The sequence below is a fragment of the Xenia sp. Carnegie-2017 genome, unplaced genomic scaffold, assembly GCF_021976095.1.
Source record: "Xenia sp. Carnegie-2017 unplaced genomic scaffold, XeniaSp_v1 HiC_scaffold_23, whole genome shotgun sequence".
Lineage (NCBI taxonomy): Eukaryota > Metazoa > Cnidaria > Anthozoa > Malacalcyonacea > Xeniidae > Xenia > Xenia sp. Carnegie-2017.
This window is the reverse complement of record NW_025813486.1, coordinates 13,080,733-13,142,588: the sequence shown is the minus strand read 5'-3', so window position 1 is coordinate 13,142,588 and position 61,856 is coordinate 13,080,733. Positions and strand designations below refer to the sequence as shown.

The 61,856-nt window shown below is 34.4% G+C and overlaps 2 protein-coding genes across 2 annotated transcripts; both read right to left on the bottom strand.

Annotated features, from left to right (window-relative positions):
* Positions 1-1,921: 1,921 nt before the first annotated feature.
* Positions 1,922-2,938, bottom strand: LOC124449143. Its single transcript, XM_047000093.1, has 3 exons — positions 2,696-2,938; positions 2,070-2,404; positions 1,922-2,010 (listed from the first exon to the last, which is right to left on the bottom strand). Exons 1-3 carry the CDS (start codon positions 2,728-2,730, stop codon positions 1,922-1,924), a joined length of 459 nt encoding a protein of 152 aa, XP_046856049.1. The 5' UTR covers positions 2,731-2,938.
* A 12,686-nt stretch (positions 2,939-15,624) lies between these two features.
* LOC124449142 lies at positions 15,625-61,402 on the bottom strand. The gene is made up of 8 exons (XM_047000092.1): positions 61,298-61,402; positions 59,995-60,263; positions 56,385-56,484; positions 56,176-56,259; positions 29,545-29,795; positions 28,116-28,206; positions 24,763-24,968; positions 15,625-15,999 (listed from the first exon to the last, which is right to left on the bottom strand). Exons 2-8 carry the CDS (start codon positions 60,193-60,195, stop codon positions 15,625-15,627), a joined length of 1,308 nt encoding a protein of 435 aa, XP_046856048.1. The 5' UTR covers positions 60,196-60,263; positions 61,298-61,402.
* Between the last annotated feature and the right edge of the window lie 454 nt (positions 61,403-61,856).

Here is a 61,856-nt window from a genome sequence, read left to right as displayed (position 1 = left end):
TTATGTATTAAATGCCTGGATAAAAATTTTCAAACTTATATATGTGTATGTATAGCAGAGAGGGCACATTGTAGATACACTTTGTATACTACGCTCACTGCGCGTGCGTAATTTGAGCACTGTCGGATTGTGTAGAGAGTCTCATATGCAGACGTTCACCGTGTTCGCGATATGCAAAGCTCACTTTTATAGGTTTGAGCACTGTGGTGACTGTATAACACAATCCATACAATGTGTAAAGGCGGATCTCCACTAGACGATTTTTTTGACGATCGTCTTAAAAATTCGCTGCGCCACATGCGCAGTAGGAAATAAAATCGTCAACAAAATCGTCAACAAAATCGTCAAAGACGATTGCAAATTGCAATGTGAAATTGAGAAAATGGCGGATGTGAATCAAACTTTAATGCATTATTTACTTCTTCGAAGGCATTTGATTTTACTGCATGCATGTAGAGTAAGATCCATGAAAACAAAGCGAAAACGACCAAGATTTTGGATGCGTAAACTGTACGAGGAAAGAAATGAGAAAGGAGAGTACAATTTGCTGGTTAAAGACTTGCGATTATACGATCATGAAATGTTTTCAGATATTTCAGGATGTTACCTGACACTTTTGAGACCTTGTTGGGGTATATTGCCCCGATGATAAGAAAGAAAGAGACGAAAATGCGAGAACCAATAAGTGTAGATCAAAGACTTTTAGTCACTCTGCGATATTTGGCAACTGGGGATGCTCATACAACTATCGCTGCCAATTATAGAATGAGCTCAACGACTGTTGGTCGAATTATCTACGAAACATGCAACGCACTTTGGGACAAACTAAAGTAAATGGGTTTCATGAAAACACCTTGCACTGAAAGTGACTGGAAAAAGTATCTAAAGATTTTGAAGATCGATGGAACTTTCCTAATATGCTGGGAGCAATTGATGGAAAGCATGTGCAGATGTTTGCTTCTGCTGGACAGGCATCGAGTTTTTTTAATTACTAAAAGACTCATAGCATTGTTTTGTTGGGAGTTAGTGATGCAAATTATAAATTCACACTGGTTGATATTGGTGATAGTGGGCGGCAAAGTGATGGCAGCATGTATGCCAACAGCAATCTTGGCTATGCTATTGAAAACAAGCTTCTCAACATGCCCACAGATGGCAAAACTACCCATTCAACAAAAGTACTACCCCACGTATATGTAGGGGATGATGCATTTGGCCTAAAACGCCACATGATAAAGCCCTATCCTTTTTCAAACCTGTCTGAGAGGAAACTAATTTTCAATTACAGGCTAAGCAGAGCCAGACGTGTCATTGAACATGCTTTTGGTATATGTGCTAGTTGGTTTCGTGTGTTTCATAGGCCTATAGTTGCCAAAGTTGATAATGTGATTGCCATAACTAAAGCTGTTGTGGCATTGCATAACTTCCTTATGAGCATAAATGAAGATGATGATTCAAATCTATACTGCCCACCATTATTTGCTGATCAAGATGGGCAAATGGGTAATGAGTTTAACCCTGGTGAGTGGCGACAAGATGCAAATTGTATGAATGGATTGGGTGACATTACAGATGTTGGTGCGTCAAAATAACTATGGTGCAGAAGCTAAGTGGGTTCGTGAACAATTTGCTGATTATTTTAATTATGAAGGAGCAGTTGACTGTCAGTGGCATATAGTAAGGTGTTCAAAATAAACAAATTTAAAGCTATTTATATTCAATATGAGCATTAGTGATATGATGGGTTTTCATACGAAAGGGTTTTCACTTATGTAGTTAGCAATACATGTTTAAGCTATAATTTTAAAATAAATGATTTCACTTGCTATATATCTGTATTCATTGGAAGGAATGTATCTTGTATAAGTGAGAGTATGTTATTAATTTTAATGCGATATGTGAAGTTCTACAACAATTTTCTTTAGCTATCTGAATATTGTAAATCATACAAAAGCTGTTGAATTTTTAATTTAGCTTGTCTGAGTTGCTTTTTTTCCATATCTCTTAAAACTGGAACAAGACTCATACAAAATAACTCTGCTTCATCCTTATCTTCATTTTCTTTCTACCTGACAATCCTTCTAAATAATTTACCATTTTCTGGTCCATACTCTTCACATGGTCAAGAAATGGGTCTAGTTGATCGTTAGAATTAGGACGTTTTCTTTTACCATATTTTGCCTCATCTGATACGCTTGAACAGCTTGAAGAAGGCTGACTAGGTCCTGGAGATTGTGATGAGGATATGTCCAATATGTTCTCTGGTATTGTTTGGATTTCAAGATCCACATTGCTGTGAGTTTCCAAATTGCTTGTTTTCTCATGAAGAAATCTCATAACCTCAAAATATTTGCATGTTGGAAGTGTCGAAGCAGCTGCCCCAGATTTAGACAATGCTCGTCTCCTATCAAGGCATTTTTTTAGAGAATCTTTAAGGTTCTTAAAATTTTCTGAAGGTATGGAACTGAAAAAGGGCAAGAAACAAATTTTGTTAGAGTTGACATAAAATACGAAATAACACATATAGTCAAGGAGCACAGTCAAACGAAATGGTGAGACGAACACCCTTACGCAGAAACGTCGAGAAGTTTTCCTGTCCACTTTAGCATGTTTAACATGTTACATCACAATAACCAAACAACACAAGTGAAATTCTCAAGTTTCTTGAAGTCCTCCATTAATTTAGAACACTTACCTTCTCGCTGGAACATTCGAGACAAAGATTTCCATGCATTAAGTTTCATGGTCCTATTTTTGTAGTTTATATTGCTTGTATCCCACAAGCAACTATAGTCTCGGAGAGCTTGCAAAAACATTTCCTTATCGAGCTCTCCAACATCTTGCACCACATTTTGATCAACAAAATGTTGCACCACTGAGATATTCCTCGGAGATGCAAGTATTTGAATCTCTGACGGAATATTTTCTACAGGATTTGTATCGTTTAGTTGGAATTCGTTTTCTCCACTGGTGGCAGCCATTTTGACTTTAGAGATAATTAGTTTCACGGAATGAAATTTCATTGGTTCAATTTACGACGATCGTCAAGCGCTCGACGAAAAGTAGAAACCGTTTCTACTTTTCGTCGAGCGCTTGACGATTTAGTTGACGATTTTTATTTCCTACTGCGCATGTGGCGCAGCGAATTTTTAAGACGATCGTCATAAAAATCGTCTAGTGGAGATCCGCCTTAACCGTACGTCCTGAGTCCCAAGTGCAGGAGTCACCATTTTACTATGGTGGTAGCTGGGAGGGCACATTGTATATACACTTTGTATATATGTATATAGTGTATATATATGTGTAGTGGTGTTCAGTATAATCACAAAACTACAGATTCATCCCGACAAGCCTGTTTCGTGATTGCTCACTGTTCAGGGGATTTACCCTCTGCTCTCGGGCATCGAGCACAGTTTTATACGGAGAATCATCAAATATAAACTTCCTATTGTATATATATGTATAATTCATCGAAGATTACAAGAATCCAGATCTTACAAACAACTCTATCCCAACACAAACGAATTTGGCACAAACATCTCGAACAAACCACTAGCCAAACAGCAAACTAAAATTTTAAACAAAGGATTAAATTACAACTTTAAAGACGCGAGCAAACTTGACTACGTTGCCGACCTGGAATCCGCTTTATAGTACACCAACTTAACAGACCAAACAAAAGAAGACATTCATCACAAAATCACCAATAACCTCTGCCACAAACCACCTGTCACCCTAAACAACGAAGAACTACGAGCAATTAAAAATCTACAAAAGGACAACGAAATAATCATATTACGAGCTGACAAAGGACGCAATACAGTTCAGAGACCATCGACAAAGCCAAAACCCTCTTATAAGACACCACCACCTACGAGCTTCTCCACGCAGACCCCAGCAAAACGACCACCAACCGCATCAAACAGAAATTGAAACAACTAAAAGACAAAAAGAAACTGAACGAAAACGATTACAGAAAAATCCGACGAAATGACGCATCCACAGCCAAATTCTACGGACTACCAAAAATCCACAAAGAAAACAACCCACTTTGACGTCTCGCATCGCTTCCAGAATCACCTACGTATGAACTTTCAAAATATCTTTATAACATTTTGTATCCATTAGTCAAAAATTCACCTCACACCATCAGAAATGGCACCACTTTCCTCGCCAGTATTGAAAACATTAAACTACGACCAGACGAAATCATGATATCTCATGACGAGACATCACTCTTCACATTCATACCACTAGACATAGCGAAACAAATTACAAACGAACTACTCACAAACGCAAACGAAATAACTTGGCAAGCTACAACACAACTAAACAAAAATGACATCCTAGACTTACTCAACCTTTGCCTCTCCATCGAATTCTCCTTCCAAAACACATACTACGGAAAATTTCTCTCACACCAATTGTGTCACCACTATCCACCTTCCTCGCAAAAGCCGTCGTGAAACACCTCGAAACACAATCAGTCACAAACAACACAAACACCAGACTATGGAAAAGATATGTCGACGACATCTTTTACATAGTCAAGAAAGACAAAACTGAACAAATCCTACACACCATAAACAATACCACAAAGAACATAACCTTCACTAAAAACGAAGAGCTCGACAAACATCTTACCTTTCTAGACATCCTACTAATCAGAACAGATGACGGTACACTAAACACACAAGTATACCGCAAAACCACCCACACAGATACTCGATTTCAACAGCAATCATCCAACACAACTCAAAATGAGCTGCATTCGAAGACTTTTTAATAAGATAAACACTCATTGTAACACCGAAGAAGCAAAAAAGCAGAACGCAAATACTCCACATTTATTAAAAACAATTACCCTAGAAACTTCATAAGCAAAACTGTAAGCAAACTACAAAACAAAACACAAACCGACAAAAGCAACAAGAACCCCGACGAAATAGTAAAAATCATCACATTACCATACATAAACGGAACATCAGAACTTGCCAGAATTCTTCGACCATTTAATTTTAGCGTCGCCCACAAACCTACACAAAAACTCAAATCATGTTTCACCAAACAAAAAGACAAAACAACAATTCATGATACAACTGACGTGATCTACATTACACCATGTAAACACTGTTCAAAGCAATACATAGGACAAACATTAAAGAAAATCGAAACAAGTCTCACAGAACACAAAAACGCCATAAAACGACGAGACCCAAACTCACTACCGGCAGAACATACCCACGGAAATAACCACACATTCGACTGGACAGAAACTAAAGTACTCGGACGCGCACAGACTAAACACGGACGCGAATTTGAAGAAGCTTGGTACAGTAAAGACAACGACACAATAAACAGACATATCGACATACCCATCATATACTCACAACTAAAGAAAAAGGACAAAAAAACTACAAACAACACCAAAATTGCAACACCACACTCTAATAATATTAACACCGATCATATTAATATACACCAAAACCCATGGCAACGCATTCCACCGCATCCAATCACATTAATCCACCCGCTAATCCAATTAGACGCTCTATGAATCTACGAGCTAAAAGCACATGTAAATAGTAATTTCCTCATTCTGATGAAGGCTCAAAGCAAGGAGTCGAAAGCTCAATAAAAATCATTTAAAATCCGGAGAAACTTTTATCTTTTATGTATTAAATGCCTGGATTACAAATTTTTAAACGTATATATATGTATGTATAGGAAGTTTTGTTTATTTGAATCTCCGTAAGTACAGTGCTCGATGCTTAAGAGCAGAGCATAAATATTGATAAGAAGAAGAAAATGCACAAAAACTACAATTTCATCCCGACAAGCTTGTTTCCTGATTTCTCACTCTTCAGGGGATAATATTAAATGAATACAAAAGCATGTGCTAGATTATATATACAAGAGGAAGTTAGGGTAAAAATTAAGATAGAATTACATAATATGTTAGGTGTACGATTACAAATTGGATAAAAGCGTACAACAGCGCAAACAAAAGATGCAACGTATGCGTGAAAGAAAAACTCTTTATCACCTACCAACCAAAACTATCATCACTCAACAAACGTAATGAACTTATCTCCTCTTGTCGCCATAGATACAAGGCACTTATATATATATATATATTAGATCATCGTTCCGATCTCTTTAGTGCATGTGTCATGTAACCTAACACCTTTTACTCATTTGTATATTCTGTGAATAATAAATAATCAACATCAAAAGTTTTGAAAATAGTAAAAGAAACATTTCGCGCCCCATACCTTACGGTGTGAAACTCCAAGTACCGACAGGAAAAACTTGTCGATTTTATTTTATTTTATCTTACGCTCTTCTAATACATAGGATATTGAGCGCGCTTTTTTCCAGGAATTTTCTTCCCTTAATTTTTACGTTGTTTACACAAAGTTTATAACAATATCTCCTCCCGGCTCTCACCATAGTAAAATGGTGACTCCTGCACTTGGGACCCGGGATGTACAGTTACAGATTGTATGGATTGTCTTGCAGAGTGCATACATTGTAGAGTCCATACTCCATACATTGTTTTGTAGAGTCCACAAACTCGATTTCAACAGCAATCACCCAACACAACACAAAATAAGCTGAATACGAACACTTTTTAATTGAATCAACAACCATTGTAACACTGAAGAAGCCAAGAAAACAGAACGCAACTACTTATACTCCACGCTTATAAAAAACAATTACCCTAGAAACATTATAAACAAAACTATAGACAGAATACAAAACAAACACAAACCGACAAAAGTAACAAGAACCTCGACGAAACAGTAAAAATCATCACATTACCAAACATAAACGGAACATCAGAAATGACTGCCAGAGTTCTTCGACCATTCAATATTAACGTTGGCCACAAACCTACACAAAAACTCAAATCATGTATCACCAAACATAAAGACAAAATAACAATTCATGATACAACCGACGTGATCTACATGATACCATGTAAAGACTGTTCAAAGCAATACATAGGACAAACATCGAAGAAAATCGAAACAAGACTCACAGAAAAAAAAACGTCATAAAATGACGAGACCCAAACTCACTACCGGCAGAATATACCCACGGAAATAACCACACATTTGACTGGACCGAAACTAAAGTACTCAGACGCGCACAGGCTAAACACGAACGCGAATTTAAAGAAGCTTTGTACAGAAAAGACAACGACACAATAAACAGACATATCGACATACCCATCATATACTCACAACTAAAGAAAAAGGACAGAAAAACTATAAACAACACTAAAACTACAACATTAAACTCTAATAATAAAGCATGATAACGCATTCCACACCATCGAATCACGTTAATCCATCCGCTTATCCAATTAGACGCTCTAAGCGTCTACAAATGAAAAACAACTGTATATAACTTCCTATATCTTTCTGATGAAGGCTCGAAGCACCAAGTTGAAAGCTTAATAAAATAATTTTAAACAATCATGAGAAACTTTTATTTATATAATTGTAATATGATACAGTGACGCAATTTACACAGTTTTAAGTAGATTACATAAATATTACAATTTCATGGTGATGAGTGTACTCACAGGCTGAATATAGTGTTAAAACGAAGAGATTAGTGTTAGTTATGTAAATGTGCAGTATTTCTCCTTTTTTTAAGTGAGAATGTAGTATCTGTAGTGTCAATGATTTTAAAACTGGCAAGCGACATCTCCATGAAAAATTAATACTAACTACAAAGCAAAAACTAAAACATGTCATATAACAACCACCACCAACAATAACGAACAGTCCATAAAACGCATTACTTTAAACTACCGTACATCGGACATCATCTGCGAAACACACAACGCAGACTTACAAACATCATCACTCTGCAATGACATTAACATCCGACTAATTTCACTTCCTTAACAATAAAAATTACTTTACATTCAAAGATCCTATCCCTGATTATATGAAATCCATGGTGAAAATCCATTATATGAAAACCAATTCCATTGAGTGGGGTGTAATTACCCTATACATTGGCAAAACTTCCTGTCACTTATCCACCAAAATCAGGAACACACCACAACTGAAAAAAACTCACATATCTATCGACTATTCCCCCTCTTGCTTTAAAGTTGTTGACACTGCAGATAGTACATTCCATTTGAAAATCAAAGAAGCACTTCACATTAACAAAACTAACCTTAATCTCAACGGTCAAGTTTTTTTTTTTAACACTATTTTCAGCCTTTAAATACACACATCATAATTTCAAACCTATATTTCATTGCAGTATTTATATGATATACTCATATCTGTATAAATTTCACCACTGTAACATATTACTCTTATTTATTATATTCATAATATTCTTTATAATGAGATGTTGCAACATGTTGCAAAATGAACCATGTCTTCGTTTTTCACAGTTTTACAGTTGATACTTTCCAATTCAAAATGCTTATTCAATAGTAAGCATCATTATCGACCGAATAAAAATTAATCCACATCACCTTTAATGCTACAATACCTTTTTATTTTTACTCTGTGTGCAAAATCCAAAAAATGACTTCGTTTAATACACGTAAATTGATTTTCAGACATGCGTGTGCGGAGGTAAAATTTGGCTTCAAAAAATTATTTGGCTTTTCTATTACAGATAGCCTTTCCTCTATTATAGTTCAGTTGGCTCAATTCAGATTTACATTTGCGCCTGAACTACGTGATATTTTGCTGTCGTGACTATACGTACTGATGACAAAGTCGTAGCCGATATCTAATTGAGTTCGCAAATTTGAAAAAAAATAGGTAGTCTCCACTACGTGTTAAGAAAAGGTATCATTTTTAGAGCATTTTTAAAATCTCTTTTTATTTGAAAGGCATAGATATATTTAGCTATTATAAAACAGAAATGTTGATGTTTAAGCTTTTTGAGTGGTTTTGAAAACTGTATTGCCATATTGTGAAGTTATTTTTGTTTACATTTTTATGAGAGAAATATTTTGTATCTTTTTGCTAATCACTTCTTTTTTATTTGTTTTCATTTGTATTGCCGCACATTTTGTTCATCGCGCAATTTTTTTGTCAAAGAAAACAATACCACTGCTTTTATTCAATAAAAATTATCGAAGGGACAGCGTCTGGCAATAAAAGAAAACAAAAATGACGAAGAAACAAAGTATTTCATTAAGCATGCTACTGATTATCCAGCCTCGTGCATCCGGTGTTTTCATAACTTGCATGAAGTATTTTTTCCAACAAATTGCCAAAGAATATGAAAAGCTTCGCGGTTCATTTTTTCAGTTACATATTGTGTGATCGTAATGCCATGCAATACGGAAAGGAGATTTCCCAGAGATTTTTGCTTTGTTACGTCGTAAACCAAACAGTTTTATAACTTTACACATTCTGGAGTAATTAATTCTTCAAAAATAAATTTATTCCTCTGCATTTTAACAACAAATAGCGGAATAAAATTGCATTAGTTGTACTCATACTTGTAGTAATCATCTTAACAAAAAATTACTTTTTTACCAATATTTATCAATGAAATATCACTAACTGTTCAATACCTGCAGTATAGGCGCTTAGATCACAAAGTTCTAACAATTCCCCATGTTTGGTTTCTATCCGAACGTAATCAGCAGGTGTCGGTGGCTCACAAATAACAATAGCTTGTAACCTGTACTCGCGTTTTGAGCTCCAATCACTCCGTATACCAACAATTAAGGAGGATCCTGCTGTTATGTATCCAACGTAGGATACTTTAAGCAATACCACACGAGCTTCTCTAAGCAGAGCTACTTGCCACCACCAAGTTTTATCTTTCTATAAATTAAGAGAAATATATTACATAAGAAAAGAGGTGTTGCTTAAATCAAATGTGCCTATCCAGCTTTGATTAACTACTAAATAGTTACATTTTTTGAAAAAAATTGAACACATCTTAAACAATAAAGACTTAAACAAAAATAGTTCACCTCAAATGCCAATGCGTAGAAAAAATTGTCCTGAAGTTTAATACGATGTTCATATTGTGCTTGCATTTCAAATTATGTTTTGCGCTTGTATCTTTTTACAACAAAAAAATGAATCATTTAAGGTTTTTCATAACATACTTTTTATTTTAAAATATACAGAGCAGTGACGAGGAGCTTTCAAACCATTTTTTTTGCTGTGTGTCGTAGGGGAGGAGGGGTGGGGGGGTTGTGGGGTAATTCCAAATTAGACTTACTCGTTGTGCAAAGCCATTTCCAGGTTAAATCAAATATATTTGTTAGTGCAAATAAAATTGAGAGTGTTGAATATTTGGCAACTTTTCTTTGACACTGAGGTTTCACTTTTGGGTCTATATAATGTTTTGGTATGATCGACATACGTTTTTAGACTGTACTAATGTTCAGACCGACTGCGTTATATCAATTGCGATTGGGTGTGATACTTTTTTAGTGTTTTCTGCATCCTTTTATTTTAAAGGTTTTCGTATATCGTTTTAGAAACTCTAACAAACATTGCTGTTGCTCGATTTTTGAAAAGCCGGCTTTTACTGGCGTCAATAATTGTAGAAACTATTAATTATACATATGTCGCCATACCTAAAAACATCTCGAATTCTTTGTATGTATTTGACTAATTAAAGCGACATTGCTTACATAGTGAATAATAATATATTTTGAGACCTAGCAGAGTGCTTTCAAAGGGCATCAAATCCCACATGTGAAAAAAATTATTTAAAAAGCAACATTCCCTCTAAACTCACAATGTACTGTTATAGGCAATATTAAATCTCATGAAATGGGCAATATTTACATAATATTTATAAGTATTTACAGCCTATTAAATTAAATTTTTGGACAATCAGATGACCATGGTAGCGGCAATAAGTCACAATTTGCCGGAGATTGCAAAGAGACTGGGATGACAGAAACAAACATTAGATATAAACTCATCAGAAAAGACAACATAAAGTCACAATTACTGAAGAAGCCTTGTAAATATTCCAATTATTTATCCTCACTCTCTCATGACTTCAATCCACAGTACACACTGTGGCCTTAGATGACTTTACTTTATTGTTGCTCACACAAACCACAACTTTTTGTACCTTTCATGTAATTTCAAATCCCACTTATCACTCCTTATCTCAACTAATTGTTACATATTTTATTCTAACATACAATAGTATGTTTGCACTTGACGTCACAGCTTTTCTGTCAGGCATTGTGGGTAGTAAAGAACCAACATGGCGGCTGCATTATTGCCTTGGTACAACTTTTTAACTATTTTTCTTCAAGAATTTTTGGTGAGGATTGGGAACCTCCTTGTGGTGACCATTGGGCACTAGCATATTTTGTGACAAGCGTATTGATAAGTTTTCTTACTTATTTATCGCATACGTTTTTTACTTTGTCCGTGTGGTTTGACTTTGCATCATCCACAAGGTACTTGAGCAAACTTAATATTCTTTAAAGCATCACGGACTCAAATAACGTAAAATTCTAAAGCATGGAAACTATATAAACCACTATTTTTTATGAACTTGGTGAATGAAAAGAAAGGCTATTCCATAAAACAATGTTTTGTCATTGTGTCATCAGTATCTTCTTTGGGAACTGGAAGCTTTTATGCTAACAATAGCCACCAAATATTTCTTCGGCAAAGTCAAACTTAAGATTGTATTATATTGTGTGTTTTAATATTCAAATTTCCCTTCTAAACCTTGAATAAAATCAATCAACTAGTTACAAGTAATAAAATATTGTCTTGGTCAATTTCTGCAAGCAGATAAATATGTTCTCCCATGATCATAGCTATTTAAACTGATGTGAAATAACTCCACTGTATATTGCAAATACAAAAAAATTGTAAATTCTGGTAGTCAGAAGATGTTTAGTCAGAGAAATTAACAACTCATGGATACTGATACCAGAAAACAGACTGTGCACAAAGGTGGCAGCAACTCATTCACATTATTTCCTTTAAAGCAACCTAGTGACAATAGTCCAAATAATCTCAGCTTTTTAAACACAATGTTAACTACAGAAGATGCTGTTTTCGAATGGTCATAGTGAGGTTCTCAGCTTTGACCACCAAAACATTTATCTTGCAAAAAACAATTTAATGAAAATATTAAGTATTTGTATAAGACAAAAGCATTAAAATTTCAGACTGTTTATTACTGGATATTTGATAAATGATATTAATATGATAAAAAGTGAATGCATGGCATCAACATGCAACAATGGACCAATCTTTTCATGTATAATCTCATACAAACAATGGCAAATTCATATCATAAAACAGTTTTCATCAATAATAAAAACTACAGTTCACTCAATGTTGAATGCCACAACAGGTAAATGAGCTGAGAGTTATCATCCTATGAATAAAAGCGACAGGTCCCCTAAAAGTATGACAAAGTTGATTTGGTGGTAAAACTTTTTGAAGATTGGTATATTTCTCTCTCAATGTCACAAGAATTATTTAAATGTGCATCCTAACTGTAGCTACATTTCTTGTCTTGTCTACCTCAACCAAAGCAGGTTGAACCTTTTCTTTCTGTCAGCATGAGCAATATATTATTTAGCAAAAGTTTCCCAACCCAAAAAGTACAATAGATCTTCTGATTTGTCAAACTTCACTCACAAAGCAAAGTGCCCTTAGCACGATATAGCCAGGTTCGTTGGGCTGTGATAATTTTCGGCAAGATTTCATCAATCATTGCATTCAACATACACATTTTATTTCTCGTCCATCTTGACATATGTAACAACAATACAGTTGCTTTGCTAACTGTTTTTGCAATTGTATTTAATGGTTACAATAGACGATCCTCTTCTTTCCCGGCCCAGAGAAGTACCAATTCCAGATTGCAAATTTTGCTTAAACACGATCGTTTTCGAGAACATAGTGCATTATGGCTTAAATCTCGGCAACTATCGTTCACATTCGCAAGTCGCCACTTTACTTAACATACGTTCGTATTACAAAATCTCCGTTTCTTTGTCATATTTCCTTAGGATTTAACAAAAGAAAGGTCCTTTTGCTCAGACCCTGTCGTTTGAATGGTTTAAAACTATGCAATGACGCAATAAATTGAGAAAAAACTTAGTCGATATAAAAGTAAATTGTATTACTGCACAACTTTTAAATCCCCCATAATGGAGACAGTCAAATTTTGTGACGTAGTGGTGAAATAGGTGCAAACACTCTATATATAAAGATTCCATTTACCGGAAATTTTATTTGGTGTGATAATGTCTTGAAAATTAATTCTTAACCACACGCTGTGAATAAATACTCCTTTTCATATATTTTATATTTCATGCCTCTTTCTTGAGCACTCTGACACTTTTCAATATTTATCATAACAATCAGAAATCATCGAATATTATAAAAAAATAATAAAAATGTGTATTATTCCATGTTTTGGAAGAATGGAATTATTTGACACTATTTAGAAAATCATACAATTTAGAAAATTGCCTCTTATTGCTTTCTCTCTATAATCTTTCAATTAGAACTCAAATTAAACTTGATTAAGAGCCACACCAACTTTTATTGCTTGGGCTATACTTCTTCTAGAAGAAACTGTTGCTCAGTAAATATGGACTCAAGAATATATTATACATGAAAAAAGTAACGTATTAAGTATCAAATTTTTTTTTTTGAAATTTCTAAATTATAATAACTCACCGAGTACATAATGTTACTAAACTTGAAACAAGTATAAGACAGTCCGTCTACAGCCAAATTCGATGTTTCATCAAATAACGCAATAGATGTTTTTGTAGGTAAATTGAAGATGACGTTGTCTAAAATCAATATTATGAATTGAATTGATGTGATGTTTTCATAATTAAGCAATCAATCAAATTGAATTGAAAATGTTATTTGATTGAAAGCCTCATGTATATACAGACGAAGTGTTTTTTCGTGACGATAGTAAGGAATGTCTGTAGATGTAGATCGTTCAGGTTAGTATAGTCCTGAGAAGGACTGTTTTTGTTGTTGTTGACTGACGTTTCGACAACCTTAACGGTAGTCATCTTCAGAGTCAAATAAGGACTAAACGTTCGGTTAGCCGTATTTGTTGTCTGGTTCTTACGTCATTGAATTATGTGTACAGGAATTGTGTGGATGGCAATTGTGTATTATCATTGTCGATTACTGTGAAGTGTAATGCTTTTAGTTGATCGTTTGTTTGCATTGTGAATATGTCGTTTGTAAGGTGCCTGTAATTTCTGTGATCTGTTCAGGGGTTCTAATGTAAGCCATTGTCTATAGTCAGTGCTGTAAGTAATGAATTTTGCCGAGTCCAAGTCAATGTTGTGCTTTGTCTGTCAGTGATGTTCGACAATGTGATTAGTTTTGTCTTGTTTCTCTGTAGATCGTTTGTGTTCAGTAAGTCTCATTAGTAGGTTGTAAGATGATTGGTCTAGTAGTCGGTCAATATGTGTTGGCTTGCGATAAACTGTTGTTTGTAGTTTTTTATTGTCCTGTTTTACCAAACAGTCGAGAAAAGGAAGAGTTCCGTATTCTTCGACATCTTAGGTAAATTGTATGTGGCAGTTTTGTTTGTTGATGATGTGAATGTGAAAGTCATCAATCTCGTCATCTACGTAGCGGAACCAACAAGTTAGTACATGTTTCTAAGTCGTGAGCGCCCGTTCCTCTATAGATTGCATTACAATTTCAGCAACTACAACAGAAATGGGTGAGCCCCTTGCTGTTCCGTGTAATTGTTTGTAGTGTGTACCTTTTTACTGGAAGAAAGTCGAGGTGAGGCAGAGCTCCAGTAGTTCCATGATGTCTTCTGTCGGTAATGGCATTACGTCCGTGGGGTTTGCAATGAGGTTTTTTGTACAAGTAACTGCCAGATTAAGTGGAATACTGGTGAACTGTGATTTCACATCAAAAGACACTAGTATATAGTTGTTGGGTATTTGTATAGTGCTTAGTTTTTTAATGAAGGTTTCAGTAGATTGTAACTTGTGCTTTGATTTGCTTGTAAGTGATTGCAGTATGTCAGTCAAGTACTTTGAGAGGTCGTAAGCAGGCGAACCAAAGAATGAAACAATTGGTCTCATGGGTATTTGTGGTTTGTAAAGTTTTGGTAGTCCTTATAGTCTGGGTGGTCGTGGTACTGAACATCTAAGTCGATAGTAAATACGTTTAGATTTAACGTTATATTTTCTCATAAAGAAGATCTTGCTGTTAATTTTGCGTACTAATAGTATTGGGTCTTGTTTTAGTAATTCGTACATTTGTCTGTTGTTAAGAAGGGTATCAATTTTCTCAAAGTAATCCGTCCTGTCCATGACCACAGTCATGCGTTCTTTGTCCGCTGGTAAAATGACGATGTTGTTGTCGTGTTTTAGGCGTTTTATTGCTTGTTGCTCATCCTTTGTCAAGTTGTTATCACGTGTTCTGATCTCGTCTTTGGTTGTCCCTGACAAGTCTCTTTGATACGATAGGACAGCCTCGACACTTGATGCCAACGTCTCAGTCGGGATTCGTTTAAGTGTTATGGAATGTTTTAGTCCGTAAGGCAGTAGTCGTGTTTCAGTTTCGTGTAATGAGCGAGAAGAAATATTCCTCACCCAGTTATCGTCATGTTTATGTCTTATGTACGTGTTTTAGTGCGTTTTAAACGTTCAAGTTTTTGATGTTTTTTTTCTTTGGTGTTGTGTCTCAGTATTTTTTCTGCAATGGTTTGTATCGTGGAAAGTAAAATGTCACTTACTGTCGTTGGTATGAGTTCTTTCAGTTTGTTCAGTCTTTGTTCTTGTTGCTTGATGAACATCTTACCTGACTTTGATTCACACAAATGAAGCCAAGACCTTCCAGATCCAATACTCCATTTATTTTTTGCACTATCCCAAACAATAGCACCCCTCTCGCCGTATCTGCTATTTCTAACCCATCCCATTTCGTTATTATACAATCGTCCATCTTGCCAGAACCACTTGTTCTTATTCTTCGACAAGCCAATAGTTATCTGAAAAGGGACAAAAATTCTTATATTACTCACCATAAATTTCCAAGCAAACAAAAATTACTACATTACTACGATATCTTCATCATTTCATTTACATTAGTATATTACTGTGATATTTTCATGTACTATGGTATTTTCATTATTTCATTTTTTTGATATCTAAAAAATATTTGAGTAATAGGTACTTAATTAACATAATTAAACTCAATTTTATATTTTCCATCACAAGTATGTTTCGACTTAAGTACAAGCCATCTTTAATATGAGTACACATTTTTTACAGTGTGAAATTTTTGTAAGGTTGAAATATTATACATGCAGGTGAGGTGATACTCAACGGACAGATCAATTACTTACAAATTATTAAAGACTACTGACATGATAGCCGTAGCTAGGACTAATGTAAGGAGTGAATAATGGAAAATCGATTTAAATTTTTGTTGTTTAGCGAGGCTAGTAATCATGCTTATGAAAAGGTCTTCTTTTAGTTTAAGGGTTGATGATGGTATTAGCAATGCGTGGTATAGTTAAGCAAGAGGGTGTATCTTGATTTTGATTCGTGATTTTCTCATGATATATTGGTGAAAAGGTTTTCAACGCCAATGGATATTTGGAAATTATATGATTAATTTTAATAAATTGTAAACAAACAGGAATGAATCTTTGGTGATATAATGGTATGGTACAAGCAGACTAAGCGTGTAAAAAACTGGCTACTCTCACCAGGCGGACTAAAAATTTGACCAAAAATAATATATCTGAAATGACATGCGCATTATTCAAAAACAATTTGTAGTACTTTTTCTTATTCCTTCATTCTACGCTTTTATTTGTTCGTTCGTAATATAAATGTTACAGAATGTCAAAGTTTGCATAGTAACCTAGCAACTGTCTTTCTTCGTGCATTTCAATTCTTATTTGCGTAAATTTTCCACGGATGGCAGAACAAACAAATTGACACAATACAATTTTATTTTAGAAGTTTTTGATTCTGGTTAGGCTTAGGAACTTAGTCCATGCACAAATCTATCCAAAAGCATCAAAGCATGTCCACATGTATTAATGAGACGTAGCTGGAAGTGCAAATGTAGTTGTACACAATCGAGCACAAACACGCTTGGAGAAGGCAGGTCTTTTTCTAGAATTTAACAATTAAAAAGGCCTTACTTTTAACGGAGGTCTTTAAGGGGAAGTCTTTGTTCCAACAACTTGTGCTCAAATGACAGACAAAGCAATTTTACATTCCTTACAAAGTTTAAAAACGTAGAAATAAATAGAAGCCGAGATATTTAGGAAAGAACTAAAGAGGTTTTTACGTTTCGTCAGTAATCATTTGTACATTCAAGCAACCCGCAATTGAGCAGCGGTTTCAGTTAGTGACGTCACTGCATGGTTGAGTAAGAAATAAAGGGATATTTATTTACTTTACATAATTAACCACCTTTAAAAGACCCGCAAAGTATGCGGTTTTTCAGAAATTTTAAATTGATTGCTATTCAATTCCTGTTAAAAAGGAGAACGTAGAAGAAATAATAATTCAACCCCACACAGGATTGATTCAACCGTACATTTTTGAGACAGTAGAAGAAACATACTCTTAGGAAGATGGCATTGCCGTCGATTGTGCGTCATCGCTCTCAGGTTCCAAAAGTGCCACTAACAGACTTCAAGAAAAATACTGGTAACTTTTGAAGTTCCATGTAATGTGTCAATATTGTAGTTATTAGTTGTAGAACTTAAACAATTGCTTTCCGAAATAGCATTACAAATTGTAAAATGTGTTTTAAAAATTACTTAGAAAACGCTTTTCACTTTTGCTAAAATTCAATTAATAAAATTCTCAAGTGTCTCTGTAGCCATTTCTAAATCATGGATAGATAAGAATGCATATGCTGCAACAAAGTTTTAGAGTGTGTTCATAAAAATAAAGAAATGGTAGCATTTGAGAATGTTTCCATTCCAAGTTGCATTACAGATAACCTTGGGAGCTATAATCTCTTGGCCTAACTTGCTAAAACACCATTTAACAGCAATGGTCATTTTGGCAATTCCACCATATTGCTGTCTATATCCATTTCAACATATTTAAGATTAAGACAAACAGATTTTAAGTCCAGGGTTAACTGTAATACAGCTTTCGATAGGAATATTCTCAAATGAACCCACTTTTCACTTTATGAACGCATTCCAGAATTTGGTGGCAGTATATGCATTCTTAACAATCCATGATTTAGCAATTGCTACTGAGGGTGTGTTTACATGAATCCGGAATGACTTTCTATCCGGAATGAACTCATTCCATTTTAAAAGAAATTCTATTGTATGTTTACATGAATCCGGAATGAGTTACAATTCGGGATCGGGATCGAGCTTATTCCTATTTTCATTCCAGATCGAAATTTAGTTTTAATCTCATGTAAACGGGAATTCAGTTTCATTTTGGAATGAGATTGTGATTAATGACAAAGCACTCATGCGCCATGCGTAGTGTCTTCTGGGAAATTGAAGCTCGTGGGCAAATAAGGAGGCTAAATGGGCTAAAATGAGTGCGAAGAAAAACAACAATTAGTTTCATGCAAGTGTTAAGCTGTATTAACGCAGGAGCAACAGAAAAAAAGGGTTGCTATAATGTTTATGTTCGCCATCTTCAAATTTCAAAATTCCCGCGAAATGTCAATCCTTGTGTTGATTTCCCATGTAAACACGGATTGACATCACGTTTCGATCGGGATTGAAAGTCATTCCGGATTCATGTAAACACCCTCTGAGACATCTAAGCATTATATTATCAAATTTTAGCTCATGTTAAAAGCGATTCCTAAATGTTTCAACGAAATTTTACAATTTGTAATACTACTTAAGAAAGTAATTGGCCAAATTCCACAAATAATAACTGAAATATTGACATATTATAAGGAGCTTCAAAAACTCCCAGTATTTTTCTTGAAGTCTGCTAGGGGTACTTGCAAAACCTGAGTACGATGACGCACTATCGACGGCTATACTATCTTCCTCAGAATCTGTTCTTCTACTGTCTTAAAAGCGTACGGTTGAATAAATCCTGCGTCATGTTATACTACTATTTCTTCCCTACTTTCCTCTTCACTGAAATTAAATAGCTATCGCCTCAAAATTCGTTAAAAAACGTATACTTTGCGGGTCTGGTTGACAATGTAAAGTAAATAAATATCCCTTTCTTATTTATACTCAACCGCACAGGGATGCCACTATCTGAAACCGCTGCTCCATTGCGGGTTAACTCGAATGTACAAGTGATTGCCGACGAAACGCGCGAAATTTCGCATTTATTTTCTAAATATCTTGGCTTGTATTTGTTTTTAAGTTTTTGGACTTTTGTAGGGAAAGTAAAAATTGCTTTATATCTATCATTTGAGCTTAAGCTACCGAAAATAAAGACTTCCCCTTTAATCAGTAAGCCTACACCACCAATGAACATTGCAGTGAGGAGTCGTGATAAACATTAGCGCACGTATTGCATCAGAAGCATTCATTAACCAGTAGCTATCCATCAGTCTTGAAAATCACCACACGCTATCATTTACAATTAGTAAGCATGCCTTTTTGAGAGGAATGGGAGGATCATTTTCAAGACATGCGTAATAAGATAAACAAGAAGCTAAGCCTTTTGCGGCGCATCAAGTCGTGTCTCCCACTAAGCGCTAGGATAACTTTCTTTAATTCTTTTGTTCTGCCCCTTTTTGACTACGGCGATATAATATAGGGAGACCGGGGCAACACTTCACTTATGACAGAGCTACAGATCCTTCACAATAAGGCTGTGCGAATCATTTTAGATCTACCACCTACTGCTTCCGCGAGCGATGCACTTTCAAAGCTCCATTGGAAACCTCAGAAAGGCGGAGAGCCGAGCATCGTGCTATTTTCATGTTTAAGGTAGTTAATAACCTTTTTATACACACTTTTCACAGCTGTTTTAACAGTGACTATCATAACTATAATACACGATCAAAGCGAAATATCCGCAAATCATTCGCACACAGAAGATGGGGGCACTGGATAACAATAAATTTTGCAGCGGACGTTTGGAATGCCTTACCCCTTTCCCTAAGAGATGTGCCCAGCTTAAGCCAATTTAAGCGTGGTATCAAGAAAGCACTATTTTAATTAGTTTCGTTTTTTGCATGTTGATTTTCAAATGATGTAGTTTTATCTTCATATTTTTCGATTTGTATTCTTTTTCTTTTTATTTTTAAGTAGTTATATTATATTTAGTTACTTTTAAAGGACCCCTCTGTAAACCACTTTTTAGTGATGTTGGCATCCTCAATAAAGATTACCTATTATTATTATTATTATTGTTAGAAAGCTTTACAAAAGTCACCCCCATTTACTTCAACTGACTTAACATTTATTTCACATGTGCACTGGAAATGCATGATCTCGTTATAGAACTTGCATTATATCCGCCTTTTTGCGAAGATGGTTTTATCTCTTATATATTTCGGAGATCTTAAAAAAACCAATGAGTTAAGTTCCGCAATAAATTCAACGTCTTAAAGCTGCACAGACTATTATTTTAAAATTGGCACAGCGAGTGTTGCTCAAAAGATGTTTTCCAATCGCTGAATCACATAGGATCGGATTTTCACTTTTACACCCACGTTTTGGTAGTTGTCGTAAAGGAACCGTTTTATATGCATTTCGGCAGACTACTCATCAGGTTTCAACGTCTTCTAAATGAGAACCTCCAAACTAAAATTCCACCATAGTTTTACTGATGAGTTTAAACAACAAAATTTTTCGATTTATTCTAATCTAACGACGTCTTTTCACTAATGTGCCCTTACTAGTCTTTTCACTAATGTGCCCTTAGAAGAAACCATTGACATTTGTGCTCAAAATCTTTTTCACTCGGGCATGTCTTTGCCGGACATGTCTGAGAATGCCTTTAGAGAACTAATGATGGCTGTAACAATAGGTGTGGAGTTTAGTTTTGATGACACCATGTGTAAACAAATTGACGGGGTGGCTATGGGTTCTCCACTTGGACCGGTTCTTGCGAATATTTTTGTTGGCTATCATGAATGCAAAATGCTTGCATCTTCAGATTGTCCGGATTTGCTGTGGTATAAGCGTTATGGGGATGACACCTTTTCTTTGTTTCATAACGATAAAAATCGTGAGCTTTTTCTTAATAAACTTTGCTCTCTTCACCCTGCACTAAATTACACCTCTGAACTAGAGTCAAACAATCAATTAGCTTTTTTAGATGTTATTGTACACAAACGCAATGGTCAGTTCTTAACAAGCATTCATCGCAAAGCAACTTTCACTGGTTTGTACACACGCTTTGCCTCTTTATCTTCGCATAGAGAAAAGATTTCTTTAGTGAAGTGTTTGATAAAGCGAACGCATAGATTGTCCTCAAAAGAGTTTATTGATAGTGATCTTATCTCACTGAAGAATATTTTTGTGTTAAATGGATATCCGGAAAAGTTGCTAGACAAACTTTTCTTATCCACTAACAATGAACGGAATAAACTTTTCGGACCGGCCAAGTGCCCTGTTTTCCTTAAGCTTCCCTGGATGGGTAAGGCCTCTAATGACATCGAGTAGGAAACTAAAAAAAGCACTGAGAGTTTGTTTTTTTGCATGCAATGTGGTCTTTATATTCTCAAAATAAACTACTCTTCCACCCACTCCCAAAGAGTCTCTCCCTGCTCAAATGTCAAGCAATGTAGTCTACGAGTTTAAATGCTCGCTATGTAGGTAAGACTTCTCAAAGGTTGAGTGAAAGAATAAAACAGCATGTGCCAGCTTCTGTCAGGAATAAAACTGTTCCTTTACAACAACTACCAAAGCGTGGGTGTAGAAGTGAAAATCCAATTCTATGTGATTCAGCGATTGGAAAACATCTTTTAAGCAACACTCGCTGTGCAATTGCTTATTCTGATGAAAATTTTAAAATTATTTAAAAAAAATGTCGCTCGTTATTCCAGCTACGCGTCATGGAGTCGGTATTAATTAAATTGACTAATCCTGTCCTTTGCCGACAAAAGGATTACGTGTTTAATCTGTCTCTGTTTTAAGTGTCATCTCTAAAAATAGGGATGACATTGACCTGTTTTAACGTTATAATTATAGCATGGTTTGGAGGTTCTCATTTAGCAGACGTTGACACCTGATGAGTAGTCTGCCGAAATGCATATAAAACGGTTCCTTTACGACAACTACCAAAACGTGGGTGTAAAAGTGAAAATCCGATTCTATGTGATTCAGCGATTGGAAAACATCTTTTGAGCAACACTCGCTGTGCCAATGCTTATTCTGATGAAAACTTTAGAATTATTTTAAAATTGTAACTAATCAAACGGCGTTGCACTTCATTCGTCATAGCAATTAACCTGATTACAATATACATTGTCTCTAATAGTGCATACTTTCTGAATTCAAAATTCTGAAGAAGATCCTGAGTGTTTTTAAGTAAAAGGATAACTGTTCCAATATTTTCATGATATACACCGACTGATCAACCTATATACTTCGTGTGTAACTTTGGGTACAAAATACTTATCTGAGCTAAACTAATGCATGTACAACCAATTCTACATGCATGAGTATTTCTTGACAACATTTTATTACCAAGTCTAAGAAGCTATCTTTCATTTGTTAAACAATTGGCTTCCTTTCTTCTGCCTTAAGATTTGATTTCCCTTACCTTCTATTACAATGCAGCACTTTCATTTTTCACCACCAACACATACTGTTTTTTAAATGCTTGTACTCTGGTTGTTTTTTCTTAAAACAAGATGCGTCAACTTTGCCAATGCACTCAATCTCGGCATCCCTCATTTCACTATTTTTCTAAGCTCCTCCAAAGCTTTCTTTAATTGATAGTCTCTGCCTTAAGTTAGTCGCCAATCTCTTTCCAAAGCAGTAACGCTTAACAATCTCGTATTAGAGCTATATTTAATCAGACTAATAATTTTTCCAATTTTAAACCGAAACTCTGCGATAATTGCTAAGTTATCGCTGAAAGGCTTTTTCTCTTCTGCTGGGAAATCTTGCCCCCCTTTTTGCCACAGAATTTATTATGTTATTTTCTTTTATTCTAATTGCAATTTCAAGTTCAAAGGTATTGATGCTTGTCGCCTGAAATGGTATCAAGTACTAACAATTTCTATGATATACCTTCAGATTATTAATTAAAGATGACCTCCCTCATTTTTCTTTTATTAAATTTTCCATACTATCCAACTCAAAGGACTACTTGATGCTGAATTCGTTGAATTAAGCTAACAAATGATCTGCAGTCTGATTTTCTTAGTTATGGAAATTTTTTGAGGAAGACCTAAGGTATACTTATGACAATTTCTCACAACTTAACTTTCTATCTAATAGCAACTTTTCGGACGAGTGAGTTCACTCCAAATAATTGGACCTCTATTCATACCAATTGCTTCGTCCCATAGGAAAAAACATATTTTGTGCAATGATGACATCAAACTACGTATGAGTCGTGAGGAAACTCCCAGTACATACTTGTTACATGATAGCAACTACTATCATGTAATATCATTATTATATCATATTATAATTTCATACATTACTAATTAGGACATTATCTAGAAGCTTGCTTGCATACGCCAGAAGCTTGCTTACATGCGTCAACATATTTTAGAATCGCAACCGCATGTGTTGTTATTGTGGTTAACTATATCTTGCTGTAACATACTGTATTGTGTATGGGATATAGGTCACAAAACCACAATACTTCCCATTAGATATTATATATATATGAGTAGTTTACACCACTGAGTACAACCTACGAGCACAAGCTACGAGAAGACAAATTTAGGAGGCATAGCCTACCGAAGTAGGTTGACAAGCTACAATCAGACAACTATCTTGGCTTCTGTGCCATAACTATCTTTTGGCTTCTGTGCCTTTAATCTATTTGGAAAACTATTGTGAGTCATTGTTGGACTCACGAACGCTCAAGAATAAAGACTCGCGGTTGTACTCAGACAGAGGAGATAAGTTTTACTCATACGTATTGATATTATTATTAAGACACTTATCTACTTCAATATTTACGCGTTGATTAATAAATTGTTTGAGAAATATAACTGGTTCACACTATCTTTGTTGCGTGTGAAAATAGAACCAAAATTAATAGTTATTCTTTCGGGACCACGCACGTAGCAATACTAAAAAACTACACCTATATTTTCTGCATGATTTTAGTTAATATATAATTTTTGGTCACGCGATCTAAATTACATAACTAAATTGCTTGAAGACCTGGGTTTTGCTATAATGCCATTTTGACCGTGAACAAGACTAGGTTTTCTCGGCTTTATTATCGATTTCTCAACACACCAAATTCTTCCACCGACTTACAAACTAGAAAAAATCACTTTAGGGGTTTGAATATTATCAACGCACTTGTAAATAGCGCTGGTAGTTGGATTGTTCAAAGATTCTTTCCCAGGAATAAACCCTTTAAAAGTGTAATAAATGTTTGTCGAGATTTGTAAATCTACTGCGTTGTCCAATAAAACATTACAGCCCGTATGTACATCCACAAAATTCGATGACGCTTACCAATGTCATTTTTGATGAAATTTTTCATGCACACCGATTCATATTTTGCTTTAACAAATAGCATTTACACGTTGAAACATAATCTATAGTGTAAAAAAGTAATTTTTCAAGTGCAAATGCTCAAAGATACTGGATAGAGCTAAATGAGAAAAGTAAACAGCAATCTTTACTTACATCAGTTTTTCTGGAACTGTCAGCATCTATATCACGCAAGTATTTGGTCATGTTTTCAAAACTTTTCTCATTAAACGATGCAAGAGCTCCAAAGTTTTGTGAGCAGTAATCCTTCATACTCAATGAGTATATGCGACTACATTCAAACCACATACACTTATTCATGATTTCAATCTGATCAGGTTGACATTTTCCAATGTGACTCGCTAAAAAAATAAATTTCCGAAATGAAAAATTATATTCATGAATTTTTGTTTCCAAATATTCTTAATGGAAACATATTTGTAGTTATCATACGATTATTGAAATTTTTGCGCAACAAAACGATGAAATAAAAATCATACGCCTAAAATTTTTGAGCTCCTGATTGGATATAGCATTTTCTTCTCTAGTGAGAAACGTCGTAACTGCATTCTGATTGGATATATCGTTTTTTCACTGGTGACAAAAGGCATATCAAGTGTTACCTCGAACGATGAACAGAATTAAAATTAAAGAAGACAAAAACAATCTTTTTTGATATTATTTGCCTGGACACAATCCGTAAGCGAATTCAATATAAATGTAAGGAAAACGATACAAACAGCAGGACATTGGATTTCTTCGGAAATTTTTATCGTCGAAACATGATTTTCCAAGTGTGGACAATATTGCCGTTAAGAAACTTAATAAATATCGAAGTAAGATTATTACGCTTCCTTTTGAAAGAAAGAAAAACGTAACCAACGAACCTAGGTAGTTCCTTCGTAAGAGAGGAATTGCCTTTTATAATTTTAAGACAGAAACTGCGGAAAAACTGGTTATTCCCGATGAACAAATTATTTGTGTTGTTATATTTTCTTATGCAAATTAGGTGATTGTTTCGAAGCGTTTAAAATTGTTCTATCTCTTCACCGAAAAATTCACTATAATCTAAATTTCAATACTTGCATAATAATAGATTACCGAATGGTTGGTTCGTTTGTACGATTTTTATTATGCACTCATCGAGAAGGATTAACTCGTCCATAAAAATCGTACGCACTTACCAACCATTCGGTGATCTGTTATTATACTTTTATTATTCATATGACGTTTACACAGTTACAGAGGACTATTTGTTAATCTATTTTATTCTCTACATATGTCAGCAACCATGCATGTTTTGATAAAGAGAATTGAAGATGAACAATGCTTTATCAAAACATTCCTATTCTTTAAAAAAGCTGATATTTGTGACAAAGTATATATTACAGAGTATGCAAATGCCTACAAGCCACATGTTGGATTAAAGTTAAAATCAAAATTTAATCCAAAAATGTGAAGACAAGCGATGTATGTTCATAAACTTAAACTCAAATAGTTTTTTTATCAAGCCTATGTTATTGAACCTTATAAAGCACTATGGATTACTGAAAAACATACCGATATTAGAATAATAGCCAATAACAATCATGAAATTTCCAGAAATATTTCGGCGATAGGGTGCAGAAAAAATATTAGAGATATATTTTCCATATCTGTTCCAGGAAAATCTGTAAAATATTGCCAAGTTGTTCCTTCTTCCCCTCTCTCTCACGTAAAAGAACCCGACAACATTTTTTGTAGCTCCTTTAAGATTAGTAGTGAATGTAACGTGATGAAAATTCGAGACTAAAAACATTGGCTTCGTAAACATTTTATTCGGCACTGTTCGCGCTTTAAAATATGAATCCAGATACATATTACAGACTGCCGCATGTTCTAAGATGACGTATTCTAACCATGATGTTTTCTTTTTTAAGACAAAGAACTTTTTCACATCTATACAAAGTAATAAATGAAAACGTAAAACGGGTAGGCAAAAGTGGGCTTTCTATATTAAGTGGCTTCTTAAAGATAAAAGAACGTACTATAAGAGTGCAAAAATATCAAATGGCGCTTGTCTTAGACAGCATTGTAGATAACTTGTGCTGCATGATACTAGCAAAAGCAGTGTTGACTTTCTGTGTTGATATTTTGTGTCGACTTTTTGTGCGAAATACTACATTCCTTCATAAGTATTTCAATGGACAAAAAGAGACTATAAGACTATAAGACTATATCGTTTTTGGTATAGCATTATTGTAAAGTAAATTTTATGTTCTTAGTCATGCTAATAAACCTTAACATTTGGCAAAACATTCAAGTATTGTTCATTTTACATTTTTTTTTTGAAAATAAACGTAAGAAAAATGTGATGTTTTTACGCAGAAACGATGTCTACAAAAAACCATTTTGTATAAACGATGAAAATGGCATTTCTAAGGCTTCGAAATTCAAAATTTCTCCTAGGTAGGGACTCCTAGGTAGAGAATGCTTCCGGCGTTCCACGAGGGATGTTTGAAAAATACTAGATCCCCCTGGCTGGAATCGATAAAGATTCTTGATTCTCTGTCTTCTTGAACATTTAGGGTTCCTTGGAGATATTTTTCTTTCCCATATGCATTTTGAGATAGACACCAATTCTATAGGTTTAGAGTCAGAGACAGCAGTTGTCGGGAGCGGGTTCAACCTTGGTTGTTGATATATGACACGGCTGTGGTATTGCCTCGACGCAATTTTCCCACAGTGTTCGACTCGTGTTTTCGACGCGCTTTTTGTGTTTACATTAATTCAAAGTTAAATTTCTCGTGTAAAGAGCGATAAAATAACATTTAAATTTGATAAAGTTAACAGTTTATCAAAATAAAGTTGTTTTTCAGTGCAAAAAAAACTGAATGTTTTTTTGTGATTTGCATGCAGTCAAACGATTGATAAGATGTGACGTGCACTGCAAGTTCGTATAATAAATATACTTAGGAATTAAAATGTTCCTTGGCGTTGTTTTAACAAATAGCTAGAGCTATATGCAACATGTTGTATTTTCATTGAATAGCTACTACTCTCAAAAATCTGTGTGAACAAAATATTGCCAGTTGCATTTGAAAAAATAACTCACTACAAACTGAGTTTTCTCAGGGCAAAGAAGAAAGGTTTTAAGTATTTAGGTTGGAACTAACAATATTTTGCAAAATTATGAACTATTTTTATTTATACAGCATCTGGATAATTTACGTGCAATGAAGCATAGCGTCGTTAGTCCTCAACTTTTAATCCTGCTATGCAAATGTCACATCATTTTCATTAATCATTTTTTCCGACTGCTTACACAGAGTGCAAACATACAAAATTTACATAGCGGGGGTTAATACTGAGAGTGCTGAGTACAATAATAATAGGACCGTATGTTTTAGAAAAAAATACATGATTGTAGTGTTTTGGTAAATTTTTTGTGCGTGACTTAAAAATAAGACAAACAGAAACAATCTTTTTGTAATAAGGAAAGTGAATTTGTTTAGTCTACGCTCACTCACTGTTTCTCGTTTTACAGCTTCCAGCACCATTAATGAGGGCAAAATTAGCAAATGAAACAGCAGTATAGGGCCTCCAACGTCGTATCACGACCTAAAGATGGCAGAAATTTTTATGTCATAAACCATTAAAAACTTTGATGATTTCTAAAGAGTATCGTCAGGGGCGAATCTAAAATGTTGATAGTCATCTCTGCCCTGCTTATTTCTTTTTTTTGCGATGTTAATTTCAAAAGAAACAGCAGGGCAGAGCTAAAAAATATGAATATTTACCCCCCCCCCCAATTAGGGTTCTACTTTCGCCCCTGAGTATCGTAGCCACTAGAAAAATTTTTCAAGCAGACTTAAAGAAATAAAAGATTAAACACTCCAACAAATCCCTTTTAAACACGACAATTGATTTATATTAATAGGAGATGAGATTCAAAAGTACCATTTCGACTTTGTATATAAATAACTACAAGTCAAGTGATGATTTATAATGAAGCAGGATCTAAAAGTGTTTATGCAATGCATTTTTAATTTTTTTTATGAGCTAATTTCATACTTCGATACCACCTGACTAGTTTTTTACCCATTTGTAACGGAAAGGGTTAGGAGTATGTTGTTTAGTCACACAGTTTTTTGGGAAAACAAACAGGGCATCTAAAGGTGTCAGTAAAAGTATTGTCCTTGTTGAAAGTATGTATCCTAAAACGTTGTTAAAAACGTTCTCTAAGTTATATTCTTTAACGAGTCACGATTGACGATTGACGCATAAAAGATTGCAGACGTTGACAAATCTCTAAAATTGTTCTTTTTAGAAATCTTGGGTTTCTTTTGGTTTTCTCATAAAAGTTTTCCTCGTTGGTTGCACTGCTATTTCTACGCAATTGTGCTTTTAAGGCAATATTAAATTTTTCATTACCACATAATATTATATGAATAGTAATAGAGCATGACCTGATAGCTTGGAAAATGCAAAAAAAATTTCACGCTAACAGTTCATATTATTTTCATTACAACAATCCTAATTTTTTGCATTTCCTTTAGGAGATATGTATACGTAAAAAAACCCACATCTGAAATCTGAAATCTTCTGTTTGGATTCCTATATTTTCTCTTATATTGTTTATTTATGCTTAATCTCTTAATGTAATTGTAAATATTTTAAATTCTAACGCCTTGCAAAATTTTTTAACTTTTTCTTTCATTTCGTTATAACAAATATATAAGATCATACTTGTTTGAGGAATCCCTTAGCTTCATAATGAAATTGAAACAAAGTTGAAGTATTGCTTTTACATTCATCTTCTATAGTTATAACTCGAATCTGAGTTTACAAGATCATGTTTTTTTGGAGTATATTTTTTATTCCTTTGTAGCAACTAATGATAGATTATTTTTATTATTTTGTCTGAAAGGTGTCAAATATGTTTTAATGTGAACAAACCTGATCAAATCCATTTTTATACTTTAATAATATCTTCACATTGTTCCACTTTCTTATATCATGGTAACCATTTGTCATCCAAAACGGAAGAAGTTTACGGCTTCTTTTGTCTTTAATTAATACCATTAAGCCCATGTTGTAACGATGAGCGTAATATTGAAATGTAAAACATGCTTTCTTTCGGTTTATTGTAGGACTTCGAAGATACGTCACTCTTTTGCCAAAGGTTTTCAATGTGTACTGTCCCAAAACTGAAAATTGAGAAGAAACATCTAGCGTTACTTAAGTCGGTACAATAATTGTAATAATAACTTGTAATAACTCTTATTTACTCAAGTAGATTTAACTTTTCAAGTAATTAAGTGTACACGAGCTCTTACAGAAACTCTATAATGATATTATTAAGCTGAACAAATATAATGCGAGTAGTATTTTGGAAAACATCTTAATCTTGTTATACTTACACTAAAGCAATCATAAAACAACCATACAGCAACCATACAAACAAGACAAATCTGCTTAAAAGCAGGGAGCCTTACTCTAAAAGTCTTGGGCTTCTGACCCGTATAGTGGAGTGAGTAGAGTTATTTCATCAGTCACCATGTCGGGTGAAAATCGTTTATAATGAAAGGAATTTACGTTAATTTCGTAGTCTGTTAATTTCATACTCTGCTCACACGACTCGTGTGACGCAACATAAAAAAGATCGTCCAGGTTAATAAAGCCCTGAGAAGGACTGTTTTTGTTGTTGTTGACTGACGTTTCGACAACCTTAGCGGTAGTCATCTTCAGAGTCAAAAGTCTCTGAAGATGACTACCGCTAAGGTTGTCGAAACGTCAGTCAACAACAAAAAAAACAGTCCTTCTCAGGACTTTATTAACCTGGACGATCATCATTTACAAACATATAACGATACTCCCGGGTTCAAACCATTTACTTTATAAAAAAGATCCTAATTCGCCCCAGTAGTTGTACGTGCAAGTAATAACAGCGATGGTTGCTAAATCAAATATTTTTTAAGTAAATGAGAAACGTAGAGTTTTTTTCTTGAGCGTATTAAGGTTTTGTAGGAATGGGCGCAAGGACTGGAAGAGTATAAAGTCCAAGCACGATCAAATATATCTTGCCATTACAATAATACTATAGATAGTAGCCTTTCACAATACGATAATACGTTGTTAAAAGCTTAAACATGCCATGAAGATATATTATATTTGCTGGCAGATTATTCATTAAAAACATAGTTTGTATCTCAATCTGCGCTTTCATTTTTAAAAAATTGCACTCGAATCCGATACGTTCGGGATGAACTTTTAGTTGCCAAAGTGGAGCGTATCGGATTTGAGTGCAAAACTTGTCGGACTGGTTTTCATACCACTTCCACAACAGAGTCAAATCGCTCCGGGAGAGCAATACAAAGATTTTCTCGTACGAAAAGTTATCATGAATCAAATCATCCCAGTATCGTGTGAACAGGGCCTTAGGGGCTGATTACATGAGCCAAGGTAGCTGGGATTTAGCCAAGCGTTTACTAATATTTGCAAATGGAAACGATTCAATACTTATTATCACATAAATCTTCATGAGCAATTTCACGATACTTTGATTTAATAAACTGAATATATAAAACAAACTTTTTTATTACAGACATGTTCCGGCAAATTTGTGCCATCATCAGAGCGAATGAATGTGTTGCAGAATGTGATACTTAAACATATAAATAGAGATAAACGACTTACTGTTGAGATAAGGATAGTATTACTAATATTTACAATTAATGAAAGCATGGAAGTTAGGCATTAAACGGGAGAAAAAATGATTTTATAACTACGCAAAACATTTAAAATTGAAACAATCAATTTGGCAAAGTTTGAGAATTATAACAGGATTGACTTGTTGCGCTTAACAAAGAGTTGTAATTTTTAAACTTGAAGTTTTTCAAGCTTTCAATGCCTCGAAATCATTTCACGCCTTACTTAATTCTGGCTAATTTAAGTCTTCAATCTCAAACCTCTAATGCTTCTCCACTTCTGGCAAGTGGCAGAAGCAGTCACTTTGGTCGCGTGACTAAATCAAATTATGCGTGCGCGTTGGTCGCTTGAAAGTCGTAAGCACACAACAAGAAGAGAGCATTGCGACCACACTGCTACTATCCACATGACGTCTAGTCATCAGGCTAAGTTACTAGCATTTGTTTGTATGAGCTGGGAGAGATAGCAAATTGGAAAAAAGGATAAAATGAAAAAGCAATGGTGCATTTGTCAAATAAAGAAGCGAAGGAGAGCACAAAGAAATTTTCTGCTTTTGTTTCAAGACCGAAGAACCGATGAAGAGCAGTTCAATCCGTACTATTGCAAGAGCCCTCAAATATTTGGCAAATCATCGGTTCATTTTTATAATTCTTGTCTTCAGGATCTAATAAATCAGAAAAATTGCGAAAAGAATTTATGAGCACTTCTTCGTAACCAGCCATCTTTATTCACCTAAACTTCATAAATTAGCACTTTGAGGTAGAAAATTACCAATCACATGCAAGCAACTGAAGCGACCAAAAGTTCAACAGTTCAAAAGTTCAACTTGTTGAACTTATAAAGGGACTAGACTCGCGACTAAATTTACTAGCTTAGTGACCCCACCATTTGGTAGTTTTAATCGAGGGCTTCCACCTTTAAGCTCTCAGATCAAGCCAACCAAAAGGACAACAGTATAATGAAAGTTCTCGGTAATAGTAACAGACAAGACAAATTAAAGGAACAATCATTTGTTATGGGTGCGGAAACAAGGACATAAAATGTTAGAATGTCAGTCATATAATCGTTTGTGTGATTTGTGCAAGAACCGCTTTTACAACACAGAGAAATCAGGCAAGAACAAGAAGAAAACGACGAATACAAACGATGCTGCTTAATCAGTAAGAGATAATTATGTTAGTAATAATGACATTCGTGAGGGTCGTTTATATGCATTTAATGTCAACGTAGATAGAACAAACGCAGACCAGATTAATCACGTACTTGTAGACTATGGGCAACTACTTACATAGTTCATGACATGAGCAAATTGGTTAGGTTTGACACAAAATTCATGCTTAAAAGCCACTTCATTGAGTTGCGAAGAGGAATATGTCAAATAAGTCTGCACAAAGAAGAAGAGATGTAGAGATCAAAAATAGTGATGTTGAAGGTGTATTGCACGAGGCTCTTCTATAGGATGTTTTCTATGTTCCATCCTATAAACAAGATATTTTCTTTGTGCATTCTGCAGTAAGTAAGGCAGCTACTGTTACTTTCTCATAAGGTTGTGCCAAATTAGTTAGCCCTCTAATGGGAAAGAATTTCCAGTTGAGAGAGAAAGAAAATTATATTATCTTGATGGTGTAATCTCATCAGGCATGACTAAGCAAAATAGTAAACAAAATCTTTAAAGCAATGATATGATATCCTAGGGCACTGCAATCCAACTGTTATTATTGCTTTAGAAAATGTGGTTGATGGCATGAAAATAGACAAGAAGGAAGAATTTGACTGTAAAACATGTTCAGAAGGAAAAATGAGTAAGAGCAGACGTAGAAAACCGGACAGACGTGCAAATGCGACTCTAGAACTAGTCCAGTGTGATTTAGCAGGTCCAATAGATCCTGTATCCGGAAGTGTTTATCGACAAGCACTAGCTTTGGTAGATGATGTTACGATCACCGTAACAAGAACGATTTTCTATTCTATATTATTATTAAATCAAAGAAAGCTATTAGAAAGAAATAACAGGATATAGTATAACCTTATCTATCTACAACAACAATAAATAGCTCTGCTTCTCAGACAATATCTTTAATTCTTCTCCGTCCTCAAATCCTTATAACGATTCATCCAATAGCAAATAGTCAAATATCACGAGCGTTTGGTATCTTTCGTGTTACACAATATTCTTCAATAATCATCCTTCTCACTCTAGCTGTCCACAGCTTATATTTGTTAAGAAGCTCACTATAAAGTATGGCGTAATGTCATTTTTATAGTTATGGTATAATTGCTATTTACATTATATGACGTAATGTAACTAAAATTAAAATGTAACTACACAGTCAACATGATGAAGCTAATTAATAAGTCTGACGTTATCTTAAGTAACACTTCCCTCTACAAAAAAGGAAGTTTGTAAGAACGTTCGTCTCTTCAAATTACCACGACAAACAGACTGCTAATAAATTGTCTTTACCCTTGATATGCTGTATGTCCAGATTGTATTCTTGTATCAGTAAACTCCATCAAGCAAATCGTTGATTTTTGTCTTTAAGTTTATGGAGAAACATCAACGTGTTATGATCACTGACCACAGTAATGGATGAATTAGATGAGGTAACATGAATTTGAAACTCCTGCAAAGTACATCGTACATAATTTGTCTCAGATCTTTTTGTTGCGACTCTTCTAGGTGATTTAGTTTGTTGTCCACATTCTTTAATATGTCTGAGTTGCTCACCTTATTATGTCATGTGACAGAACTTCGGGCTTACTAGAACTGTCCTTGGTTGAAAGACTTACAGTAACAGCACTAAGGTGGCGGGAACCAGAGCTTTTTCTTCTATTATAGTAGGGTTTAAGCATGTTAATGTGGAAATAGCTGTGTAGATTTACGGCTATCAGTTGAATAGATGACATAATTTACCTCAATCGTCAACTCTTGTACTAATAAGGACCAAAATATTTAGCCTGAGTTGGTGCCCAGGAACGAAGAGTAAGACAAGAACTTTATCACCAGGTTGAAAGTATCGATTAACTGCATTTTTATCAAACTGTTTTTTCATCGAGATCTGACTAGGATTGAGGTTTCCTTGACCAAATCACATGCTTATGAAATTCGGGTGCGAAAGTAAGAAACAGTGATACAGATTCAAACAAAGGTCATTTCACAGATATTTCTCTTTCAAGAGTTTTAATGATCCTCTAACCGTATAACCAACTATAAATTTAAAAGGGCTAAAACCTAGATAGTCCTGAACCAACTCTCTTGCAGCAAACATTAGTAAGTAAATTTCTTCAACCCAACATTTCTCCATTTCAAGGCAATAACTTTTTATCATAGACTTTCTGCATAATAGGAAGAAGATGAAAATTGGTGGACTTTAAGTTCATACATGACATGTTGAAACAGTCCTATTATCAAATTAGTACCTTGATCCAACTGAATCGACTCTGGTAATCCAAAAAGTGAGGAGAATTTTATGAGAGCATTCAGAATGGTTTTTGTCTTTATGTTGTTCAGCGGAATTGCTTCAGGAAGCCTTGTTGAGGTACACATTATATTAAGTAAGTACTGAATACCAGGCTTTGTTTTTCTTGAAGTTGTGGGTGTTCCATGAGATAATGCATTAAAATTAAATGAAGAAAACCTCCCAGTAAACCGTTTACGGGGATTTCTCAGGGGTAGAATAAGTGCATTTTCTAGCTCAAGAAACTTATAAATATCAACACATTTGTTAAACTCTTCGTGCAAAATGCATCACTTCGCAAATCTTGAAGCTGTAAAATCACCTGTCTGACTAAGCTCATCATGTCATTTACAGTATAGCTTTTTGCTTGTAAAAGACTTGTTAATCCTTCCATATTTTGAAATATAGGCTGGCAAAGGTGCAAGCTAATATATGTATTGCTTCTACTTAGTTGTTGCAACGAACCAGCTACTGGGGTGTTTACACTTGCATTTGATTCAGCAAGCTCCTCTAAGGCTTGCAAAGTTCTTTAGTATTGCTCTTTAAGGGGAAAGATGGCTGCAACCCGAGTTAACCATCTAGTTGCACAGTTTATCAAGTGAGAGTGTATGTACTGTATGTTTGAATCTTCCAGATGTAAGCAGTGGCGTAGCTAGGAAAAATAGTCACTCCCGCCAATCCATCTCGCGCCGGAGGCGCGACCCCACTAGGGGGGTCCGGGGGCATGCTCCCCCGGAAAATTTTGAAATCCAGAGCCTTGGAAACAGCATTTCCTGCGATTTCGAGGGCGAATTATTTGTTGTACAATAATTTATAAAAATCCATTTTTGTTAGCTGCATTCTTAATGTGGCAATCGTTGAAACTGCAACTAGTTAAAAAGGTACTAAAGGTGGCTCAGAGAAACGTTACGCAGGAGACAATTGTCCCCTAAAACATAATTTACTCATCACTGCCCCTGCATAAACAGAAGAAATTTTGTATTAGCACAAAAAATAATATAGTATACGACACTTCTAAAGTGCATAGAGAGAGATTTTTCTTAGCATTCTACTTGTTAGTTTAAACTTGTTTAGATTGGGGCAAGTAGACAGGGATGGCTTTATTCTTTAAAGTTATGCTTAATTTTCTCAATGAAGTACCATGTATTATACGAACAAATATCAAAACACATACTATACTCATCATTTATAAAGAAAGGCCAGCCTCCTGGGTTTTTCTACAAATTTTTCAACCACCTCGTTATGCAACACCTCTGATTCCTCTTTCTTTTCAATGATATCTTTGTGAATAGATATTCTACACAAAGAGCTAAGCCGACCTTGACCCATTCTATTTCTTAAATAGCTTTTTACCCTTTTTAAGCAAGAAAACGACCTCTCTACTGAAGCACTTGCCACTGCCAACACACCATTCAATTTTAACAAATTTACCACTTGACCTAAACTCGACTGGAGATTAAATTTGAAGATGTATTTAAGAACCTCATTACTGCACTCTTTGTGAAAGTCCTTGTCGTTGTAAATGAAGGAAAGTTGACTCTCCAAAGTTTGGATGTCAAAAAGAGGACTATACTTATCTTTGAGAAGATTGATCTTCTCCTGTGGAACTATGCCCTTCCATGTAGTAAATAGTTTAGGATTTACAAGGTCTAAAAACTCGAACTGATTAATATCTTGAAATCGTTCACTTAACATGCCTTTAATGGAATCAATAATCTCAAAATAAAGCTGTTTGTAATTGTATCTACTATCTGCTCTGGTTGCTGGTGGGCCTACTTTTTCTAGTGCAGTTTGGTAAAACTCGGTGAAAGCTTGATCTGTGCGAAGTGACACAATAAACTGCTTGAAATTGTCAATCTTGCTTATGCCATAGTTAAAATGGGTTTCCCTATTTTGAAGAATGGAATACAAAATTGTGGACTGTTCTAAAATCCTGTAAAAAACACACACTAGAAAACAAAAGAGAAAGCTATCAAGATAATGCAGTAAGCCACTTATTTTACTTAATGACTCATCATCCCACCCAGCTGGTTGTTCAAGTACCCCTCAAAAATATCTAAAAGTTTTTCATAGTTTTGTGCAATACATTGATTAATCTAGAGCGATAATACCATCTTGTTTCACCAGGGCAGGAAACTCAAGGTTGTTAGATGTGAGAAAAGCTTTTCTTTTGGGGCATTGCTTGTAAATGTGCTGAATGTAGCTATATTAATAAAAAGATTTTAACAGGAGAAATTGATGAGGCTGACTGGCATAGGACCAGGTTCAATCTATGAGCTGCACAATGAACAAAATGAGCAAAAGGATACTCTTGTCGAACCAATGCTTGAACACCATTGATATGGCCAGACATGACAGAAGCACCATCATATGTTTGTAAAACCAGTTTTCTTTTATATTAGAATACTCACCAAGTTTATCTTTGACAACTTGTGATATTGCTGTGGCATTTCTGTTCATACTTACATCCACAAATCCTAATTGCCTCTCCATAATTTCACTTGCTTTGTCAAACCGAGCAATAACACTTAGCTGCTCTTTGGTGGAGACATCAGATGCTTCATCAACCTGAATACTCATAAATGTGCAATCATTTATTTCCTTTCTGATTTCATCTTCAATAATTGAATCAAGACAGCTGATAAGACCATTTTGAATTTCTGGGGAGACTCCAGTAAATCTTCTGTCACCAACTATATCAGATTCTGCTAGTCTACTGTGCAGTCGACGCTCAAATACAGAATCAAACTTAGCAAAACATTCGAGCAACTCTCTATAATTACCTTTGTTCAAGCTACCTTCGGACTCATTGTGACCTCTAAATGGCAACTCTTGCTTTGACAAATACAGCACGGCCTCAGTAACAGTTTTAAAATTTCTCGATTTTGTCTTACCTCCTCATTGTGACGCTGAATCTCATTTCTTCTAGCGAGGGACATAAGACAATCAATTCGTTCACTAGCTCCATACGTTTTCCATGTCTTAAATGCAGTCAAATGCGATTTAGATTTTTCATGCTTCTTAGCATCAGACATAATACTCCGCATATCGTTGTAGCCATTCTTAGTCCACGATGGCGATGTTTTGGGGAAAACATTAGACATGGCCAACAAAACACTTTCTGCAAGGTTGTACTGCCACACAGCCAGTCCTTCGCCTCATACCAATCTCTCTGAAATGCTCTTCCCTTATTTTGGATAGTTAAATCAGGAGTAGGCCGTTCATGAACGATAACATTCTGTTCGACCGACGATCGAGCAGAGAACGGTTTAGCTAATAAGCTATTTACTAAATCAACATCAGTTGAGCAAATCGCAGTCGCACTTGAAGCCATTGTGTCATACACAAATACAAAATAGCAATTTGAGAGTAAACACAATGGAAAATTAATACCGACAATGACACGTAATTTGATAATCACTAATCGCTGTACTCGTATTAAAAGGTCGAATAATTACAACCTCCGCCAATTTAAAATAGCGGGAGTTCGACTATAAAAACAGCAGATTTGAGCATGCGTCAAGTCCCTTAGCCAACCAGAATTCAAAACTTCTTATATAGAATTATATTGTATGTTCCGCCCTCTGAAGATGGGCGGAATACGTGGAGAATCGCGCGAGTATGCAATGTGCGAGAAAAGGCGGTTGCTAGGTTACATAACAAATCTTGAGATTTTGCTGTATTACGATTACGAACCACCTAATAAAAGCGTAAATATGAACGAATAAAACATAATATTACAAATTGTTCGTGAAATAATGTATATCTTATGTCCAAATAGAATATTTATTATTTTTTTGGGAAATTTCTACTCCCGCCGGGCGGGAGTAGCGGGACCGCTAGCTACGCCACTGGATGTAAGTCTGACATCTTAGCCTTCAGCTTGCCAGATTGGTTGAAAAAATGCTCAATTTTTGAAGAGTGTTCACTGCTGTGCAAAGATCTCTAGTTGAGTCAGAGCTCAAAGCAGCTTGAGCTGTTAAATTACCACAATGTGCCCCACAATAGATATAGATAGTCAAAGCCTGAAGTTCAGAAATTTTTGCTTGATAGCCAAGTTATACACAGGATATATTTGAAGCTCCATTATCTTTTTGACTTTGCGAATTTCTAATATCTAATCCTAGTCTCAAAAGAACGTCTTGAATTACTCTTGCAAGTGTTGCTCCAGTTGCTTCACGACATTCATAGAAACCTAAAACGTCCTCTTGATGTAAGAAGTTTTCATCTATGTATCGAAAAAAAACTGCTTCTTGCTCAAGTCCAGAAATATCTTTTGTTTAGTCAATAGAAGTTATAAAAATGTTTGACACATGCTTCACTTTATCTACTATCTGATGAATGATTGCATTATGGAATACCGTTAGAATCTCACTTTGAGTTGTGGAATCCAGATAGTTCCTCTTTTTTTCTAAAGCCAGGCTTTGCATTTCTTTTTCGATCTTGTGCGCTCAGAGTTAGCAATTTAAATAGGTTATCTTCATTTTTTTATGGCACAACAAAGCAAGTTCCTGGCATGCAAGATACTGAATAGATGTCTTTGCAATGCACAGACACTCCTTGTTCTTTGCTTGGTCTTGTGTTTCTTGATTGCAAATTTTGGCATTGATTCCCATTGCATGACAAGTTGACATGCTTCGATGTCTCAGTCCCTAATCTGTGTGTATGCAAACTCTCGTGCACCGTAAATCGTTCGTTTGCTTTAGTCCAGCTTTTAACAATAAAGGCAAATTTTTGGCAATAGCAGTAGCACATGTAAAGCAAATAACCGAACTTTCACTTTATACATAGTGTAGCTAAGGATATTTCTTGAAACATTCTTTGCCAAATTTCACATTCTTTCCATTATTTCGGGTCATTAGAACAGGGATAAGATATGCATCCGGTTGATTAGAAGTAGAAAATTCTAGAAATTTTTCCCAGCTGATTTATCATCCTTTAAAGGTTGAATATTTCACTGTGAACGATAAGAAATCGTAACAATATTCTGACATAAACATATTATCATGTTTATAAAGAGTAGCTTTCACTCGACAAAATGAAAGACAAAAAAGTGCACGGCGTGAAAATTAAATCATTGCCTAGTAATAAATAGCTAAATACAATTCTTTATTTTAGTCATTAGAAGCCATATTTCAAAGTATCCTTTTAGAATTGAACTTACGGGTTAGAAACTTAGAATCGTGTAAGATAAATGCACGAAGAAATATAAAAGTATAGCTTAATACTTTATGAAAAGCACATGAAACTATTTTATATTGTTAAGATGACAAATGTCATGCAGCCAAGATCACCTTAAAAAACTTTATACGATGATATGCATAATTTTATTCTTCATGTCAGTTTCAACAAAAATTTTATTTGTATTAGAAAAGATTAAAATAGCCCAAATTTGTAATGGGCATGTGCCACCTATACATAAATTGATGATAAATATTTTACATAATACGAAGTAATGAACTTAGCTCTGGGTTATGAAAGAATGTTTTATGCAGTGCGGTGTTTGAAATCAGATGAAGATATGATCTTCGCACTTTGCTGGACAATTTAAGCAATTGTATCATGAGCCAATTGTCTCATGACACAAATTGAAGAAATTTGTCTCATGAACAATTTATGCACTGGCACCGCAGAGGTCATGGATTCGAATCCCGTTGAGTCACCTGAATTTTTCGGGTTCAAGAGACAAATGCTTGAATTGTCCAGCAAAGTGCGAAGATCATATCTTCATCTAATTTCAAACACCGCACTGCATAAAACATTCTTTCATATGACATTCCCTTCACGAGAAAACATGAGCACAACAAAATTGACCTGCTCACCACTGTGTGACTTCATAGCTCAGTTGGTCAGAGCACTGCACCGGCACCGCAGAGGTCGTGGTTTTGAATCCCGTTGTGTCACCTGAATTTTTCAGGTTCATGAGACAATTGCTTAAATTGTCCAGCAAAGTGCGAAGATCATATCTTCATCTAATTAGCTCTGGGTTAATAGGCACAGGAGAACTTTCGTCGGATAATTCTTTATATACATTATTATTTTCTGCTTTATCTAAAATTTCATTTTCGTTTAATTTTAGTTTTTTAAAAGAAAGATTAGTTTTTTGAAGACTTTGTTTTGTTTGCTTGCAATTGCTTGTAAAATTACTGTCGGCCATATTTGCATTTCATCAAGCGTACTTAGCAGCTAAGCCTTGTATCATATAACATATTGATGAGTGAAATGTTGTAGTTTTCATTAAAGCACGCTTGCAGGTAGTTACTGGTTACTATAAATTTATTATAACTGCATCATGACAGTATGAAGGATCCGTTTATTATTTTGAGTATTTGGTGTAAATATAAAAACATTGCATTCAAAATGTTACATACGCTACGGCAATGTAGCGTAGTAAAGTAAATGGTTTGAGCCCGGGAGTATCGTTACATGTTTGTAAATGTGGATCGTCCTGGTTAGTATAGTCCTAAGAAGGACTGTTTTTGTTGTTGTTGACAGACGTTTCGAAAACCTTAGCGGTAGTCATCTTCAGAGTCAAATGAGGTGTAAGCTTCAGGTTAGCCGTATTCATTACCTAGTTGTTACGTCATTGTATAGTGTGTACAGGAAATGGGTGGGTGTCAATTGTGTATTGTCATTGTGAATTAGTGTAAAACGAACAACTTAGTGATAATAGCAACTATGCCTTACATCAAAGGTACGTCTGAGACTATCTTGCGTGTATTACGACCATACAACATACGTGTCGCACATAAACCAATCACAACGTTACGGCAAGTACTAACGAACATAAAAGACAAATAACAACCCTACGAACGACAAGGTGTAGTTTACAAAATAAACTACTCCAACTGCCACGCATCTTATATTGGGGAAACTGGCAGGTACTAAAACATAAGACTTACTGAACACAAACGAGCTACTAAGAAACAAGACAAAACTAACCACATTGCTGAACATCACCGAATCAAAAAAGCACAACATTGACTGGGACTCGGTAAAATGCATTACTTACAGTACTGACTATAGACAACGGCTTACATTAGAATGTTGGTATACCTACTTGGAACATAACCCCCTAAACAGATCACAGCAATTACCGTCACCTTACAAACGACTTACTCACAAACAAACGATCAACTAAAAACATTACACTTCACACTAATTCACAATGACAATACACAATTGACACCCACATATTACAACTAAAAACATCACACCTAAATCACACATCACAACTAAAAACATTTCACTTCACACTAATTCACAATGACAATATACAATTGACACCTTCACATTTCCTGTACACACAATACAATGACGTAAGAACTAGACAACAAATACGGCTAACCTGTCGCTTACTCCTCATGTGACTCGGAAGATGACAACCGCTAAGGTTGTCGAAACGTCAGTCAACAACAACAAAAACAGTCCTTCTCAGGACTATACCAAACCTGCACGATCTACATCTACAAAAACGTAATAATCTTTATTATTCTTTGATATAATACATTTAATTCCATTAAATTGGTCTTTGGCTCTCATGACAATCATTGTTGCTACAGAGAATTGATTCTTTGCAAGCTTTGACACACACAACACTTTGTTCAACTCCAATTGCAGGTCATCATCAACATGGTATAATAACTTTAATAACTTCACCGAGATCCTGTATCACAGTGTTGTCTTCTAAATATATTTCAGGTGGTGTTTGATACTCAACATAATCCATAAACAATTCCTTGTTTTATGTCATATTCTTTGTAGCAACAGAATCGATGAATCATTCCTCTGAGCGTTTAATATTATGAATAAGAGCAATATCGCTGCCTTCAATAACACATGTTCTTTCTTCTTTTTTATTGATTGTATTCAACGGACAGTTTCTTGCTATGCCTTCTACCTGGTTACATCTGAAATAGGTAGCATTTCTTTCCTTATTGGAATTACACCTTCTTTCATCTCTTCCCATGTTCCATCCTGGTTTGCTGTGCCGTACAATTTCTCCTCTAGGTCTTTCATTGACTTTTCCAAAGTCATGCTTTTTGCTTCGATTGTAGTTTCCCTTTTTTCTCAAGCATAATGCATTGTCTTCTTTCTTATGTTCTTTCTTCTCTTTAAGTTTGAGACGTTCCTCAAACAACGATCCTTTTACATTATCCCAATCCATATCTTCAACTTTTCTGGCGTTTAAACTAATGATGAAATTCTCGTATGACTATTGCAGTCTACCTAATAGCACCATCGCGAATTGTATGTGAAATATCATGGTCATATATGTGAAATGCTTCAGTAATCCTCCCCTTTCTTACATGCTTGCAGCTTAAAACGTCTGATTTAGTCTTACTATTTGTGCGACCGAGACAAATTCAAATTTAGCTTTTAAGTTTTTTCAAGCGTTGAGCTATAGGTAAGTAGGCCTTATCCGACCTCAATTGAAATACATTCTTCGTCGCAATCGTCGCCGCATCAGGAGGAAAAATTTCTTTTCCTTCTTGTCTAAAACCTATAGTCCTCTTTCCATCAGAACTAACTTTACATTGTATTTCCAAGATTGGTGATTCTTTCCTGACAATTTATCAATCTTTGTTTTTTTCCGCCATGTTTTCTTCGTTATAAATGTTGTGTCAAAGCTTGCAAAGAATCAATTCTCTGTAGCAACAATGATTGTCATGAGAGCCAAAGACCAATTTAATGGAATTAAATGTATTATATCAAAGAATAATAAAGATTATTACGTTTTTGTAGATGTAGATCGTGCAGGTTTGGTATAGTCCTGAGAAGGACTGTTTTTGTTGTTGTTGACTGACGTTTCGACAACCTTAGCGGTTGTTTTTTGGTCATTAAATTTTCATTCTGTAATTGTTTGGATTTCATCGTCAAAATTCTGTTTTATGTATGAAAACTCATACAAATACCACCTTAGTAAACAGATCAGTAGATAAAAACATATCTAGAATTATATTAACTGGCTGACTGATAAGCGGGATCGCTCGACTGGTTCGACCGATAACGGTTCAAGAAAGCTTATTTAAGCCATTCCATTGGTCACTAGCCAGATCAGTGGATGATTTGGAATAATCTCAACCGATAAGCGTGGTGGCTGGACCATTGAGTTCTATAATAACTGGAGCGGCTATCTCAAGCGCGGCCTTAGATATCTGATGACGCCAAAAAAATGGCGGATTTCGTCCGCTGCCGCTGAGATTTACCGAAGTCGACCGCTTTTCCGAAAATTTCATAATTTCCCACTCCCTCCTGAGGAAAGAGTGAAGAAAATGTATGTGTGTATTTGGGATTCGGCAAGCAATTTTTTGATGAAAATCACGATAAAAAACTACAATTCGTAACAGCGAGTCAACCTAGCTTTCCAGTTATCGGCTCCTACGAGGATGTATTTATAACTATCGACGAAAGAGCTATATGTCGGCTACACATCTCTGAATGCAGATATGCGTCGTTTTCTTACCAGCGTCAAACTTGTTTGATCGATATAATCTTTAGTCTATACAAAAAAGTATATCATAGCTCATCTCCACAGTGGTTCACGGGAGAGAATTTAGCTTATTTGTTATCATTGCTATTTTGCTTCTTTTCGTGGAAAGGCAATGGCTTTTTACGCCACAATTGTAGGATTTTTATATGTTTCTTTAAAAAAGTAAATATTAAATCTCTGGATATTTACGGATTTCCTGTAATTGAGTTTCATATTAAATTTCAAAAACACTCAAGTCTGCATAGGTTTGGTAATATTGTATAGAAATCATTTTAAGTAACCTTTTTGTGATGTTCTGAAGTGCAACTGCATCAAATACTTGTAAAGTTGTAGCACATTTTGATTTTGTTATATTGATATATAAATTGGGGAAAATGCAAATAATCATCAAAACACTTATGCTTCCAATGGTGTTTATAATTTATTTTTAGTTTTAATACTTCTACCCTTCTTTTTCACTTTGTTTTGTTTTTCCTATATTTTCAATATAAGTGCACAATTTGAATGATTAGCACAGTTTTCACTTCAATAATAAATTTTATAAGCAGTTGGTAGTGCATTTTGTTCTCAGAGTATCCACATTTGGTGTTTTCTTCATACATGAATGATGAAATGCATATGGATATGTCATAGAAAGGCAATAAAAGGCAAGGCTTAAAAGCTTTCTAGAAATTATAAAGTTATTGGATTATATTATCGCTATATCATCAATCTGATGAAAAGAAATAAGAAGCAAAATTTTTGTAGAAAAGCTTTGAAAAGTGAAAAATATTTATTTAAAAAAGCAGCAATGATGCATATGATAAATCTCCATTCTGTACTCTAATAGGTAAATAAGCTCAAACTGTTTTTTAAAGAAATATAAGAAATATATAAGAAATATACAGTACAGTAATTTTAAAGGTTTCATCACTGAATCTTTAATGCTTCAGTATAGTGCATTAGATATTAGTAAGATTTAAACAACACTCAACTAAAATATTTTGATAAAGATATGACATGATTTAAACATTAAGTTATATAAAACCCAATGGCTTATACAGTTTGATGCTTCATATCTGCATCGAGTCATCATCAATCTCAGTACAAATGTTTACATAGACACAAACTTTATGGCCTTTCCATTTTATATGTTGTGAATTGACATTTAATTAAGCATCAAAACACACACAACCTTCTTGCCATCTTTTTTTGGTTCATGAACTTTAATTTCAAAACATTCAAGGCATCATCAGTGAATCCATTGTCTCCATCCATAGAATTTGACCATGATCAAATTAAATAACTCTGGATAAGGAAGACAATAAATCAATTAGCTTTACAGCATTATCATTTTTTTAAGACTCTGCCTGGTCAATAACATCTTCCAGTCATCTTTACTCCTTGGTCTTCCCTGCATGTTGTCAGCAAATAGAACATAACAAGCTCTGCTCCAAATCATGGGTACTGCTGGGGCTGATCATTTCTTTTTGATACTTTTCACAGAGCAAAATGTGTGCAGGGTCTTTTTTGCTATAGGGAAACTATTTTGCAAATAGATAGGTAAATTTACGATTCATGCATTAACAAATGACAGAAAAGTATGCAGAATTTTATAGACAAAACAGGAAAACATCAGTATATTTGGCGTTCAAGTCAATCTTAAAAAATACGATCTTTAATATGTATTTTATGGCTTTTCAAGTGCATGTATAATTGCTTTTCAATCGTTGACGGACTAACAAAACAAACAAATACCTCACCGGTGAGAAGCGATGTTCCTTTTTGTGGAAACTACGACATGCAACAATTGAACGATTGAAGTGTTGGCATTATAAAAGAAATGCCAAAAAAGAATCGTCACAGAATATGGAACTAACGATATCCATATTCTGTGATATCGTGTTTGTTTTTGAAAAATTCTTTATAATTTACTATAGACACCAGGGGGAGGTCGAGAATATTATTTTTCTGCAAAGCGATCATTTCAGCGGAAATACGTCCGTTGGCCGCCATTTTTTTGGCGTTAGATTCCAGTAAAGTTAGCCGCTCCAGTTATTATGGAACTCAATGGGCTGGACCTATAAGAGAGTGCAATTGCTATCGTGTGATTGGTTTGTTTAAATTTTTGTCTTACTGTGTTTGGTTTGACCAGTGAACTCCATAACAACTGGAAGGCTAACTTGGATGCCATCTTTGAAGCCTGCATGATCCCTGCCATTGAGGGTACGAAGGCGAAATACATCACCTCGAAATTGCCGGATTTTTTGCAAAAAACAGTGGTCTTCGAGCCAGCTTAATGTCTAAAAACCTTAAACAATGTTTAGACCTTAATATAAAACAAGTTTGAATGACATTTGTGCATGTTTAAGCTTCTTTTTAGAACGATGAAAGGCGAACTTTGTTTTGGCACGTGAAAACATGCCTTATAACTTGAATACAAAACTGACACCCCTCGTTTTTCTTCATTAGAAGGATGTAAAACACACTTGTCTATCCTTATAATATTGTTTGAATCTTTGAAAATGAAGCTGTCACGGCAAAAAACGCTGTTTTTCGGTAATTTTTGTGTTTCTGAGCAAAATTAGCTCACCCCAGTCCTTTTTGAAAGTTTAGAGAGTATAAAAAAAGAAAGCACTTTGCAAAATATTTCAAAAAGTTCGCAAAAAAATATTTTAAGTTCGTTTTAAAAAAACTGTTATGCCATATTATTGTGTTATTATTAATTGCACCATTAAAGAGTCAAAAGGGTCAATAACCACTTAAAAAAAAGACAAAAACACAAATCACACTCCATATTCATAACTTTTGAAACACTTAAGTAAAAATTGTACTGTAATACCAGTATGAAAAAGATTATCAGTCTAATATTATAGAATCATCATATATTTTTACAGATATGACCAAACATTTTAAACACAAATCCTAAAATTTAATATATTACATCTACATTTATCATTATCTGTATTACAAGAATAAACTAATTTTATATTCAATATGATATACTATAAAATTTTGATACATTATATAGCTTTTCTTGCTTTATAATCATTTTAAAACCCTGGTTCAAACCACTGAGGATGAGGGTTGCTTTTTGGCATTTATGTAGAGCAGGTTATATTAGCAATACTTGTCATGTTGCACACTTGGCTATTTATTTATAAGCATGAACTTGCTGATAAAATGCTCAATATACAAATATGGATGCATGTCAAATCTTCCACCAGTTCTTAAGAAGTGGGAGAGGTAAATGACAAGGACCAACAATCACCCACAATTGAAAATTTCAAATCATCACTTTCACACATTACAAAAAGAGCATGTGAAATTCTTACAAAGCAAGTCTAACTTTGAAAGCAATAAAATTGCTTTGAAACATGTTATATTAAGTGGATTGTGTGTATTTTGCACAGCATTCAAAGATACAGACTACCTGTTATCAGTTTTGTCTTAACTTTTTGGTCTTTCGACGACAAATGAGAAATTCATATTTCGAAGAAAGTTCTCCCTTTTATGTTTTATATAATACAGCGTTACGTATACAAAACATGTCTTGAAACGTCCACAATGCATCTTAACACATTAATAACCAAATTTTGTTAACGGTTTTGAAAAAAATAAAACATTTAGGCTAGCATTCTATTTCCAAGTTAGCAGTTTTTGCAAAACAATCCGTCACGCAAATAAAACAGTCCACGCGAGATACACGCGAAGCGGCAAATCAGCTTCTAAGTGGCTTCAAACAAGTCTAGGTTTGTTTATACCATTGAGTTCTATAATAACTGGAGGGGAAACGTCAAGCAGGGGAGCGGATTTTGGTGGTCAAAGTCAGCGGAGAGACGCGGGCTCATGAAATAAAATTTTTGTCGCCCACCCTGATTTGACCACCACGATTGCGAAAATAGAAAATATCAAAACTATTTATTTTCCTAACATAAACACTTTTTTAAAACTTTATTTATTAAACTGCCAACTTTTGTGGTTTGCAGATGCTGAAATAGCGACAGAAAAGGGAACATTTCTTGACTCCGGTAAGTAGCACAGTATTAGTTTTACTATTTTGTTTTTAACACGATACTTGAAGAGTGTTTCTACTACTAAGTTTTAATTTAAAGTTATTTTGGTCCAGTCTTGTTTGTTTTTCACTTAATCGCTCGCCAGACGTGGCGAAGCTGTCAATTTTGATGGAGTTTTGCATCCATCTTGTATCATGATCAAGGCATCAAGCTAAACTCTCCTGATTTTAATTGAGTTTACCTCCCAAAAATGGGGCATGATTTGTTCATGTTTTTTTTTGAAAAGATGAAGGGAAAGTTGACAACAGAGTTGTGTTGAAATTGAATGCAGTGCCATGCAAAATTAATGAGAACTATGGTGTATGTTGTATAATAAAAATAACTATTAAACTGTTTGCCTGCTCAATTTGACTGACTGTATAGTGTAGACAATTATAATGGGTTTGGAAAGTTGGATTTATGCAAACAATTTTAAAGTACTACTTAGCGTTTCTGTAAATGAAGTATTTATTGTTATAGTAAACAGGTTACTACTTGTTTCTACCTTGAAATTTTTGTCCAACAGTAGCTTATGATTATATCATTAATATGCATGAATAATTAAACATATTAATATCTCATCTCATTAAATCCATACTTGGTATGATTCCAGGTGATCCACAAATTCACATCGGATGCATTGGTTACAATGAAGTTGAATGTAGAAGAAGCAAAAATAGATGGCAAAGAAATTCTTTGTGTCTTATGAAGAATTAGTAGAAATCAATAAAAAGAATTCTTTAAACAAATTGTAAACAAATTTAAATTTGCTCATGGTCAAGCAACCTAGTCAAAGAAGCAAAGTCTGTCTTCAACATGTGACCTTTCCAATTATTTAGTTTCTTTGTACAAAATACTATTTTCGAGAAACTTGATTTGTAAGTCTTTCATTAATATTTTTTTACCAAGAGATAAAAGGAACTAATTCAAAGGCTTGATGTAAAATACAAAGATTTAACAAGTTGTTTATCATTTAATCCCCAAATGTTAGTTTGTACATATAAATAATTAGTATTGGTAGCTGTAAGTTGTTTAAGCAAAACAGAAGAGTAGTAGTGCTCGAAGGGTTAGCATTTTGAAAAATTATATCTTGTTCATGACATATATTACACAATTCCAAAAAACTGTAAGTAATGCACAATAATATCTATAGAACTTGATAAATTTCTTCACCTACACTGTCAAATAACTATTTTGCCTTCATGCAGCAATAGACAGTGTTTTTGTCAGAGAAACCAATGCACTTTAGTTTCCAAGTTTGTAATTTCAATGGAAAATTAATGTAGTTCTGTTCAGTAATAGATCCAAGATTCTGCCAAGCTGTTTACAAAATACAAATTACCAAGCAACAGTGTCATGGTGTTTTGAATTTTTTCTTTTTGTAGCTCTTCTAGTTCAACATACTTTCTTTATGAGTTTTCAGTAGATTTATCAGGTAATGACAATACACTTATGATACTTATCCATGGTAAACTTTCATTTGACTTATGTCGTAGGACTGAAGCAAACATTTTCTCGCTTCCTTAGGAGTATTTTTAAACAGATTTATCCATTTGAAGCAAGAAAAATAGTTGCACCAAACTGTTTACAAACAGTCAAACACACAGAAGCATGAAATAATATATAAGTTTGACGAGATTGACAGGTCTAGTAAAGCATGCCGTTTGATTTTCACTTTTAAAAGGCTAAAATGCCATAAAATAACTTAAATGTTACATCCACAATATGCGTTTCTCTACCGTCGATCTTCTTTATTTTGATGTGTGTCTGTACTGTGTTTCTCACGCAATGCTGAAGCATTATTTTCACATGATATGCTGTCGGTATCGTAAATGTTTTTTTTCTCACTTGTTTTCGTTTATACAAAGAGTATTAGAAATCAGGAGGGAGTGAATATTGAAAAAAATTTTTAAAGTGGAAGTTTTGACCACCAAAATCAGCCATTACCGCCATGTTTTTGACCACGGGGTCCAGGCCCCTTTGCCCCTCCAGGTTTTATAGAGCTCATTGGTTTATACTGAGTTAGCCTTCCAGTTGTTATAGAGGGTTTCGTCTGATAGCCAACTGAACTAAAATAGTCAAGCTCAATGTCTGAATTGAATGTTTGATCGTTTCATAGTAATTTTCTAAAGCATGATAGAAACTAAACTACAATCAGATGGAATTGATGGAAATATTTTACAAATTCATATATTGACATGAATGCTGCTGTCGAAATTGTGAATTTTTTCAAAAGGGTGAAAAATTTATGGATGAATTGTAAATGCTTGGCAAAGACGATCTCGCGAGCGACATTTCAGTCATTGTTGTTCAAAAGCAAGCCAACTTCGTTTTGAGTTTTCTCAGCAGAAATTTATATCCAAAATCGTAAGTAAAGGACAACTGAAGTGTATGCATGAATGTAAAATATCAAAGTCAATTTATGCGAGTATGTGATGCGATTTATGTCAATATGGCGTATGGTAACCAGATTGATGCTTCTAAAATTGTTGTTCCCGAGGGACTTTTAGCTATGATTTCTTTAGTGCTTGGGGAATCGTGGCCGTTATATGGTAGTGAAATCCTACATTCCTGTAAATATATTTCAATGGACAAAAAATCTGTAGCCATAAGGCGCCATACTATTATTTACTTTATCATAAACAAATGTTTGGAACATTTCAGTTTATGATCATTGATCATTCAACAATTGGACAGTTATGCTACACATTGTTAAAGATTTGAGAAAACTAACATTGATTACATGAGAAGCTGTTTACTATAACTTGTGATTTTGAGTCTTTTCTGATCCATTAAGCTTTTTATTTTGACAATTTAACTGGAATTGTATTGAACCTGAGTATTTCACATACATGAATATTTGTCCCATGTCACATATTGTCCCCCTTTCTAACTGAGCACCTCATGTAGAGATGTCAAGGTGTGTTGATCTATGGCTCATACCAGATTGTTTGCTATAAATTCCAAATGGCTATTGATGTATGAAAAGCGTTTTCTATAAAGTAAAAATGTCTTCCTATGTATGCAGATAAACCTTGAAATTTGGCAAAACAGCAAAGAATTTTTATGTTCACTAGGTAATTTTTCTGATGATCATTATAATTTCTAAACTAAATTATTTCACATTTACATTTAAATGAACTTTGATGATATGAAAGATATTTATCATAACCAGTAAGCATGAACCATGAACCAATTTTGACATTCATGTAATTATATGACTAAAGGCATGTTGGTTATATTCTGTTTGTATAGGCAAATACAATGCCACTGGTGATTGCTATATAGCACACCTTGCATATACTTACAGAAGATAATAGTCTAGTGAAATGCCTAATAAACATTTATGGCATTAAGCTGTCCTTAATTGCAAATTTTCACTATGATAATCTTTGGCAGAAAAAAATTTTGAGTTATTTCTCAAAAGGTGAATCTCCTGCACTGATGTGGAGATGGGTGAAAGGTTACAATAAACTTGCATGGTTTGAAGTCTGAGCTTTTCTACATTTAATAAAATGTTCCTTATTACCAAATGTCTAACTTAACTCATTACATAGAGGTTTGAATGGTAGTCTCTAGACTGGTCTATGCCTGGCAACTTGGTTGAAATTTTTAAAGACAATATCTTTTTTGGAATAACATTATTGTAAAACAAATTTTATGTTCCTAGATATGCTAATGAGCCATATATTTGGCATGATAATGAGCTTAAATATTTGGCAAAACATTCAAGTATTGTTCACTTCAGTTGTTTTTTTCAATAAAACGTAAGCCAAATGTGTTGTTTTTACGCAAAAACGATGCCCACAAAAGACATTTTGTATTGCTCTAAAACGCTGAAAATAGCATTTCCAAGACTCTGAAATTCAAAATTTCCCAGTGGAGATTGCCCCGAGCCCCCCAAGCGCAGAGCGCCTCCGGCTTTCCATGACTGATGTTTGAAAAATCCTAGATCCGCCCCTGCACATAAATAGATATCAAAGACGTAACCATACAAATCTATGTATTTAGAGCAATATCGATACCTTAGTGTTAGTGAGATTGAGGAAAACAATACCAATATCACCATCAACTTCTGCTATGGAATTGTAGATGCTCCTAAGTTTTATAAAGAAGTAATGGCCTCTGTTTATTTTGAAAAATGGCAACTGGTCATGGAAAAGGAAAGGCAATCTTTTAGAGAAAATGAGACATTTAAACGAGGTATTTTTCCAGTGAATAAGAAACCTCTGTGTCTTCATATGTTTAATTAGAGCGGTCATAGTTGGAACAATTTACAAACACTGCAAAGCATGTTTCACGTTATGTCTGGTCCCTTGATTTCATGGAAAGGTAGAAAACACCCTACTGTTGCTTTATCCAGATGTAAGACGGAATTCATGTCTCTAAGTTCTGCCCTTCAAGAAGCAAAATTTTGGTAACAGCTCTTGTAAATAAATTATAATTATGTTTCGTTTACCGATGTAATACATTTATATGTAGCTATAGAAACTAATGTTTAAGTGGGGGTGTTAGCTTAAACTTTGTAAATGCCTACTTCCCTTTGTAATTTTCTTTTACAAACCTGACTTGATCACTGGAACTTTTCATTAATCATTGCATGCCAATTTATATCCACTGAATTGAGTCGAGCACATCTAACGCTATGGTGAACTTATATTAAATATTTTCTGTATCAATTAATTGTTTGATATATTTCATACCACCATCATGAGCTCAACAGTTAGGCTCTCTGCTTTTCAGAAGACTTATATGTTTGAAAGGAGGAGTTGAAAGATTTGACTTAATATTTTATGATTGCTTTAGCGTAAGTATAACAAGACTAAAGTGTTTTACAAATTATTACTCACATTAAGTTTGGTTAGCTAAATAGTATTAAAATGGAGTATTATCGTACGTTATTATATTATTGAGCAGATTGTTGTTATTATATTATTGAGCAAATGAACAAGAATCACAAACACAAGGCTGATTGTGGTTTAATGAAATCAAGAAAATTTAACTTAAAATGCGAAGAATTAGCTATAAAATAGTTAAAATAGTTAAATTAGCTATAAATTAATTGACGTCATACGTCAGTAAGTATGAAATCTCATCGAAAATAATGCTGTGACCTCAAGAAGCGGAAATATAACTAACAATAACTGATTAATTCCAATCTAGCAATTTCCTTTTCTGATAAAACAACATCAATAACTCGTGGCTCATTAAAGAAGCTCGTTTGTTGGAGAGGACATGCGTGAGGTAACATTACCAACAAAGAAAACATTGTAATGAAGTATTTAATTGAAGTCTATTTTAATTCTTTCAAAGATGAGTGGCTTAAAAGGCTGACGTTATGTGGCTAATGAAATCGCAGATTGCACTTACAACATACACAACGCCTAATGACAAGCTTCTTAGTCTCATCAGGTTAGGCTCTTGAGTCTACAAAAATGATAAACTGAGGTTTCGCCGGGATGATCAAAAAATTGTGAAGCCTATAGAGACTAGAGAGTTCCTTCTTTCCTTGAAGCGCATGTGGCTGAGACGAACCAGTGGGACAATTTTATATTTTATAAAAAGAAGCCCTTTCTATCAAGAAACGTTAACCTAGGCTCAACAAAGACAACATCTTAACATTATCTTCGACCTGTAAATAGCAAATATTACTTTATCATTTTTATCCATTTTCCATGTAGTTTTTTCTTTTCTTTTATTAAACCTAGCACAAATATTATATCGCTTTAATAAATTTTAAATGATTACTTATAACTATTAGATACTTCCACTTTATCACTATATACATATTATGATGTAAACTTCCTATATTGATTCACTTCTCACTGAAGATGGCATAAAGTATAAAGAAACATGTTTACTCTGAAGAAATTTATCGTGTATTTTAAATGTTTTAGGACTATTGTACTCTTATGAAATTATGGATTACCTGTAAAAATAATATTTGCTCAAGAGTCTAGTTTTCCTACCATCAGTGTCTTCAGCTGCAAACTAAGAAAGGTGCATTTGTACTTGCATAGTGAAAACACAAACTTTTGTTCATCGCGCATATTCAAGAAACAAAATTAGATAAGAACAAATCCCGGCATGATAGGTAAGCGAATATTTTTGTTAGTTTGTCATTGATACAAAAGGTCAACAACACATTTTGCTATGCTAGCTTTTGCCGACGAACCTTAAGTAGCCAAACATGTAGTACTAGATAAGTGCTGGACTCTTAATTTTTGGGGCTTCTTTTCTAAATTCAAGGTGAATGAAAATCTCCCTTACAGCAATCACTCGCAATCCATTCATGTTCGTAGTTGTCAAATATAGTTAAAAATAGTGATGTTTAATTATCAATCATGAAACCGTAGCTGAGGTAGGGTTTTAGGTTGCAGAAAAATTGCATTTTGTAGTTTTAACACACTTTCGCATAAAAACGTTTCTTGTGACATTTTTCATAAGAAGATTCACAACCTGGCAGCGTTAAATGTGGTATTCCCACAAGAAAGAGAAATTATCTTCAACCTCCATCGCTGCTAACGTAATATAAGTTTTTTTCTTAACCTCTCATTTTATGTCTGCTTGGACATTTCTGGTTCACAACTGTTGAAATATTCATAAAAAACTCTTGGCTTTGGTGCGTGATGGACAAAAAAAAATCAAGGGATTTTTTTTACAAGCGAAATTTTTTACATACTTCAAAAATGAAAATATAATTTAGTACAATTTTGGGATCGAAGCACCTTAAAAGACACATATCTCTTCCAATTTTTTTTGCATGTAACTTTTGTTTACATTTTTTGCTATTTTATAATCTTAAAGTTTTTCAATGCTTCTTGATCAACATAATTAATAACTAATTCAGAACAAGTGTTTCCAGGCTGTGAAAGATTGTGCAACAATTAAGCGGTGACTGCTTTTCAATGTCAATCTATTAAAGTGGAACTATGACTTTATTTATTTTATAGAAAGTAAAACTTTGTAAGACGGAGAGTGTTTTACGCAAATTTCACACGAAATTTGTAAACTTTTTATTGTTTTGTGAGCGTTTAAATTTGACTTGTTTGTGTACCATGAACGTTATTCTAAAAACCGGAAACCGAGAGAAGTGTGACGCAGATAGGGTAACACTTCATCTCTAAAATAATACTAGGTTTAAGTGTTTTTGCAAATGTTTTGAGATATCTGTTTGTATATTTGACTGCCTTTCAATAAAATCAACATCTTTCGTGGGAGATTCGACCAGTGAAGTTTCAACACGGTCATCGCCAAAAAAATGGTATAAGATAAACTGAAATAGAAACCCCTTTCTTTGTCTGGAAAATTGCTACAGCCAGCTACCACTCATCTTTTTTTAAGTTCGACGAGAAAACTGCTTTCAAATTCAACGAGAAAACTGCTTTTTAATTCAACGAGAAAACTGCTTTTAAATTCAACGAGAAAACTGCTTTTAAATTCAACGAGAAAACTGCTTTGAAATTCAACGAGAAAATTACTTTTAAATTCAACGAGAAAACGCTTTCACCAACGAATTTGTTTCGTCACCATTGAAAGTAGCCTGCTTGAGTGCACTTCATTCTCATAATAAATGTATTAAGTTGTAACTCAGCAATTGAAGTAATAAGTTATTAGTTAACAAAGTTAAGTGATAAAGTAAATATTTTGAGCCCGGGAGTGTTTTTGCATGTTTGTGGATGTAGATAGTCCAGGTTAATAGAGTCCTGAGAAAGACTGTTGTTTTTTATGTTAACTTACGTTTCGACAAGACGACTACCGGTAACGTTGTCGAAATGTTAGTCAACATCAACAACAACAGCTCTTCTCAGGTCTCTAATAACCTAGACGATCTACAACCACAAATATGTGGTGTTAAGTACTCTAATAAGAACAAAGTATTAAAACGTCTGACCTTTGTTGAATACAACTCTTTTCGGTCCTTGAATTGACCAGCCACAATTCTCCGTTTTAAAAGGACAATTGAATTCATTATGCACTGTAAAAGCAAAAGAAATCGTAAAATACTCAAAAAATGTCAGAATGAAAGAGCTCAAATTAAACAAATGAAGGTCGATATAAAATGAAACGTAACTGAATAGTTACTATGTATATAGTATTTACCAGTAGGTAAAGAGACACATCGTTCATTTTCAAATTTTATTTTATCAATAGCAATGCTCGGCCACACTCTGCTATTTCCAATCTTTCCTGAAACGATTATCTATAAAAGAAATTACACTATGCGTTATCAGTTATTTATAGTTGATAAAGATTCTTCCACTTTTCTTAAAAACGAAAAAATATTAGAAACAAATCATGCATTACTTATGAAGGTAATAAAGTAGACAAAAGCTTTCTCTTGTTATTACAAAAGTAAAAATTTTGTTTTTACAATTGCAAAAATTCAGTTTTAGGAAGATGGGGTTGCAATGCGTAAAATATTTTTATCCTTTTTTTGGCTAACTTTGGATTTTGAAATAAAATCATTGGTTTAATGTTTCCGCAGACTTTTGTAAAATTCCTTGATATAAGAAATTCTATGAACTTTTCTATTTTTCAACGAACTCTTTAATAGAAGTTTTTTAAAGTACGAAATTGACCCAAGAGCAGTGGCGTAGCCAGGAAAAATAGTAACTCCCGCCACCCATGTCGCGCCCGAGGGACAACCCTTACTAGGGTGATTCGTGGTATTGCTTCCCCAGAAAACTTTGAAATCTAGAGCTTTGGAAACAGTATTTCCTGCAATTTGGAAGGCAAATTATTTGTTGTACAATAAGTTATAAAAACCCGTTTTTATTAGCTGCATTGTTAATGTGACAATCGTCGAAACTGCAACTAGTTAGAAAGGTTGCAAAGGTTGCTCAGAAAAACGTTACGTAGGAAACAATTGTCTCCTAAAACATAATGAATCAAACTCATCACTGCCCCGAATAAACAGAAGAAATTTGGATTAGCACAAAAAATAACATAGTCAACGACACTTCCTGAATTGCATAGATTGATATTGTCCTTACCATTCCACTTGCTAGTCTACACTTGTCAGAGGGGGGCAGGTAGACAGGGATGGCTTTATTTTTTAAAGTTATACTTGATTTTTTCAATGAAGTACCATGCATTATAAGAACAAATATCAAAACACTTACTATAACCACCATTTATAAAGAAAGGCCAGCCTCCTAGGTTTTTCTAATAAATTTTCAACCACCTCATCGCGCAGCACCTCCGATTCCTCTTTTTGTTCAATAACATCTTTGTGAATAGATATTCTACACAAAGAGCTAATCAGACCTTGACACATTATATTCCTCAAATAGCTTTTTAACCTTTTCAAACAAGAAAATGACCTCTTTACTGAAACACTTGCCATTGCCAAGACACCATTCAATTTTAAAACACTCTACGTAAACTCGACCGAGTTTAAATTTGTAGATGTATTTAAGCACCTCATTACTGCACTCATTGTAAAAGTCCTTGTCGTTGTAAATGAAGGAAAGTCGACTCTCCAAAGTTTGGATGCCAAAAAGAGGACTATACTTTTCTTTAAGAAGATTGATCTTCTTCTGTGGAACTATGCCCTTCCATGTAGTAAATAGTTTAGGATTTACAAAATCTAAAAACTCGAACTGAGTAATATCTTGAAATCGTTTACTTAACATGCCTCTAATGAAATCAATAATCTCAAAATAAAGCAGCTTGTAATTTTATCTACTATCTGCTCTGGTTGCTGGTGGGCCTACTTTTTTTAGTGCCGTTTAGTAAAACTCCGTGAAAGCTTGATCTGTGCGAAGTAATACAATAAGCTGCTTTAAATTGTCAATCTTGCTTATGCCATAATTAAAAGGAGTTTCCCTTTTTTGAATAATGGAATACGAAATTGTGGACTGTTTTAAAGTCCTGTTAAAAACAGACACTAGAAATCAAAAGGTAAAGCTATCAAGATTATGCAGTAAGCCACTTATTTTACTTAATGACTCATCATCCCACCCAGATGGTTGTTCAAGTACCCTCTCAAAAAAAACTAAACGTTTTTCATTTTTTTTGTGCAAAATATTGATTAACCCAGAGCGCTAATACCGTCTTGTTTAACCAGGGGCAGGAAACTTAAAGTTGTTTGATGTGAGAAAAGCTTTAGTTTGGGGCATTACTTGTAAATGTGCTGAATGTACCTATATTAATGAAAAATATTTTAACAGGAGAAATTGATGAGGCTGACTGACATAGGACCAGGTTCAATCTATAAGCTGCACAATGAACAAAATGGGCAAAAGGATACTCTTGTCAAACCAATGCTTCAACACCATTGATATGGCCAAACATGACAGAAGCACCATCTTATGTTTGCAAAACCAGTTTCTCTTTTATATCAGAATACTCACCAAGTTTATCTTTGACATCTTGTGATATTGCTGTGGCATTTCTGTTCATTCTTACATCCACAAATCCTAATTGCCTCTTAATAATTTCACTTGCTTTGTCAAACCGAGCAATAACACTTAGCTCCTCTTTGGCAGATGCCTCAGTTGCTTCATCAACATGAATACTCATAAATGTGCAATCATTTATTTCCTTTCTGATTTCATCTTCAATAATTGAATCAAGACAGCTAATAAGATCATTTTGAATTTCAGGGGGGACTGCAGTGAATCTTCTGTCACCAACTATATAAGATTCTGCTAGTCTACTGTGCAATCAACGCTCAAAAACAGAATCAAACTTAGCAAAACATTCGAGCAAATCTCTATAATTACCTTTTTCAAGCTACCTTCGGTCTCATCGTGACCTCTAAATGGCAGCTCTTGCTCTGACAAATACAGCACTGCCTCAGTAACAGTTTTTAAAATTTCTCGATTTTGTCTTACCTCATTGCAACGCTAAATCTCATTTCTTCTCGCGAGAGACATAAGACAATCAAATCGTTCACTAGCTCCATATATTTTCCATGTCTTAAATGCAGTCAAATGCGATTTAGATTTTTCATGCTTCTTAGCATCAGACATATTACTCCGCATATCATTGTAGCCATTCTTATTCCATGATGGCGATGTTTGCGAAAAAACATTAGACATGGCCAACAAAAAAACTTTCTGCAAGGTTGTACTGCCACACAGCCAGTATTTCACCTAACACCAATCGCTCTGAAATGCTCGTCCCTTTTTTTGGATTGTTAAGTCAGAAGTAAGCCGTTCATGAACGATAACATTCTGTTCGACCGACGATCAAGCAAAGAACGGTTTAGCTAACAAGCTATTTACTAAATCAACATCCGTTGAGCAAATCGCCGTCTCACAATGAAGCCATTGTGTCATACACAAATACAAAATAACGATTTGAGAGCAAACACAATAGAAATATAATACCGACAATGATCTCGTAGTTTGATAATCACTAACCGCTAGACTCGTATTAAAAGGTCTTTGCGGTATTACGATTACGAACCACCGAATAAAAGCGTGAAAATGAACGAATAAAACATAATATTACAACTTTTTTGTGAAATAATGTATATCCCATGTCCAAATAGAATATTTTTTGGGGGAAATTTTGCTCTGCGGGAGTAGCGGGACCGCTAGCTACGCCACTGTCCAAGAGTATTGGACAGTGTTTAAAGAAAATTGTTTAAAGTCAAAAAGATTTACATACGAATTTCCCCATGCAAATGCTTTATGCATTTCATGAAAAAATCAAAAACTTTAATGATTTTTGCAATTTTGCAATAAATTAAAGTAAGTACCTTATATTCAATGTTTAGTGAGAAATCTATGAAGACTTGTCCCAAATTCCACTTTCGACCATGATTTCCATATCGGCTCCAAATGACCTTTGCAGACGAAGACTGCCGTTTTTTTAAGATTTCCAAGAAACCAGTTTCTCTACCGTGCAGGTAGAAGAAAAATTTCATGCAAACAGGACCACGTATCGGAAAACTTAACATTTGTGCTGTGTGACCCCTCTTGTAGAATATACTTTTGTTGTCTACAACCGCAATGCCATTTTGGACACCTGCAATAGGGTTTATAATTAAGTTGAAAAGGATTGAAAGGGAAAATCTACTTTATTATATAAAAATATCAAATTAAAAATTTAAGTTAGTGGGAGAGTGTTAACTGTTAGGATACTAACATTGATTTGTTAGTAGAAGCTACTTAAGCCTTTTTGTAACCCTGTGCTTCAACTGGTGTGTAGAGAAACTCAAAAAAAAAATTTTGTTGAATTATAGAATCAGGAACAGATTGTTTATACTTTCAAAAATCAAAGGCGGCACACCTGAAAAATCGCAGGGTGAAGCAAACATGGTATAATCTATTGACAAAATATAGCAGAAAGGAATGACTTCTCGAGATTTTTAGATATTTTAAAGGGTATTCTTTCTCAAATACAAAACGTTTTTGAAGACGGGCCAATTATTGATAACTGATCCGCTTCCTTGGACACTTTTGAAAACTTTTCAGTGAAAACGGACGAAGTATGTGATACTCGGTCGGTTAGTGCTATTCAAGTTTCATTGGTTTGAATCCAGCAAAAGAAGACTTTCTATGGGGGCAAATATGTCAACTTCTTAAAAAGTTTTTTGTTGGCCATAAAACAGTAGATTGACGAAGAAATTAGGCATTTTAAGTCTGACAAATTGTTTGTACAGACTTAAACTGTCTTAATTTTCTCTACAACGTGTAGTGGACCAAACTGGATTTCTGCATCACTATGATATTAATGAATAACTTGTACTGTTCTTAAGGTTAGAGCATATTACTGGAGAACAAATTTCACTTGCTCCCATGGAAAATGTTCTTTTGCTGGATTCAAACCATTGAGCTGCTCTACCCAAGTATCGCAAGTACCGTACATTTTTACTGATAAGTTATCAAGAGCATCCAAGGAAGCGGATCAATTATCAATAATTGACCTTCCTTTACAAAGGTTTTATATTTTTGAAAGAATACACTTTTAAATAATTAAAAAAAAACTCGAGAAATTATTAGCCACTTTGATGTCACATGAAAACATATTTAAACATAAGGTGCAAAAAATAACTTTACCTGGCGGTCCTGACAGATTTTTAAATGGATGAATTCTAGAATTAACAATGATCCATTTAAGCGGACTATTTCTTTTCCAACCATTGAAGCCTTTGTTAAAATTGCAATCTGGATATCGGCCTTTAAAACGAATGATAATTAAAATTTATAATTGAGGCTAATAATGTTGACTACAAAAAGCTTTTTCTACTTAAGATATATATGTAAAGCAATTTTCCAAAGTGAAATTTCTTAACAAGTAACTACATGGATTTGTGATAAGAAGCTATAATAATTCTAAAAGAAAATGAAAAAATGATGTATGCTTTTTTCTAGAAACTGCGTGTCAATATGGGGGAGGGGGAAGGGAGAGCTACTCCTCAATTTTTAAGAAAAAAATTCTTACAAACTTTTATTTTTTAGATTGCGTTTTTGTGTAATATACTATTTTTGATACATAGTGAAACAAACACGCTATAAAGAATTAAGTTTTGTCAATTGTTGATAAAACCAACGAACTTTGAATGTTTTAATACTTTCTTCGTGATAAAAAATTATTTGAAAAGTACCTTTACAACAT

Excerpts from the sequence above, each read along its gene's own strand:
- LOC124449143 (XM_047000093.1), bottom strand. The coding sequence starts at position 2,730 with ATGGAAATCTTTGTCTCGAATGTTCCAGCGAGAAG. Across the intron at positions 2,405-2,695 it reads TCGAATGTTCCAGCGAGAAG|GAGACGAGCATTGTCTAAAT; the intron begins GTAAGTGTTCTA and ends ATGCCTTGATAG. Across the intron at positions 2,011-2,069 it reads TTATTTAGAAGGATTGTCAG|TTTTAAGAGATATGGAAAAA; the intron begins GTAGAAAGAAAA and ends GTCTTGTTCCAG.
- LOC124449142 (XM_047000092.1), bottom strand. The coding sequence starts at position 60,195 with ATGTTAAGTTTTCCGATACGTGGTCCTGTTTGCATGAAATTTTTCTTC. Across the intron at positions 56,485-59,994 it reads CACTAAACATTGAATATAAG|ATAATCGTTTCAGGAAAGAT; the intron begins GTACTTACTTTA and ends TTTCTTTTATAG. Across the intron at positions 24,969-28,115 it reads AAGCTGTAAAACGAGAAACA|CGAGTCACATTGGAAAATGT; the intron begins GTGAGTGAGCGT and ends TTATTTTTTTAG.